General features: G+C 49.4%; 2 protein-coding genes, 1 non-coding gene and 1 pseudogene across 8 annotated transcripts; 3 read left to right on the plus strand and 1 right to left on the minus strand.

Annotated features, from left to right (window-relative positions):
- The first annotated feature begins 2329 nt into the window (after window positions 1-2329).
- SEPTIN3 (septin 3) lies at window positions 2330-25556 on the plus strand. Of its 6 annotated transcripts, none has more exons than XM_036301122.1 (12): window positions 5576-5803; window positions 9947-10138; window positions 12813-12941; window positions 13389-13470; window positions 14553-14690; window positions 16437-16554; window positions 17459-17554; window positions 19455-19554; window positions 21456-21507; window positions 21780-21873; window positions 23815-23869; window positions 24251-25556. In XM_036301122.1, exons 2-12 carry the CDS (start codon window positions 9976-9978, stop codon window positions 24310-24312), a joined length of 1089 nt encoding a protein of 362 aa, XP_036157015.1. In that variant the 5' UTR covers window positions 5576-5803; window positions 9947-9975; the 3' UTR covers window positions 24313-25556. The 6 variants fall into 6 exon arrangements, with proteins under 6 accessions (XP_036157012.1, XP_036157015.1, XP_036157013.1 ...); XM_036301120.1 differs by lacking the exon at window positions 5576-5803 and adding an exon at window positions 5868-6058; XM_036301121.1 differs by lacking the exon at window positions 5576-5803 and adding an exon at window positions 5868-6058 and having other exon boundaries at window positions 19458-19554.
- Window positions 25557-27257: 1701 nt separating this feature from the next.
- WBP2NL (WBP2 N-terminal like) lies at window positions 27258-38472 on the plus strand. Its single transcript, XM_036297593.1, has 6 exons — window positions 27258-27319; window positions 30058-30166; window positions 30420-30561; window positions 30767-30859; window positions 35961-36071; window positions 38126-38472. Exons 1-6 carry the CDS (start codon window positions 27258-27260, stop codon window positions 38470-38472), a joined length of 864 nt encoding a protein of 287 aa, XP_036153486.1.
- A 17536-nt stretch (window positions 38473-56008) lies between these two features.
- Window positions 56009-56081, plus strand: LOC118652313. The gene has a single exon (XR_004966564.1). It is a non-coding gene; the product is annotated as a small nucleolar RNA SNORD50 (small nucleolar RNA).
- Window positions 56082-58182: 2101 nt separating this feature from the next.
- On the minus strand, window positions 58183-58815 carry LOC118651631 (annotated as a pseudogene).
- Between the last annotated feature and the right edge of the window lie 2484 nt (window positions 58816-61299).

The following is a 61299-nucleotide window of genomic DNA, read 5'->3' on the forward strand; positions in this document are numbered from 1 at the left end:
GCACGGAGCCCCAGCTGGCCTTGACTCCAGGGCAGCCCAGCCTGACCGTTAGGAGCCTCCCATGGCCTTTCAGGATTCCAGAGCAGCCATTCACGCCGCCCACTCCAGAGAAGCCAGCCCTTCCCTGCCCCAGAGCCCAGCCCAGCTGGGTGTGGCTGGTGGGACAGGTCAGGAGAGGGCTGGGCCTCGGCCTGGAGACTGAGGGGACCACAGGGACAAGGCCCCTGAGCTCGTTGCCATGGCCACACTCGGGGCACGGAGGAGGTGAGGGGCCTGCACCAGCCTCAACTCCCCAGACCAAAGACGGCAGGAGGGACCTTCTTGTTCTCTGATCAAGGTGGGCGGGTGTTTTTGTGTTTAGGGGGAGGGGGAGGGATAGGACCAAAGGATCGACTGTGGGGAGAGTGGTGTCTGGAAGTCCTGTCCTGGTCTGGTCGGTGTGGGCGTGCACCCTGAGGGCAGATGTTTACCGTACAGCGTAAATGCACGTGCCCGGCTACAGTGGTTGTGAATAAGGGCAGGAGGGCAGGGCTGCAGGGATATGTCAAGCAGGGGGTGATGGAGGTCGGCAGTTCTGAGTACAAATATGCGGCTGCAGAGGAATGAAGGGTGGGCACCACGGTGAGGGATGGCGAAGGCCCCTGCTCCCGACCTTAGGGACCTGGCTATAGCAGCGCCCTCTCCCAGCGCCCTCCTGCCGGCCCTGGCCTGGCCCCCGGCATCATGTTCCAGCCTCGTTCTAGAGGGAAGGGCTCTCATCCACGTAGACCACTACCTGGAGCCCCCACCACCTCTTCTCTCCCCTACTTCCCACCTGCAGGCAGTCCCGTGGCTTCTGCCCGTGATATGCCGTCTTCTGTGCCCCACTCCCAGCCCACAGTGTTTCCAAATGTTCTTGCCGATCCCCTTGCCTCCACTCTGTTCCCCTGCTCTGTCACTCTGTTCACCCTGCTCCGGGGTGACGTTCCCCGGATCCGACTGGGTCAGCTCCCAGGGCCTGAGCATCGCCGTGGCCTGGCCTGGACTCCAGCGCACCTGCAGCCCTGCCGCCACTCCCAGATACAGTCTGGGACCGCCAGGGTGGGTTTTCAGGAAGATGCCACACAACCTCACCTTCGGGTCTGCCGTGTGAACCCTCCCCGCACCCAGGCCCAGCCTCCCTGCTTTGATCCTGACACCAGCTCTTGCATAGCCCTGCCTGCTCCTCTGCCTGGCTCACTGGTCCTCCTGTGAGCACTTGTCACTTCTCCACTGAGGCCCACTTCCCCCGGGGCCTCCTCAGCTCAGGCTCCGGTTCCGGCTGCAGCAGCAGGCCAGCCCAGGGCTCTCTCCAGGTTCGGGACAGGAGCCCCAGATGCAGGCCCTGCTCCCAAGTAAATGCTCAACCCTCAGCCTCCTCCTACCTGGAAGCCTGACTCCTATTTTGGCTGCTATGGGTGGGAACCCAGAGCCCGCTGGCACCTTCTAGAAGAGGCAGAGGTACATAACCATTGTCCTTCTCCAGAGTCCCTGAACACAGTGTGTGACCTCCACGGAGTTGTCCATGGAGAGAGGGGACACGGCCCGGCCAGCGTGGCTCAGTGGTTGAGCATCGACCTACGAACCAGGAGGTCTGGGTTCGATTCCCAGTCAGGGCACATGCCTGGATTGTGGGCTCAATCCCCAGTAGGAGGCGTGCAGGAGGCAGCTAATTGATGATTCTCTCTCATCATTTTTTTTTTTAAATATATTTTACTGACTTTCCACAGAGAGGAAGGGAGAGAGATAGAGAGCCAGAAACATCGATGAGAGAGAAACATCGATCAGCTGCCTCCCGCACATCTCCCACTGGGGATGTGCCCGCAACCCAGGTACGTGCCCTTGACCGGAATCGAACCCAGGACCCGTCAGTCCGCAGGCCGACGCTCTATCCACTGAGCCAAACCGGTTTCGGCCTCTCTCATCATTGATGTTTCTATCTCTCGCTCCCTCTCCCTTCCTCTCTGAAATCAGTAAAAATATTTTTAAAAAAGAGAGGGGACACACTTGGGCCCCAAGCTCCCTCCTAACAGGAGGAGGCCGTGTTGGTGGAACATTCCCCATGTCCACGGGTGTGGTGCCCGGGCAGGGGTGGATGAGGGCCCGTGTGTGAGGTGTGCAGGTGTCACAGGCGGAGGTGGGAGGACTGCAGGAGGGGCATGTGTACTCCACTGAGGACCCCAGCAAGGCCCCTTCAGACATGCAGTGTGAGCTGCCGGCCAGGAGGGGAGGGCGGGCACTCTGAGCCCAGCCTCACTGCTGCCTGGCCCTCTCTGTTGACTGCCTCAGGGGAAGACAAAAGTCCTGGCAGGACCACGACTTTGAGATGCAGCCTCGTGGAGCTCCAGGGCCTGGACCCTCCTTCTCCCAAGGCCACCTGCTGGGACGCCCCGCCCACCCCTCAAAGCTCCCTGGAGGGGCATCTCCTCTCATCCCTGTCCTCAGGAAGACCGTCCGCTTGGATGCCTTCTCGCCAAGCTACATCCCACAGGCTCCCGGCCGGCCAGGTCTCGGAGCCCGGGCGCGGAGCGTGCTCCCGCAGGAGACGGACAACAGCCTCATGCCCAGGAAGCTCAGCTCCATCTCCTTAACGCTCCGGCCCAACAGCCAGGCCTGGGAGGAGGTGCCCACCCTGGGCAGGGAGGCTGCTACCCATGGAAGAGGGAGGCTGCCCACTCCAGACTCACCGCCTCTGACCCTAGTGCCAGGGGGCAGGGTTCACTCTGAGGGCCCGGGGAACCCAGGTCTGGCCAAACCCAGCAGGATGCCCGTGGTGAAGCGGCTGGTGAGTTCCCACCTGGCCCTACCTTTCCAACCCCGGCTGGCCCAGGACCCACCAGGCCCCGCAGGCCCAGGACCAGCGGGTCAGAGGCACCCTGGCCCAGTGGCTGCCCAAGTGCCTGCCAGAGCTTCCTCAGGAAGAGGCAGGCCCAGGTCCAGGGGTACCCTGAGACCCCGGCTGCATCTCCAAAGGGCCATCCCTACCGTGGCGCCGGCGATGGCCATGGATTTGGCTACTCTGGACACAATGAGAGGCACAAGCAGACATTTAGCCACAATGGCCACCAACAGACCCCGCCTGGCTGTCAACTCAGCCACAGCAAACACACCCAGACTGAACACAGGCACGGCGTTCCCTGCTCTGGATGCCAAACTGGGCACAGCCACAGAATTGGCCACAGCAGGCACAGCCAAGCAGGGCCTGGCCACGGACCTGGTAATGCCAGACCCAGACAAGCTGGGCAAAGCCCTAGCCACATCAGGCACAGCCAAGCCATATACAGCTACAGGGGCCACAGCCAAGGATGTGGCAGCCCCAGGCCCGGTCAAGTTGGGCACAGCCAGGCCAGACAGAGTCCTGGCTTTGGACAGAGCCGATCCAGCCAAGCGGGACATAACTGCGGGGTCTCCTGTTTTGCACAAGAGCAGGCTGGGCATAGGCATGGGTTCGGCTGTGCCGGCCACCCTAAACCCGGCCATTGGAGAGACCACACCCGACAGTGCCATTAACCTGACCACGTCGGACACTGCCACCTGCCCATCGATGTCAAGCAGAAGCACAGACTCAGCCCTGGACCAGTCCACAGCAGAAGCTGCCACAGACCTGGCCAGGAAAACCACAGGTAAATACAAAGAACTTGGCTGGGATGCACTGGGCTACTGGGGGTGGGGAGGGAGGGAAGCGGGGAGGGCTTGGAGATAGATTACACTTGGGTAGGTGGGAAAGGGGGGTGGACTCTAAGGTCAGAGTCAAATGCACTGCGGGGCAGGGGGCAGGGTTGCGGGGCAGACCACAGGGGATGCACCAGGAGTTGGGGCCCACCCTGCCAGTCAGAATCAGGCTGAGGGGAGTCACCAGAAGGGAGGTTTGCGGGGTAACTTGTGGAGGACCCATTGTGCCGAGTCCTTCCGTTGGCATCTTCCGCGGTGGTGTGGGTGCTCCCTGAAGCGGAGTGATCAGGTGATTTGTAGGTGAGCGCAGCTCTGGAGCAAACCACCTGCACAAAATCATCGCCCCGCGCTTCAGCAAGTGGCGATTGTCTGACGGCCCTCACTGCCGTGCTCCTCCAGATGCGAACAGGGACCGCCCCTGAGGCCTCTCGGTCACTGGGGGTCAGCCTTTCAGGCAGAGATCTGTTGCTTAAAGATGCCTCACCTGGAATTCTCCCTTCCCTTTCGTCCTGAAAAGTGAGCTGGAAACGTGCACATACGCAAGTCCTACTCAGAACTGTAGCAGGCCAACACGAGCAGGAGACCTCCGTCTGGTCTGAGAGGCGGTGACACGCTTACAGTCATGTAGTGGCTGGTGGCAGTGAGTTAGGGGGGAACCCAGATCTTGGAATTCTGCTTTGGGCCATCTCATTCCCAACATTCCCAAGGCTCAGGGAGTCTGGATCTGGCGGATGCTGGGGAGGCACCCATCCAGCACCCTCCCTGGGGCTTCGGGCGCCAGACCCCTTCCATCACACTGCACACTTGCTCTGGGGGAGCGCACCCAGCCTCCGTCTCCAGCCTCCCTCCGCCTTCAGCCTCGCCCTCTCTCCTGAAGTGCAGGCAGCCAGGGCCTGCTGGACCCCTCTAGCCAGACGTCTCCCGGCCATGTCCAGAGGCAGCCTTTTCTCCCAGAGCTACCTCCTGCCCTACCCGTCCCCCTCTCTTGCTCCCACCCAGAAACCGGGGTGTCCTCCTCCCGCCCACCCAGTCTATTTCCAGCTGTGGATCTATCTCCCCGCTGTCTGCCCCTCCTCTCCCTCTGTGTCTGTCCCGCCCGCAGGGCGCTCCCTCCTCCTCACAGCTGCCACACGGACTCATGTGATGGCAGCGCTCACAGCCTAACAGTTGTGACTCACCATCATCTCCCCTTAGAGTCCAGCTCCCGAACCTGGCTTCCCAGGCTTCGAGCTTCCCCCGCCTCTTAGCTCCATATCCCTGTCTGGGAGTTTCCCTGCGTCGCTGCACCTGGGAGCACTGAGCACTGAGCCGTCCACCAACACCATGCAGCTCCCACCTCTGGGCTCCTCCCTCTGCCGCCCCCTCTCCACAGAGCGCCCTTCCTTCTGCCCTCCCTCCTCCTCTTCCCTTTCCATCCAGGCCCTTGCTGCCTCCGGGAGGTCCTCCACACCCCCCCCCTCCTCAGGGTGCCCACCTCCTGCCCCCACGGCCCCCTGGGCGAACCCACCCCTGCCTCAGGACAGTCCAGCCCTCTGCCTCCCCTACCAGGCCCCCAGCCTTTGAGGGCAGGGATGGTCACCCTCATCCCTGTTCCCCAGGGCCTGGCCACGCGCTGTCCATCAGGCTGCTCGGCTGCACAGCAAACTTTTCTGATGGGAAAATGAAGGCGCAGGGGAGTTCCCGAGCAGCGCAAGGTCACAGGCCCACCACCCCGGGGCCGCCTGGAGCCGGGGCCCCTGACTTAGGGCGCCCGCCCGGCAGGACCGCGCCGAGCCGCGCAAGGTCCCAACCGCCGCGTGACTCACGCGCGCGCCCCGCCGCCGCCGCCGGTCCCTGCGCCCCCCGCCCCGCCCCGCCCCGCCCCGCCCCAGCCGAGAGAGCGAGAGGCAGGAGCCGAATCCCGGGGATGGACCGGGGCTGGGATGCGGGCACGTTCCTTGGGCCGGCATCCCGAGCCTGCGGTACAGCGCCCGGTGCCTCCCGGCCGCCTGCAGCCCGGTGCCCGCTCCCGCGTGCGGAGGCGCGGGTGCCGGGAGCGGGGGAGGGGCTCTCGGCGGGGCCGGCGAGTCACGTGGTGCGGGTGGCAGCGGCGGCGGCGGCGGCGGCGGCATCGGTGCGCGCGGGCAGGGGCAGCGCGGCGCCGAGCGAGCGGAGGCGAGGTCCCGGGCGGGCGGGCGCGGCGGCTCGGGGCGCAGGGGCAGCGCGGCCGGGCGCGGGCCGGGCGGGTGGGCAGAGCGCGCGGAGGGGCGAGGCCCGGCTGCAGGGGCGGCTCGGCCCGGGAGGAGCCCGCGCCCCGCTCAGCCTTGCAGCCCCGCGCCCTGAGCATCTCCCGGGAGGAACGGAGACAAAGGAGGATTCATGTCCAAAGGTAGGGCCTCTGGCCCGGCCATCGGCGCCCGCCCGCCGGGAGGAGGTTAGGGCCCCCAGAAGCCCGGCTGGAGGTGCTACCAGGGGGAGGGGGGCTGCACCAGGAGCCCACGCGCGGTGACATATGCACAGGCACACGCACACACGGTGCACACACCCCAAGATACACATTCCCGGAGAATCCACCCACGGGAATGCGGGCGGCACCGAGACCCTCCGACACGCAAGTCGGGACCCAGATGCGCACAGCACGCCCCGCACTGGAGCACACCCAGACACGCATACACATGCCCGCCACGCACAGGTATCAGGCCACCTACACCCGATGCAGACCTGTGCGCTCACACACAGGCGGCCCCTTCCCCCACACCCGCCGGGCACCAGCTGGTGGTCTCCCAGGGAACTCGCTGGCCTCCAGAGAGCTGGATGGGGGAAGGGGTGTCCCAGGGCCCTTGGCTCCTGCCAATAGGCAAGGACTAAGATACGTTTTGTGATTCTTTTTCTGAGAGCGGGGGCTGGAGATGGGGTGGACTGAATTTGCCTCTGAAGGTGCGAGTGCCCGTGGGGTGGGGTCTGGGGAAGATCTGAAGCTCAGGAAGGAAGGAAGAGCCTCCCCACCCCCCACCCCACTGCGCGCAGGAGGCAGGTGCTCTTCCGGAAGGTCTCCTCCCCCTGCTGCCACCTTCCCAATTGAGGGGTGGGGTCCCCGTGCCAGACAAAGACAAAGCCACTCATTTGCCTGTAACAGAAAGCACCAGGTCCTGGCTGGGCAGGTGCCGGAGGTGCCGTTTCTGTGGGGGACTCAGAACTGAGTCAGGTGGACAGTGCCTCTCCCGGGAGCCGGGAGTGCTGATGGGGCAGGTGGCTCCTGGCAGGGGGTGCCGGTGCCGCACACAGATTCGCCTCCTCCCGGGGCCCTGGGAGAGCTGGGAGCCAAGGAGGGGCGCCAAGGACCATGGAGGCAGGGTGGCCTGCTTGAGCTGTGTCCTGCTGTGACCCTGTGACCCTTGTTGTGGGGGAGGAAGCAGGTCTTTAACAGAGTCTACCCCCTTGCCTGTGACCCACACACAGAACTGGCTGCTGGCTGGGTGTCAGCTGCTCTGCTGGACGAGCTTCTGAGGGAGGAGAAAAGTGACAGCTGACTCGCAGTGAGGCATTCATTCATTCATTCATTCTTCATTCATTCATTCATTCATTCATTGCTGAGTGCCTGTGTTATGCTAGGGACACTGGGGCACAGCAGTCAGTATTTGTCCTGCACCCTGGAGGTCTTTGTGTACTTGTCAGGAACTCTCAGCAGAGAGACGGCCCTCGGGGGCAATGACCTTGTCTGGGGACCCAAAGTGTCCTTGGTATTTAGTCTAGGGTTCGGCTGGAGGAGGCTCCCATCTGACCGCATGTGAGAGGGCCTGGAGGGGTGGATGGAACGCGTGGTGCATGGGTGAGTGGATGAGATGGGTCCCGAGATGGCTGAGGCCACGCGGAAGAAGGGCATCTGTACCCGCGGGAAAGCGGAGGCGCTCCCGAGGGGTAGCCCTTGGGCCGATGGTGAAAGGAGAGCAGGAATTCGCCCGCGGCTGCAGTGGGCAGGGTCCTTCAGCAATGGCTGTGACACAGTGACCGCCCAGCCTTCTCCGCACTCATGGCTGGAGGGTGTTAGCATGTAACTGATGTGTCATTGGCACGTGTTGGGGGGGGGCTTGCCATCAGGTGCTCTTCACAGGGACACAGTAGGCGTGGACAGGTGCTTGCTGGGAGGAGGGAGGGGATGTCTGCTCACGCGCTGGACCTGCCTGTAGCCCCCAGAAGTTGCCTGGGAATCAGGGTCCGTCTTTGGGGAATAATGCCCTTTAAGGAAGGCGCGTTGATGGGCTAGGGCTGAGCAGGCCGTGGCGAGGACACCCACTTTATAAGAACACTTAGAAAAACTCCCATAAATAAGTACCAGACTCACCTTCCAGGGGTGTGAAATGGGTTGTTTCCCCAGATCTCCCAGCACAGGTTGTGGAGACCAAATGGGCTCAGCTTCTAGGCACCAGGGAAATGGAAAGAACCAGCATGTGAGCAGCTGGGCAGGAAAAATGGGGCATTGGCCCCAGTGCAGGGGTGCTGACTGCGAGCCACGTGTGGAGACTGGGGAGCAGGCCCGGCCTGAGAGTCAGCTGCTGCGGGGCTGAGCCAATCTCTCGCTGCCAGCGCCTGGCTAGCACCAGCTTCCTGGGAAGCAGGAGGGCGCCCAGCCAGGCCCTGGGGAGGTCCCGGAGCTTTGTCAGAGTTGGCTGTGTCGCAGAGTGATGAGGAAAGAACATTTTCCTTTTGGGAGAGAGAGTCTTGCCAAGACCCAGGGAAGGACCAGGTGGTGGGGTATGAGAGCAGACTCCTGGCTGGGTATGGGGGTAGAGGATGGCGGAGCTCTCATCCTCTCGCCCTCTTGCCCACCGGCTGTTCCATCAGCCCCCCTGTAAGCCTGAGACTTCAGGGCGGAACCATAGGATTCTGGAATGGCAGACTGGAAGGGGTGCCGGAGCGAGTGTGGCGTCCAGTAGCTGTGCAGTGTAATTAGCACCTGGATCCCGCCCTTGGACACGTGCTTTCACACGCACCACTTCATGTCCTCCTCTGACAAGCCAGTGAACTTGAAAGTGGGAGGGGCAAGAGGGGCTGGAACTGGGAGGCGCCCTGTGGGTGCTTCTAGACATCATACCTCATGTAATGCTCACCACAGCCTTCACCATGATCCTAAGCAGTTTCCACACGAGGAAGTGGGCTCCTGGGGGCAGGTGCCTCGCCCAAGCCCACGGACCTGGCAAGGAGCCGAGCCACGCTCTTCCCGCCTCACCACACACGCCCCATTTTCTGGATGGGGAAACGCGGCTGCTGTCCTGAAACCTAGCCTGGTGGACAGTGGCCCGATGGGGAAACGCACAGGCTTCTCTTGTGTGTGGAGATGCCCAGGACCTGCCAGCCCAGCGGGACGGGCGCCTTTCCCCACTGGAGCAGGGCTGTTCCTCAGCCTCCCCTCTCCTCTGCCACCCACTATCCCCAGAACACACGGCGCCACCTCAGGCAAGTGACTGCCCCTCCCTGGGTCTCATCCTCTCCCCGCTGGTCAAAAGGGGAGACCTACTCTTCCCACAGATTCAAAGCTCTAGGGAGGAGGGTGCCTGGGGCTCCGCAGGGCCCAGACACCCGGATTGGCCGCGGTGCCTGTGGGACAGAGGGGCACGGAGGCTGGGAGACGGACTGATGCGCACTCTGCAGAGGGCTGGCCCTGTTTGCTTCTAAAGGACAAAGCAGCTGCGGTCAGTGGCAGAGGTCCATTGAAGTTAGGTCCAGTGTCCTAACTGGTTTTGGCCCTTTATGTAGGAGTGGGGTGGGGGGGCAGGATGCAGGTTGGAATAACCCCAGACATCGCTTAGACTAAGGGTTCTCCACTCGGGCCACCTGCCCCCAGGGGACATCTGGCACAATGTCCTCTGGTTGTTACTACTGGGGGGCTCTTCCATCTAGTAGAGGCCAGGGAGGCCACTGAACATCCCACAAGGCGCAGGACAGCCCCCCACCATAATTATTCCCCCCAAATGGTCAGTCGTGCCAAGAGGACACAGCCCTGGGTCAGACACCCAGCTGTGGTGCTTTGGAGCCCTGAGTGCTTTGGAGGCGGCCCCAGCAGCTGGAGAACGGGTCTGGTCCAGACTTCGCACCTGACTTGCTCTGTGCTCTTAAGCCAGTCCTTTCCTCTGGGCCTCAGTTTCCCCGCCTGTGAAATGAGGGACCCGCAGCGGATGACATCTAAGGCCCCTTGCCGTCCCCGCCCTGTATGACCCTGTGTCGGTGAGCAGCACTGCGGCTTCTGTGGCCTCAGCAGCCCACCCTCCCGCCTTGGCAGGGCTCCCAGAGACCAGGACGGACGCAGCCATGTCGGAGCTGGTGCCCGAGCCCAGGCCTAAGCCGGCAGTGCCCATGAAGCCCGTCAGCATCAACACCAACCTGCTGGGCTACATCGGCATCGACACCATCATCGAACAGATGCGGAAGAAGACCATGAAGACCGGGTTCGACTTCAACATCATGGTCGTCGGTATGGAAGGCCGCAGGGCCCCCGGAGGCCCGGGTGGGGGGTAGCACGGAGGATCTCTTTCTGTCCCAGGGATGACCTCGGCCCTGGCTTCTTGAGGATGAGCTCTTTCTAGGAGGGAAGATCTCACTGTGCTGATCACAGAGGCCGGACCCCCTCCCCCCTTAAGGCTCGCTGATCCGGGGCTGGGAGCTGTGGGGGATGGTCAGCCGGGGCCTATCACCAGCTGGTGGACACAGGCAGCCTTTAGCCATGTCCAGCCTGCTTTCAGGTGTGTGCATGGGGGACTCATCAGTGTCCCCCCCCACCTTCGAGAGCTGATGGAGGGTGGCCTTATTTTTGGCCTTTAGTGGTGCTTTAAAGCTTAGGGGCACCGGCCGGTCGCTAAGTAGTGTCACCAGGTCACAGTGATCCCGGTGAGGTGTTCAGTCCGTCGCTGGGCATCATCCCTCTTCCTTTATGTCCTGATCCAATCAATCCGGTCCTGTCGGTTTCACTTGTAAATCTCTCTCAGGTCTGCCTACTTCTCCCCATCTCCACTGCTACCTCCCCGGGCCGAGCCAGCCCCTCACCTGGCCTGCCACGGCCCTGACTCAGTGCTGCTCATAGTGATTACGGCCCAGATGTGTGCTGGGCCAGAGTGCAGACATCTGGAAAATCGTGCTGATATAAACATCGGCTAAACTAAACAGTGTACTACTTAGTGACATCGTTGACGTACTTTCTGGTGCAAACTTCTTCTCTCAACAACCAGTAACAACTGGTTCATGGACCCTGGCTGCAAGCCACACTCTGAGGGGCATTGACCCCCTCCTGTCTCCCTTCCTGTTCAATCCATTGTCCACCAGTATCCGAATAATTTTTCCAACTGCAAAACTCATCAGGCCACCCATCAGTATGGTAAGTGTAAGGGTTTGAACTGCTAGTCTGGCCTGGTACTGCCTCTCCACGCTTCTCTTACCACCTCCATGTAGCATTCTACTCACAAGGGACAGTTCTCCTGGATGTTCTTGCCATACTCTTTCCTACCTCGGAGCCTTTGCATATGCTGTTCCCTCTGTCTAGAAACCCCTTCCAGCTTCTCATGGGTCATTCAAAGTCACTCTTCAGCTTTTGGCTTAGTTATTGCTTCTTCCTGGAAGTCCTCCTGGATCCCAGAGAGACGAGATTGGATTCCCTTCCGTTTGCTGCTGTAACACCCTGTGGTTATCTCATTCGTAGTGGTCATGGCAACATATTGTAATTGTCTGCTTATGTTTTGGTCTCTCTCACACTAAATGGGTCCTTGAGGGGAAGGATGATGTCTCACTTCCCACTCTGTCTCCACTTCTAGCACAGCACTCGGTGCACATGAATACTTAGTGAACAAATGACCTTAGAAAACGTCCCGACATGAATGGCGAGTACAAGACGTGTGGGCCACCTCTGTCCCCAGCAGCGCCATGGCAGACACTGCTGCTGCGTCCTGGCTCGCGTGCAGTCTGAGCCCAGATGTAGCCTCTTTAACAGATCGGGCTTGGTGGCTACAACCAATGGATCAGTTGGAATGAGAAATGCAGCTTATTTGCCATCCCTGGTCTCATGCAGTCCCTTCCCTCCCATCACATTCTCAGTAAAGAAACTAGAGGGCCAAACATGGCCGTTCCTAGGCGCCCGGGAAACAGAACAGCTGGGTCTAGAACTCAGGCCCTTGCCCCTGACCTAGCACAGGAGCGCTGACTCCTGTCCGCATGACTCTTCTGGAAGCCCGTTAAGATGCAGATTCTGAAAATATCAGGGCTGGGGGGGGGGGGGGGGCTGGGACTGGGCTCCTGCGTTTCCTCCCAGCGTCCAGGCGATGCCGAGGCCACTCATGGGGGCCAAGGCTTGCTGTATCCTTGTGCACGTTAGAATTTGAGGAGCACTGCTCAGACCAGGCACTTAAAAGGTTTCAATGCCTTTTAGTTGTGGGGCACCTTTTCATTTACACCCCAGATCGAAATCTGTAGACTTGTGCATGTAAAACGGCCTAAAAGGGCGCCATGGTGAAGGAAGCAGAGGTGAGGGGCGGGCCCTGCCCACTGAGCTTCTTCCTCCTCTCGCAGGGTCCTCCGGGCATTTATCTCCACAAGGTGCTCACCGCAGCGCGAGGGTGAAGAGTGGCTATGGGCCAAGAGGCTCCTGGGGCTCCAGGCCCTGTCTTGCACTTATGAGTTAGGTTGCCTCGCACATCTTTTACGTTAGGTGGGGCTCGATCTCTCCAGGACCCCTTGGCGGGAATTAAAGGGAGCTCTGCTGTGGGATTCGTGGGGCTGAAGGAAGGCCCGTTGTGAAAGTGCGCACGCACTGAGGCTGTGTCGGTGCCAAGCAATTCCGCCATGATTTTCTGTATTAAAGTGAAGACTAGAAACTTAAGCAAAAACACACCCAGATGCAGAGGTGGGCCCATTTGCTGACGGTCCTGGGGCTCCAGGAAGGAGTGTGTAGGCTCTAACTGGTTGGCCCCAGTCCTTCTCCCACACACAGGAAACCATCCTGTTCCCCGCCCTCCCCAAGAGTCTGCAATCCTCGCTCAGCCCCTCCCTCCCCGTCAAACAGGGCGTGGCCAGCTCCAGAATTCTGTAAGCGCCTGGGAGAGATAATCGGGCTCAGGACGGGCCATGGGGGCCCTGCCTTCTCATCTCTCTGTCTTGCTCAGGTCAGAGTGGACTGGGCAAGTCAACGCTGGTCAACACGCTCTTCAAATCCCAAGTGAGCCGCAAGGCCTCCAGCTGGAACCGCGAGGAGAAGATCCCCAAGACCGTGGAGATCAAGGCTATTGGGCACGGTGAGGGCCCGGCGGGGACCCCGGGCACTGGCCAGAGGGCCTCTGCCAGGAAGGCGGGGGGATGGGGCTTAGTGGGGAGTGAGGCGAAGGAAAGGCAACCTTGATACAGAATAAAATTAAGCCCTAAACTCTATGGAGCCAACTCCTCAGACTGCAAGGCCAGAGGGGGGAAGAGGAGGGGTTAGAAGGGAAGCAATGGGGCTCAGGCTGGACGCTAAGGCCGGCGTGGGAGGTGGGCAGGCAGAAGGAAGTAGGGAGGCCATTCCAGGTGCAGGGAACAGCATGAGCGAAGGTGTGGAGGTGCGGAAGTCGCCGAACTTGACTCTTCCCATAGTTGGTCATGAGAAGGGAGGAGCCTGGGCCTCCCTGGCTGGGGGGCGGCAGGGCGCCTGTGCCAGCTGGAGGAGTCACCCCCCCCCCCCCCGTGCCTTTCCTGCTCACCCCCAGTGATAGAGGAGGGCGGTGTCAAAATGAAGCTGACCGTCATCGACACGCCTGGCTTTGGAGACCAGATCAACAATGAAAACTGGTACGTGTCTGCCTGGGAGCTCTCTGCCCTAAAGACCACAGGGAGGCGCTGGGCGTGGTGCAGGTGCATCCACTTGAGAACCACCTGTGCCCTCCACGCTGAGGGCTGTGTCTCCCTGTATATGTGAGGTATGGGAGAGGGGTTTGAAGGAGGCGAGGGAAGAGGTCCAGAGGGGGGCTGGGCGAGGGGGTGGAGGGGACAGTGCAGAGGGAATTTGGGCGGAGGGATGCCCTGGGGGTGGCCGTGGGGCCGGGCGGACGGAGCAAGGGGACCTGGGGGCAAACCCACGCTGCGCAGAGGCTGCAGGCTGCTTGGCCTGGTCAGGGGAGGGTGAGTGAGAATCAGGAGGGGGGGAGTGGCCATGAGGAGAGAGCCTCTGGGATCCACGGAGCAAAGCTGCCGTCCGTGAGCCACCAAGATGGAAGGTTCTAGGCAGAAGTTTGCTTTCAGAGAGGGACGGAGACCACAGTGCTTCTGCGAGGGAGCCGGGCTCTGCCGCTGACAGGCAGGGCCACCGAACGAGGCAGCTTAGAACGACCTTAGAGAAGTGACGGGGGCCCTCTGCTCTGGTTGTACGCATGCTCCTTGATGCAGAGAAGTAATCATGACAAGGACCGTGGTCATGACAGTGAGCTGTCCGTGACCGAGCACTTCTGCGTGCCGCGGCTACGTTCCCCACTGAACATCCTTTCTTTCTGATCCTGAGCGCACCCCGCCGGTCACTATCACTCGGGAGAAATGCTCATGAGAAAACAGCCCAGAAAGAGGCAGAGCTCTCTCCAGAGCCCCCCTGAGAAGGAAGGGAGCTGGGGACAGTGTGGGGTGCTTTCTGGGGTGCGGCGGGGTCTGCAGGCTCCACAGCTGGGGCGAGGGCCAGGTCCCCGGGGGAGCGCCAGCCTTGCTAAGAAGGAAAGCCCTCCCTGGGGGCCGAGGGAGAATGGTCAGCAGGCACTCCGCCCGCCCCCACCCCAACCCCCCCCCCCGGCCCCCCTCGCCCAGGGGAAGTAGGAAATGAGCCGGTGTGAGGTCCATGCCTACGATGAGCTCCTCTGGGACATGCATCTGCTGCTTCCCACCCGCAGCTGGGAGCCCATTGAGAAGTACATCAACGAGCAGTACGAGAAGTTCCTGAAGGAGGAGGTGAACATCGCCAGGAAGAAACGCATCCCGGACACTCGTGTCCACTGCTGCCTGTACTTCATCTCCCCCACGGGACACTCGTATGTACCTGCCCCACCCCCACTGTGGGGCCTGGCTCTGGTTGGCACCGTCTGTGCCTATTCTGTAATCGATAATCAATACCTGGACTCAGCCGGGGAGGGCCAGATGGGCCCCATATAGTCATGGCCCTGTGATTCCCCACACTTCCCCCACGCACGTTTGGCTCCCTTGCCAGGAGAGTAAAGCTGGCCAGCATCAGCCCCCACGCTGCCCATGGTATTCTGGCACCATGGCACGACTGTGCCTGTGGAGAGAAGTTGGTATATGTGAGCAGATGGCGTGTGTGTGTGTGTGTGTGTGTGTGTGTGTGTGTGTGGTTGTTGTTGTTAATCCTCACCCGAGGATATTTTCCCATTGATTTTTAGAGAGAGTGGGAGAGAGGGAGGGGATCAGAGAGACAGAGAGAGAGAGAGAGGTTTTTGAAACATCAATGTGAAAGGAAAACATCAATTGGTTGCCTCCCACACATGCCCCTAAGCAGGCCAGGGCTCGAAACTGCAACCTGGGCCCTAGCTGGTTGGGCTCAGTGGATAGAGCGTCAGCCTGTGGACAGAAGGGTCCTGGATTTGATTCCAGTCAAGGGCATATGCCCAGGTTGCAGGCTCCATCCCCAGTGGGGGGTGTGCAGGGAGCAGCTCTCATCATTGATGTTTCTATCTCTCTCTCCTTCTCCCTTCCTCTCTGAAGTCAATAAAAATATATTTTTAAAAAAGAAAAAGAAACAAAACAAAAAAAGAAAGAAACTGCAACCTAGGGAGGTGGCCTTGGCTGGGAATCGAACCCGAGACCCTTCGGTGCATGGGCTGATGCTCTAACCGCTAAGCACATTGCCCAGGGCAGAGAGCTCCTTATTTATTCAGTAGATGCCTGCTTTGCACAAGGCTGGGGTGGGGGCAGCTAGAACGGTGAAGTGTGTGTCGGGGGGGGGGGCAGGGCTACTGGATTGGGGCTGGTTTGGGTGGGGCATGGGGTCCAGATGTAGGCATTTGGCGCTGTCTAGAAATGAGGCTGGCAACAAGCAGGGCATGCTGGGAACTCTGGCAGAGGATGGAGGACCCCTGTGGGCAGGCAGACAACCTTCCTGTTGGGGGAGGTCCCATAACATTACTAAGCCCAGCCGCTGGGCCGGGGCTCATTCTGGAGAGGTTGGCCCGAGCAAGGCAGGCCCCAAATTTGGAGGCACAGGATACTCAGCGGGTTCCCTGATGGGGCCCAGGAATTCAATAAAGTGCTTAGCTTTATCCCACCCTAGAACCTGGGCTCAAGGTCTGCAAGGCAGCAGACAGCCTGACCCAGTAAGCCCCCCGGACTATAAACTGGGGCCAGATGGGGGCCCTGGGGTCTGGGGGGAGCTGGGTCCTTAGCCAGGGGAGGGGCAGGGCCCCGTTGGCCGCCTGCAGGACGAAGTGGGGCTGAGAGGAGGCCCGTAGGAACAAGATACACACAAATAACCATGACACAAGGGCCTACGGGTGGGTGACTCCAGAGCTGTTCCAGGTCAGAGAAGATGCCACAGGGGGTGGTTTGAGGGGGCTTTGGGAGGAGCAGGACTTGAAGAGCAGGGCAGATGGTGGACCGTGTGTGGACGGAGTCAGGCTTGTTCTGCAGGTGGTGAGACGGTGGTTGTGTGTGGGGGGAGAGAGCAGTGTCTTGGCCTCAGCCAGGTTCCTAGTCCTCCTGTCCCGTCCTGTGGCTGAGTGGGGGAGGGCAAGGTGGCCCTGACACCCCGCCTTCTCTGGCCCCAGCCTGCGACCCCTTGACCTGGAGTTCATGAAACACCTCAGCAAAGTGGTGAACATCATCCCCGTCATAGCCAAGGCTGACACCATGACGCTGGAGGAGAAGTCCGAATTCAAGCAGAGGGTGAGACGGCCCCTCCTCCTTCTCTCCTGCTCCCCCACCCCCCAGCCTTCCCCTCCTCTGGGCCAAGCCTCTCCTCTCCTCCACTATTACATCCCCTCCCCCACCTTCCCACCCAGCTCCTACCGAACCATTGAAGAGACTGGACCAACAGTGTCTGGGGACCACGGTGAAGAGAAGTTAGTGCATCTTCTGGCTGCCTCCTTCCCACCCTTCAGCTTACCCCTAAAGACCACTGAATACATAACTCACTCGAACCTGAGCACCCACTCCTCAGTGTTAGGTGCTTGAAGGACTGGAGTGATCAATAAGGCTCTAGTCCTCTTGGTGTCTCCTATAAACTCCTATACGTGAAGCATCCAGGTGGGGCTGGGGGTGGGGGTGGGGGTGGGGGAGGCGAGAGAAGTATAGACAGTTGCTGCCTCCAAGTAGGCCACTGAAGAGGTCCTGGAGAGCTTCCTGGGGGAGGGGAGCTTTGAAAGAGGGCAAACAGAGAGGCGTGGGGTGGGGACTCACCTCTTCCCTGCAGACAGGAATATGACACGTACTGGCATGAGCGCTGCCATGTGAAATCTGTACTCAGCGGTGATGCTTATCAAAATCCGAACCTCACAGACCCTGAGATGAGCAAGCTGCACCCCCAGACTATTCTGCATCTCAGGCTGAGCTCTGGTAATTGTACACCTGGGGTTCACACTTATTCAGGATCATCCTGCTGCCAGGGCCTTTGAGTCCAGAGACATGTGGATCCTCAAGGCTGCGTTCATCCCTCTGATTTCAGTGTGTGCTCGCACATGCACGCATTCTCACATGCACGCATTCACACACACACACACACACACACACACACACACACCCTCCCATTATCCTGGCACGTGGCTACCTTGCTTCTCTTCCTCACCTCTAGGTTCGAAAGGAGCTTGAAGTACATGGCATTGAGTTCTACCCACAGAAGGAATTTGATGAAGATTTGGAGGACAAGACGGAGAATGACAAAATCCGGGTGGGTGCCTGGGCTCCGCTCACAGGTGCCCCCTGGGTACCCGTGGGATGTGTATCACATGCTGCTTCTGGCTTCTTCCACCCACTTTTCCCTTCCATTCTCCCTGCCGCACCCTGCCTGACCCCGACCAGCAGCGACAAGGGAGGGGATGAGGACTAGCAGCCTCGGCCGGATGGTGTGCCCCGCACCCATAGCCGCTGTTCGTCACCCCCAGACCACACAGCAGCCGCTCCCTCCCACGGGGCTCAGCAAAACAGAGCCCTGCCTCAGTTTCCCCTCTATAAAATGAAGAGGTCAGGCCAACTGAGTGGCTGATAGGTGTTTTTTTCCCCCCTGAAAGAACCCTTTAAAGAAATTAAATGCCAGGCAGAACTCCAATATACAAAACCTAAAGCCAGAGCTGCTTTGCTAAGTGATGTCGGCACAGAGCCTTCTCAGCCGGCCCGAGGTGTCTCCTGGGAAGCCCAGGGCTGCAGGGAACCTGCTTATAAAGCACCAGCCTGGGTGATTTCTGTCTCTCAGTTCAAACCCTCTGCATCCTGGGACTCTGCCTCGGAATCCTGGGGTCTAGTCCGGCCTTTTCTACCAACCCACGGTCACCTGGGACAGACCACTCCCTGGTGTTGGTCTTGGGTCTCCTCCTCTGGCAGGTGTGGGCAAGCTACTGCAATCGCCTTGTCTGACGCCGAGGAGACAGGCAGTTGGTCAGTTGATTGATGAAATCACTTAAAAGAGGCACACGAATCCTGTGTTTAAATAGTTATTTTACTAAATTATTAAGTAAACATTCTCCTCTTCTTGGGGACTAAGTTCACTGTCCGTGCAGAAGCAACTCACGTTTATCAAATTTTTCTGAAACATTCAACTTAATTTTCAGAGAAACAGTCTCTACGCACATCTACCCTCAGCTTATATAATAGCTCATTGATTTAATCATGACGACGCACACACAGCAGGCACCTGCATTGGGAGCAAACAGCTGCATCTTGGTGAGCGTGCAGCCCCCGTGGCAGAGCAGAGGGGCCTACACACCAGAAGGTGGCCTCCCGGCGGGCGTGGGCCTCTGCCGTGGGTTTCATGGGAGGCCGTGTAAAAGCACGTTACGCTGGCCGTCCGCTGGGTGGGTGTCGTTTAAGAGAGGTCTGTCCATCCTAGCTAGCTCACAGAGTTGTTCCGGGTCAAACCAAACGTGGACAGCGCTCTGAAAAGTACCAAGCGTTCTCCTGTTGAAGGAAAAAGACTTACTGAGGCTGACCAGTGAGGCCGGTACAGTCAGGGTTGGAGCCAGGACTTGGGACTCCCAGTCCATGCCCTTTAAAAAAAAAAAAAAAGGCCTGGCTGGTGTGGCTCAGTTGGCTGAGCATCATCCTGTGCACCAAAAGGTTGCCGGTTCAATTCCTGGTCAGGGCACATGCCTGGGTTACAGGCTCAATCCCCAGTCAGGGTGCATGCGGGAAGCAACTAAGGGATGTTTCTCTCTCACATTGATGTTGCTCTCTCTCATTCTCCCTCTCTCTCTAAAGTCAATAAAAAACGTATTTTTAAAAAAATAAAAAAATATATATAATTTTTATTGATTTCAGAGAGGAAGGGAGAGGGGAGATAGAAACATCAATGATGAGAGAGAATCCCGTATTGCGGATCGAGCCCAAAACCCAGGCATGTTCCCTGACCAGGAATCGAACCCTGACCTCCTGGTTCCTAAGTCGATGCTCAACCACTGAGCCACACTGGCTGGGCTCCAGTGCTCTTTTGAAATGACAAGAGCCTTGCCCTTGCCATCAGTGGGGTCACTGATGAACCTCAGAAGTGTGCAGTTCAGGGTTGGGGGCCGGATGCCATCCTGCCCGCGGAGGCCCAGATGGCAGAGGATGACGTGCGCATGCGTCTGGTTTGTCAGCAGGAGAGCATGCCCTTTGCCGTGGTGGGAAGTGACAAGGAATACCAAGTGAATGGCAAGCGGGTCCTCGGCAGGAAAACCCCCTGGGGCATCATTGAAGGTAATCCAGTGCATCTTTTGGAAGAACAAGCTGCTGGCCAATTATGCTTATTTATTATGCATGTCTAGGTCAAGGCACCGTGCTAGGATGTAAGATAGAAAAAGAGTGCCAGGCAGACCCTGCCGTAAGGAGCTTACAGTCTAATTGAGAAAGGAGACTCCCAAGGCCGGAAGCAATAAAAGACTGATTTAGCACCTGTCTGGGAGGCACCGACTCAGATGTCAAAGGTCTTCAGACCGTGGGGAGATTAATAAGGACTGGACACGCCAGAGAAAGGCTTTCCCATGAAAGCTGATGTGACCTGACAGATTGCTGAAGGCTTGTGCAGATGTTGCCATTTTCGTTTTATTATGAATGGATGTGACCTTGAGAAGGTCGTAACGATTCTGAAAGTTTTCAAAGAATTGCTTCAGTGATCTCATTCAGTATGATAACCCTCTAAGGCAGCGGTTCTCAACCTGTAAGTCACCAACCTATGGGTTGCGACCCCTTTGGGGGTTGAATGACCCTTTCACAGGGGTCGCCTAAGACCATCGGGAAACACATATATAATTACATATTGTTTTTGTGATTAATCACTATGCTTTAATTATGTTCAATTTGTAACAATGAAAATACATCCTGCATATCAGATATTTACGTTATGATTCATAACAGTAGCAACATTACAGTTATGAAGTAGCAATGAAAATAATTTTATGGTTGGGGTCACCACAACGTGAGGAACTGTATTAAAGGGTGTCAGCATTAGGAAGGTTGAGAACCACTGCCTAAGGGGAGCAGGGTAGGTGTGACTTTTCGGAGCATCAGCTGATGAAGCTCTTGAATCTCAGACAGGTTAAATGTCTTGTCCAAATCACATGACTTGTTAGTGGTGAAACTGGGATTTCAGACCTGGACATGCTGATTCCAAAACCAAGTTCATCCCATTGTATCATGTTGTCTCTCATTTCCCTATGACTTTTTGTTGAAAATTCTTTTTCATTTTCTTTTTTGGTTTGTTTTTATTGAATTTATTGGGGTGACATTGATTAGTAAAATTAAATAGATTTCAGGGGTACAATTCTATATCCTCTGTATATTTTTAATAGCGTTTTTCATTATCTGCCTTGAATTGGAACTATTTATGAGAATGCCTGTTTTACCCATTAGATTGTGAGACCAGAGGGTTCATGTCTTTATTTTAATTTAATTTTTAAGAAAGAGAGAGAGAGAGAGAGAGAGAGAGAGAGAGAGAGAGAGAGACATCAATGTGAGAGAGAAACATCGATTGGCTGCCTCTGGTACGCACCCTGACCAGGGATGGAACCTGCAACCTAGGCATGTGCCCTGATTGGGAATTGAACCTGAAACCCTCTGGTGCATAGGCGATGCTCCAACCAACTGAGCCACACCAGCCAGAGCAGGGTACATGTCTTAATCCTCTTCTGCTCCCACAATCGTTGACAAATGATTTGCAAATCCTAGGCACTCCGTTTATGTTGAACTAGATTTATCATGTAGTGCACGGCCTTTTTTAAGATGGCTCGGTTGTTATTTTCTGTGTGTCACTGTCCTCCAGTCTGATTATAAGCTCCTTACGGATAGGAACTGTGTCTTTTCTTAGACTCCCTGTGTATTTGTTTTCTTTTCTATGAAGTGGGGCATGTAATAGTCCCTGCCAGTGTTATTCCACAGAGTCCAGAACAGCATTGTGCCTTGTAGCTGCGTAATAAATGTTTGTTCCATGAGTGAAATCGAGGGCACTGAAGTGCCAAGATAGGCCGACCTCTGACGGCTAGTCGCTGTCCTTGGCTCTCTCCTAACTGCCTCCATGTCCTGAACAGAAGCGCACCTGCTGGGTTGCTGCGTCAGTGAAATGACCACCTGTTTTGCTTTGTTTCCTTTTGTTCTGTTCACAGTGGAAAACCTCCACCACTGTGAGTTTGCCCTGCTTCGAGACTTTGTCATCAGGTAAGATGCACCCCTGCCCTCGATGGCAGGCTTAATGATTTCGGGTCAGAAGGCCATCTGTTCAGACCCAGGGCCTCAGTCTCCAGGTCTCTCTGACCCACTTCCAGGTCCCCTCCCGAAGCACAAGGGGCGGAAGAGGCAGCGCTGGCTCTCCGAGTCAGTCCCAGCGGGTCCAGGCCATGGAAGGGAAGTGTTCACCCTGGGTGGGGGGTCACCTCTTCGTCCTCCCACCCCTAATCGCCTCTCTCTCTCTCCTCACCTGTGTCCCTCAGGACTCACCTCCAGGACCTCAAGGAAGTGACACACAACATCCATTATGAGACCTACAGGGCCAAGCGGCTCAATGACAACGGAGGCCTCCCTCCGGTGAGCGTGGACACAGAGGGAAGCCACGACAGTAACCCATGACGACCCTTTCTCTACATCATCACACATCCCCACTTCTCCACACACATCCCCAGTACCACCTCCAGCCACCTTCCTTTCCACTCTGTCCCACAGGCCTGTCTGGTATTCATGGAGCATCTTGTCTACAGTGTGTGTGCATGTGTGTGAGTGTGTGTTTCTGTGAGTGTGTGTTTCTGTGTGTGTGTGAGAGAGAGAGAGAGAGAGAGGAGTGTGTGTGTGCCTGTGTGCCTGTTCAGGGGTGAGGTATTTTCACTGCCCTCCCTGGAAAGTCCCTTGTAAGTTTGGTTTCTTCATGGCTGTCCATTATCTGTCTCCTTTCCTTGTGTCCCAGAACCAAGCCGTGTGCCTCACTCAAGAGGCCTGGGGAGGTTTCACTTAAAAATGAGGGCGCAGGTGAGCCACAGGTAACTCTTTCTTATCTCTGAACCTGCCCGCACTCTGGGTCTGCAGAGATTGTCCGAGGACAGGCAGCAAAGCTAGGCCTGGGAGGGGGCGAGGAGCTCGGACTTACCCCTGCCTGGAAGCCAGATGGTTTGGGGCAAGGCCAGGACTTCCTGGGAAAAAGGAAGGTCAGGGGCCAGCAGAGAAGTAGGCCAAGCTGGGCGCCTGCAAGAATTAGTGCCTAGAAGTGGAGACGAGAACTCCACCCTTTGGTCTGTGTTGCATTCACTGTCCAAGAGCTACTGCCCGTCCCTGTCGCAGCCTGCTGTGTCCACACGTCACACTCGCCTCAGCTCCCACATTCTTTTTCTCCCTTTCCCTCATTTCTTCAGCCGGCTTCTCCCTCACTTCTGTAAGTTCCTTGTAGACTAATCCGCTTTAGCTACATTTCTGTATTTAGAATTTATGCCCAGTCTACTTCCAAAAATGACTTAGGCCACCTTAAAATAAAATCACAGCTAAAAGCATGGGGCAGTTCAAACTGGGACTATAAGAACTGAGGGCCATAGACAGGGATGGGAAAGCGTGTGTGCAGGCGAGCGCCGCGTCTGGCGCTGAGATTGTGGGCAGCCCGAGCAAAGGAGGAGGCACAGTGCGGTATGTGCTTCCCAGTGTCTGGTAAAAGAAGCATGCAGGCTGGTCAAGTGAGACACTGTTTTTAGGCATTCAATTCTAGAAGAACTGACTCTAAAGAAGTATCAAGAACAAAATACTAGTACGATATTTGTCTTTCTTGGTAGTTTGGCTTCAGAGACAACTTTAAAATTTTATTTTATTGATTTCAGAGAGAGGAAGGGAGAGAGAAACATCAATGAGAGAAAAACATTGATTAGCTGCCTGCTGCACGACCCCTACTGGGGATCCAGCCTGCAACCTGAGTGTGTCCCGTGACCAGGAATCCAACTGTGACCTCCTGGTGCATGGGACGACGCTCAACCAACTGGGCCACACCAGCCAGCCCGGAGACAAATGTTAAATGACACCTTCTTTCTCTCCATTAGGATTCTTCCTCCTTAAAGCTGGCTTCTCTGTTGCTTCCTTCTTTTCCTATGAACTTGACCCCCTCTTCCCTCCTCTGTTCTCACTTTTGTGCTGAAGCTAATTGCATTTTGGTTTGTCTGTCTTTCTCTGCTGCTTTCCCCTGTTCCCTCCTGACACCTGTAGACATTCCCAGTGACACCCACAACCATACATTTATCCTTTTCTTGCCTTTCCCTTCAGCCCTGTATTTATTAATGCACATATATTCTATTTGTTTTACAAACACATTACTCCTCCTTTAATCAGTGAGGTGGCTAAAATGTGGGGCTGGGGAAACAATATAGCCTTAGGCAAGGGAAATCACCAAGGGACAGTTTACAGTGACTCACGCAACCTCCTGTTCCATGTCCTGGTCCAACCCTAGGTGTTTTGCAGGGCCCCTGTGAACCCCAGCATTTACAGTCTCTTTTCACTCAGGTGCTAGGAAAACACAAAGACTTAAGACCAAGAGTCAGTGCACCAGGTGAAAGAGGTGGGTGATCGATTGCCAATGACCCAAAACCTATGTCCTCAATCTTTCCTGGAGGCTCTTTACAAATCCAACCCACATCCTCCCTTACCCACAGTTATTCCAGTGTAGGCACCTGTCAGGATAAAACAGCAATAGGGTTAGAGCCCAGAGGTTGCTACATCTCAGCAAAAGAGGTCCCGGGCTTATACAGGGAGCAGTCCTGTGCAGAAATGTGGGACTAGACCCCTAGGCCTATCAGGGAATGTCTAAGGGTGGCGGTTGGGCATTGAAGAGGCTGAATAGGAAATGTGTGGTGCCCCTAAACCATGATCTCAGCCTCCCTGGAGATGCTGTTTTATTTGTCTGGTGTCCACACCCTCAACCATTCTCAACCCCCTGCAGGGAGAAGGCCTCCTGGGCTCTGTCCTTCCACCCGTGCCAGCCACCCCCTGCCCCACTGCTGAATGAAGGCCATTTCAAGCGCTGCTTCTCCCTCCATTCCTCTCAGCTGTTATTGCTGCGGGGCCATGACCTTTTAAGGGCTGTGTTAGTCCAGTCCACCTCCACATCCCTTCTCTCTCCCTGGCCCTCAGCAGGTGGGAGGGGCCAGCTGCTTTAGGACAGTCGCCTTCTCCATTTATCCAAACACCCCTCTCCTCCCAGTGGAATGGAGCCCTCGCCAGCACTGCCCTCCTCCATCGTCTGTGTCAGCTGGTCCCAGCCCATCTGTAGGGTGAAAGAACTCGTCAAGAGCTTCTTCTGCCCTTGCAAACCCATACCAGCTACTTGTTACCATCTCCAAGGGACATGGCATTGCTCCCTGTCCATCTGCATGAGCTACTCTTGGCTTCCTTAAAGGGTCAAGAAAGCCATTTTTCTGCTTTTCAGATTCATTGATGTCAGCTGTGTGAGCCCTGGTGTGGGACAAGGGTGTCTCCTTCATTGCTTAAAACTTATTTATAAGGAGGGGTCACTACAGATGTGGGGGACTAAGGGCTAGGACCTCTCCTTTAAAAAGCACCACTTGTGGCTGGCCCAGAGTGTGGTTACACACCCTCCCCACCCCATAATCAGCCACTTAGGAAGAGTGGTTTTCCGAAGAGACATTTCTGGGTTGACTCCCTTATCCTCAACCTTAAAAAACAAAGGAACTAAACACAGACAAAAAAACTCCAGATCCCCAGAAGATGTGAACTCTAGGAAGAAAAAAAGCACCCATCTGTCTACTTAGCAATAAGAAGGATCTCTTCCCACCCACATTGACTATTCCTACCCTCCCTCCCCAATTAATGTGAGTAATGAATCAGTCTGGCCACAGTTGGTCACTGTAGGCTAGTGGAAAATACCCAATGGAGGGCAAAGGCCCTTATCAGATGCATGAATGTTTGCGAATGTCGGCTGCCACTGCCCCACACGCTGTGTCTTATGGAATCTCTCCCTGCCCACCCCTCCCCTTCTCCACCTGGACACAACTTGCTCAAAGGCTGGTGACTTGCGGGCCATTCATCTACAACCGAGTCCTGATGGAGCAAGAGGCCCAAGCCTAGGGGATGCAAGAACGACCCATTTCTTAAATGTGACTAGTGCCAGCCTACCTTTTGGTGACATTATGGTTAAATTTCCCAACTGAAAACAAGCCAATGACACTCAAACTGGTTGTGTAAATGTTGCTAGACTTCATGTGTTGTACAACTAAACATTGCTGTTTGAACAATAACTGCCTGGCCTGTGTCTTATTTGTGCTCCTCACTCCTTGGCCAAACAGACATTACATCATCTCACCCATGTGTGGAGGGTGAGACAGGGACTGCCTTAGAAGTAGCCACAGAAATTAAAGATAGAAATCCCTTTGTAAGGTCAGTTCATCTTTAGTTGGACCCCAGTCATTATTCCCTGGGATTTTGTATCTAAAATGAGTGATGAAACTCTCATACTTGATCTTGAGGGATGCATTGCATAGCTTGCTTCCTTCAATGAAAACAATTTAAATCACTAGCTTGTCTCTCTCTCTCTCTCTCTCTCTCTCTTTTTTTTTTTTTTAACTTAAACCCATCTTGCTTCTCTTTGAAGTTATTCTCTCCTTTGTAACCAGCAAATAACACAACTCTCACCTGTATATTATTTCTCTAAATTTGGACATGATGGGCCCATACATGCGATTGTGTTTGGGATCTCAATATTCTGTGAGTGCAAGGTATAGATGAACAGTGGGAGGTCAAGACTGGAGGAAGACAAGTCCGGAAGCTCTTGGGGGTCATTCAGGTAAAATGATGAGGGCCAGAACTGGAGTGCATTGCTACGCCTGGATGGGGAGAAGGGTGAAGATGGGAGTGATGGAGCAGTTTTTCCAACTTAAGATATCACTAGGAGAAACCTAAGAGTTCTTCTCGTCCAATGCCTTCATGCCCATATGGAAGCGTAAGTCCAGAGAGCGTAACTGTCTTGTCTGAAGTTGCACACGTAAGTACCAGTGCAAGAAGGAGACCAGATCTCAATGACTGTTCCACTGCTGACACCGTTCCCATTGTACTTCATTTATTCCCATTGCCTTGTACTTAAAAAATACATATTTCTGAAATCAGAATACCACTTACAACTGATGACATGTCAGTTTACTTGGCAACTTTTTTTCTTAGTGGTACGTTTAAAAATGGTGCATCTTATAACTGACAGAATGTTAAGTTTGATGAACTGCAGTAATCCAGATGTTCACGTCCTTTCCCTTGGAAGTTCTGTGGTGCTATCTGTGATGTTGAAAGGAAATAAGAGTATGTACAGCATTTTCGTCTTCAAGGCAATTGTGTGTGATGTATTCCGCCGGCTCTCCACGATCGCCCTCGGGCCTGGCAGGGCAGGTGCGGTGGATGGCACAGGCTCTCTCCACCTCGGGGCAGGCACGGACCCCGCTTTGACTTCCGGTTCTGCAGGCCGCGTCATAAGAAACCGGCTCTGGTTCCAGGCTTTCTCTGGTGGGAAAAAGTTTCCACCTTAGAAGCGAGAGATCATTCTGGATCCTTTCTCCAAAGGGCAGAAGCTTCCTGACCCGGGCCTGGGAGGACTGAGGCAACGCCTGCTTTTTGATTTCCTGACAGGATCGGTTCAAGTTCATGCTGATGATGCAGCGGCAGGGCAGGCAGGTGAAGGTCACGAAGGCCACTCACCCCGCTGTGCCCTGAGGGCGGAGTCAACTCCCTGGACCCGCCTCCTTCCCGGTTAGGCGGGTGTCTCAACTCTGATTCCACCGGGGCGTCCATCACTGCGGCTCACTAGGCTGGCGGCCTAGCGGCCCGCTCACTCCTTGTCTTTGCGCCATAATCGCCACCCTCCGCTTTCCAGCCCGGCCCTCGGCTTGGTGCAGGCCCCGCCCCTTCCCATCTGTGGGGCGGCCGGAGGGCCCCCCCCCAGCAAGATGGCGGTGAACCAGAGCCACACGGAAAACCGCCGCAAGGCTTACATCCCTTACGGCGAAAGGTGCCTGCGGGGAAGCCGGGTGCTGTGTGGGGCGGGGGGGGGGGGGGGGGAAGGGGGGGGGGGGGCGGGGACAGCCTGGGTAGAGCCGGCGGCTTGCGAGCTCTCAGCGAATCAGGGGCTTTCGCGCCTTTTCCGACGCTTCACGCTTAGTGCCGCCTCCGACTCGTGCGCGTGCGCGTCCTCACGTCCTCGCGCCTGCTCCGCGAGGTGGCGGTGGCGCCAGCGGAAGCGTGTGGCCTCGCACGTGTGAAGGGCGGGAGCGCGCCGCCGGTGACTGAGGGCGGGGCGGGATCTCCTGGAGAGGGCGCGTCACCTCGGAAGAAAGGTGAGCCGCCCCTGCCGGTGGGTGCAGCTGCTGTTGGGCGCGAGGTAGCGACCTTTGTAGGGTGACGGCCGTAGCCGCGCTCCCTCCGCCCACTCTGGGGAACTAGGCCGTGGACTTCGGGAGGCGGAAGAGGCATTGTGTGGAAAATTCTAGAAAGACTCCAAACTGTCGGGCGCGGGGGGCTCTCCTTGTCTTCAGAACTTCCCAAAGCCCCCTTCCTTTTGGGCCCAGCCAGGGAGAAGCCTGCTGTTTATGGAAAAGGCTGGCACCAAAAGAAGACGCCTAGGAAGAATGGCGCTCGCTTCCTCCCTCGGCGGGCGGGCGGGCCGCGGGGGGCTCTTAGGGTTTGCACGGTCGTTTTGCTCGGTGCCTGCAGGGTTGCTGCTCCCCCGCCTTTGGCCGCGCTCAGGCTGTCTGTCTGGAGGGAGTCGGTTGTTGGCCTCTCCACCTCACGCGCAACTCCGCTCCCTGAATTCCCTGCCCCCAGTTTCTCAGAGTCCTGCTTGTCCGCCGCCTGACCCCTCTTAACCACACCCCTCTCCGCGGGGGTGGCCCTCGTGTGTCTTTTGGAGTCGCCTGGCAGTGCGGCCCTGACACCAGGTGCTGTGCTCAGGTGCACTGAGCCCCTTGAATGCCGGGTCGCTCAGCTGGTTGGAGCATCGCCCCCATACGCTGAGGTTGTGGGTGCGACCCCCGGTCAGGGCACATACAAGCATCAGCCAGTGCATACCTAACTGAGTGGGACAATAAGTCCATGTTTCTTTCCTTTCGCACGTGTGCCGGAAGCAACCAATCCGTGTTCCTCACAGCAATGTTTGTGTCACTCCCCCTCCCTTCCACTCTCTCTAAAAATCAATGGAAAAATATCCTCAGGTGAGAATTAACCAAAAAAAGATCTTGAAACACTATTCACCCCTTAAGAATCAGCTCATATTTCAGTCTTTCTATAAAGTCATTCCTAATTACTTCAACCAAAACTAACCTCCCCTTTCACTTAGTTGCCGTGACATTTTTGTGCCATTTATGTTGTCATATATTGCTCGTGTTAGTACCCGTATTCACGTATTCAGTTGTTCATTCTCTCAGTAAATATTTAGTAGCACCCACCACTTGCTAAGCCTGCAGTGGCAAAGAAGGCAGACATTGTCCTTGTGATCATTAGGAAAGACGTTGAACTAATCAACACATGTAATCTTTTTTTTTTTTTTTAATATATTTTATTGATTTTTTACAGAGAGGAAGGGAGAGAGATAGAGAGTTAGAAACAGCGATGAGAGAGAAACATCGATCAGCTGCCTCCTGCACACCCTCCACTGGGGATGTGCCCGCAACCTAGGTACATGCCCCTGACCGGAATCGAACCCGGGACCCCTCAGTCCGCAGGCCGACGCTCTATCCACTGAGCCAAACCGGTCTCGGCAACACATGTAATCTTTACTAAGAAAAAAACCAATAGGATTCTATGGATGAACCCAAGTTTTTCAGGTTAAGAGTGAGGGGAGAACGTGAATGGCAGCGGCAGCAGCATGTGAGAGGATTCTGGAGCATTCTGCATGCCTTACCTGCTTTAGCATTTCCTTTAGCACAGCGCTTGATAGTTCCTGCACAAGAAGTATAAGCATTTGTGAATAAACAGAGAGAATACAAGTAGTTTTATAAGAAAAATAATCCAGCCCTGGCTGGTGTGGCTCAGTTGGTTGTGCATTGTCCTAGGCACTAAAAAGTTGCTGGTTTGATTCCTGGTCAGGGCATATAACTAAGTTGCATGTTCGATCCTCGGTAGGGGGCATGCAGGAGGCAGCCCATGGAGGTTTCGCTCTTACATCGATGTTTCTCTCTCTCTCTCTCAGAATCAATTAAAAAAAAATCTTTATAAAAAGATACAAGCCCTAGCCTGTTTGGCTTAGTGGATAGAGCATCGACCTGTGACCTGAAAGGTCCCAGGTTCGATTCCGGTCAAGGGCTTGTGGACTCGATTAGGGTTGTGGGCTTGATCCCCAGTGGGGGACTTGCAGGAGGCAGCCGATCCATGATTCTCTCTCATCATGGATGTTTCTGTCTCTCTCTCTCCACCTCTTCCTTCCTCTCTGAAATCAATAAAAATATATTTTTAAAAAATACTTATAAAAATATTAAAAAAATAAAAAAGATACAAGATTTCTGACTGATTTTCAATAAATACAATCGAAAAATTTAAAGAATGTTGTAATCAAGAGATAAAAATGGAGAAGAATAAATGTGAATTGTTAGGGAATAAAATAATTTAAATTCTTTTTATGTCAATAAAGATAGTAGTAGCAGCAACTAACATTTATTGAGTATTTGTCCAGGCTAGAAACTGTGCCAGGAGTTCTATGTTTGTCACCTGATGTAACTTCTAAGTTGTGTGCTGTCTGCCCTTGCTTTTCTGCAGTGTCTTGGATCAGTGTAGTGATGTGGAGCTCTCCTTCCCAGAGCAACCACCAGGATCCAATTTCTTTCATGGTACAAAGAGGGGAACGGTGCTTCTCACTTCATACCGGGTAATTTCCCTTTATACTTCAATTTTCATTAACTCTACATTGTTTTCCTTAAAATGGAAAGAGGGTAACCATTGAGTTTCAAAGTGTTTTCAAACATTTGCACTTTGAGATTTTCCATGTTGAAGAATGATAGAAGAAAATGGGTGATGCTTTTCATCAGGCCAGGATGCCAAAGCAAACAACCTTAGACATTTTTATGTCTCAAACTATGGACAAATTGCATTCCTTTTTCAAAGTTACTTTCCTTTCTTAGGTGATCTTCGTGACGTTACACTCAGTCAGTGATCCCATGCTTTCTTTTATGATGCCATTTGATCTGATGAGCAACTGCACCCTCGAACAGCCAGTCTTTGCCCCCATCTACATTCAAGGAACCATTCAGGCAGCTCCAGATGGTACGTGTTTACAGTCAGAAGTGTATTTTTTTTTTTTCTTAAAAGCTTCCAGAAGGTTTAAGATTCAGACTTGGCTCATGTTGGAATTCAAGCGAAAGACAGCCACCCTGCTTCTTGGGTAATGTTTCTGTCAGTGTTTGCGTTAGTCCAGTTACCAGCTGTGCCAGCCTGCCTCTTAGTGAGTGTGTGCCGTTTCTTCCCCCAGGTGGCTGGGAAGGACAGGCTACTTTTAAATTATCCTTCAGAAAAGGAGGTGCCATCAGATTTGCCCAGTTGATGATGAAAGCTGCCTCTGCTGGTGAGCGATAATGATAAGACTGTTAAGCACTCTGGGTTTTTGAGGCTGTGGAATTGAAGCAAGACTGTTACCCAGTTAAGATTTTCTGGTCTCTATGAGTAGGCACTTTGTAGTTGCACATGCACTAATGTCTATGCAGCAAGCATTTCCTGAGCCTACATAGTATGTGCTGAGTACAATACAATCTGCTGGGAAAACCGATTATTCAGTCCCTCCCCGTTCGGAAGGAGTTTGCAATCTAGTGGGAGCTTACCAACCAGACACCTGAATGACTAATTGCACCTCATAATCTTTTATCCATCCAAATGCTGGTCTCATAGCACTGACTAGTCTCTTCACATCAGGGAGCCCTGGTTGCCTTAGCTCTTCTTCCCCTCACATGCCTTTTTGTCATCTCTTTTCTCTGGCTTTGCCTTTGTTTCTCTTGGGCTTAGTCCCCATCTTTGATGAGAGGAGGGAAGGGGTAGCACTGCTCTAATGGATGGTACCAGAGAACTCTTTCAAATTTTGAATACAAATAATTTGTATGATATAAATTTATTCAGTCTAACCTCACTCCATGCTCTTCACTCTCTCACCTTTTGTACTCCAATCCATCTGGACTTCTTTGTACCTTGTTCTCTCATCGCTGAGCCTTCATGATATTTCCTCTCTCTGGAGTGCTCTTTCCCTTTCTCCCTTGCCTTCCATTCCCAACTTCAATCTAGTTGAGACTAACATAAACTAGTAGAGACAGACATGCAAGTATGTTATCTCATAACATATGCTGTAATAGAGACATGGGCAAAGTGCTAGGACACAAAGAAGGATGGAGTGAAGTTTCTAGCTTAGAAGACTGACTGGATCATGATTCTATAAACCATGGTCAGGAATATAAGAACTCTGGCTGATGTTTCTCAGTGGTTAGAGTGTCAGCTCATGCACCATAGGGTTGTAGGTTCGATTCAAGGGCACATACCTGGGTTGCAGGTTCACTCTTGGACCCAACCAGGGCATGTGCAGCGGGCAAATGGTTGGTGTGTCTCTCATATCGATGTGTTTCTCTCTCCCCCTCCCCCTCTCTCCCTCCATCCCTCTCTTCCTCTCTCTCTATCCCTCTCCCTCCCTTCCACTCTCTGAAAAGCAAAGGAAAAAATATCCTTTGGTGAGGATTAATGAAACAAAACAAAAAGGATATAAGAGACAGTCTAAGTTGGAGAGGAAATGAGGTTTTTTAAAAATTATTTTTACTGATTTTTAGAGAGAGGGGGAGAGGAGAGAGAAAGTGAAACATCTAGAGGGGAACATCCTTTGGCTGCCCCCCTGCATGTCTCCCCCTGGGGATCCAGCCAACAACCTGGGCATGTGCCCTGACTGGGAATCAAACCAGCAGCCTTCTTGTGCAGGGGATGACGCCCAATCAACTGAGCCACACTGGCCAGGGTGAGAGGAAATGAGTTTAATTTTAGAACTAGTACTAGCTAGCATTTATTCAATGCTCAGCATATACTGGAGTGTTCCAAGCCCTTTACATGTATCAATTAATCCTCACAAAAACCTTATAATGTAGGCGCTAATAATTATCCCTGACTTATATGGGGAAACTGAGTCACTGATGGTTACATAATTTCCCAAGGCTATACAATTAGTAAGTGATGGAGCTGGACTTTAAACCCTAAACCTCCTCATTCTCTCTTATTAAACATTTTATTTTTGGGGACAATTAAATTGATTGAAAAGTTACACACATATTACAGTGAACTGCTACGGACCCTTCGTTTAGATTTACCCTATTAACATTTCCCACATTTGCGTTATCTTTTTCCCTCTTGTTTTCCCCCTTTTGTTTTTATTGAAATACTTGGAAGTCACAAAGATCATTCCCTCCATGCCTAAATGTTCTAATGTGTATCTCAAGGCCCTTCTCGCATCTAGTCATTGTACTTATTAAATTCAGAAAATTTAACATTGAAGCAGTATTGTTAATATAGTTTATATTCAAATCCAAATGATTGTTCCATTACTATTCCTAATTCTAATAGCACTTTTTTTCTGCAATGCAGGATCTAATCCTGAATCACACATTGAATTTAGTTGTCTTACTTCTTTGTTTTCCTTTAATTTGGACTCAGCCTTTTTTATCTTTCATCACATTGAAATTATAAAATAAATACAGGCTTATTGTTTTGTAGAATGTCTCTTAATTTGGGTTTGTCTCTTCATTATTATATTCAGATTATGTATTTTGGCAAGAATACTATATAAGGGACTTTGTGTCCTTTTGAGCCTACACTCCTAATCCCTTAATACAGGTGTGAGGTACATGGGAGTGCAAGGGGCCAGTGGATGTGCAGCTCAGAGCTCCAGAGATGAACTGTATCTAGAGACTGATTTGGAAATCTTTAGCACACTGGTCATCTTGGGAGCCATCTGATTGATGAGCTCATTCAATGAATTAAGGATGGTATTCCAAGGGTCCTCAACATTTAAGGAGTGGGCAAGGAGGAGTGAGTGACCTATAATGAAGATTGAGAAGGGGCTGACTGGGAGGTAGGAGGAGAATCAAGTGAGTTCATTATCCTGGAAGTCAAGAGAGGAGAAAGTCTCAAGCAACACAGAGTGGTCATCTGTGGCAGCTCCTGTAGAAATGTTTGGTAAAATGAAGACTGAGAAGTGTGCATAGCGTGTGGAAATTTGAGTTTGCTGGTCTTAGCAAGGGAGATTTTAGTAAAGAGAGATCCAGAAGCCTGACAATGGATAACAGGGTGTCCTGGCAGATAAAGGGAGTACAACTATGGGGAACCCAAGGTCAGGGGACCCTTTGAAGTCCAATTTCTCTTTGCTTCAGATGTCTGGGGAACTCAGGGCAATTGCATACTGGGTCTTGAGTTCCTTCTTAGTTTTGGCCTCGTAGTACTAAGGAGGACATATATTTCGGATTATGGGCTAAGGGCGAGGCAATTTTGGGGGATCCTCTTTGTGCTCACATTAAGATCTACTCCTTGCCCAGCTGGTGTAGCTCAGTGGTTGAGCATTGACCCATGAACCAGAAGGTCACAGTTTGTTCCCGGTCAGGACACATGCCTTGGTTTTGGCCTTGATCCCCAGTAAGGGGCGAGCAGGAGGCAGCCAATCAATGATTCTCTCTCATCATTGATGTTTCTCTCTCCTTCCCCCTTCTCCCTTCCTCTCTCTGAAATCAATAAAAACATTTTTTTTAAGAGATCTGCTCCTTGGCCTGCAAAGGTAGGCAGTTGCACAGCCACTTGGAAGGATTTAGTCAACTTATATAAACTTGACCCAGTGTCTGGAACTGCTCTGGGTCTCATGGTATTATGGCTTAGGTGTGGGAACCTACCTCTGCTCCCCTGGCAAGACTCAGGGCTTGTGAGATGGGCTTCCTTGAGGCCTTTGGAATTAACTATCCACTGTGCTTCATGATCTGATTTATTGACCAGGAAAGATTGCCTTCCCCTCTGCAGAGTGGATTTTTCAGGGGCCTTTGAGTTATATTTTTAACAAATGCATATTGAATACTTACTGTGTGTCAAACACTAGGTGAGATGATTGGGAACACAACGGTGAATAAGGTAGACATGGTCCCTGCCTTTGTAAACTTAGTCTAGTGAGAATCATATAAAAAATAAGCAAATAGCCCTGACTGGTTTGGCTCAGTGGATGGAGTGTCGGCCTGCGGACTGAAGGGTCCCGGGTTCCGTTGCAGTCAGGGGCATGTACCTTGTTGAGGGCACATCCCCAGTGGGGGGTGTGCAGGAGGCGGCTGGTTGATGTTTCTCTCTCATTGATGTTTCTAGCTCTCTATCCCTCTCCCTTCCTCTCTGTAAAAAATCAATAAAATATATAAAAAAAAGCAAATATATAAGTGAATAAAATAATTACTTCTTCCAGAAAGGGCTACTAATAGGATATTGAAAAGGAGAATATCAGGGGTAAGGAGGACAACTTTAGATTTATAGTGAATTACTTAAAATAATGCCAGCTATTTAATCAGGTAAACCCCAGATTATCAATGGTTTAAGACAATAGTAGATATTAATGCTTATATAAAGGCCAATCAGCAGGGCTAAAAGAGTAATCTGTTTCACATAGCCCTTCAGGGACCCAGGGTAATAGAGTATCTGCCATCTTTAACACATAACACATGGCCTGTTGGATAAGCTGGCAGAGAGTGGAAGAGAGGAGATCTTACCTGGGAAGTTTTCACGGTCTAGGCCTGGAACTGGTGTACATTACTTCTGGTCATATGTGATATGACCAGAAATCAGTGTGGTAGGCTGATAATGACTCCCAAAGATATATCCTTACCCTAATCCTCAGAACCTGTGAATGTCACCTTATTTGTAAAAAGAAGTCTTTTTGGATATTATTAATTTAAGGATCTTGAGATGAAGAGATTATCCTCAATTATCTAGTGCAAGCATGTCAAACTCGTGGCCGCATGCCTCATTTATTTGGCCCATGTTAGCCTTTGAGTTTGACATACTTGATCTAGTGGGCCTCAGATGCCATCACAAGTGCCCTCAAAAGAGAAGGAGAAAAGCAGAAGTGTTTTCCTCTGTACCACACAGCTATTAAATTGGCCTTTAATAGATATATCTTACCAACTTGATAGAATTTCTCACTTGGAAATTTTTTCTGAATACCTATTACGGTGGGTGCCATTATGTTAGACCAGCCGTGGGCAAACTACGGCCCGCGGGCCGGATCCGGCCCGTTTGAAATGAATAAAACTAAAAAAAAAAAAAGACCGTACCCTTTTATGTAATGATGTTTACTTTGAATTTATATTAGTTCACACAAACACTCCATCCATGCTTTTGTTCCGGCCCTCCGGTCCAGTTTAAGAACCCATTTTGGCCCTCGAGTCAAAAAGTTTGCCCACCCCTGTGCTAGACCCTAAATAAACAGGCAAATAAGCCACAACCTCTGCCCTCAAGAAGCATAGAGTTCAGGACAAGGGCGAGGTATATTCTTTATCTTGTATCCTGGAAACATTGTTGAACACTCAAGTAAGGTGATAGTTAATACTTAGTTAATTATCTGGTTGATAGCTACTATACATTTGACTTAAAAAAGAATGTTGCCAAATTTGTTTTTTCAGCTGCCCAAGGAACTCCGCTTCAAAGAATAACTTACTGGTTTGGTGCTCCAGGACAGTTTATCATTAGTGGGCAGGGGAACATGATGTGCAACCAACAGACGTCTTGTCCAGGTAAGTTTTGGCATAAGGTTCTTCCTGGGAGGTGGAAAAGTATGCCAGGGGTTCAAAGATCTATTCACTGCTAGCTTGCCTCCAACCTTACTGGCAGGAGAAGCATCAGAGGTTTGGAGGTTGGAAAATGGTTGAGTACGTGACTTCATTTCCAGACTGAAACCCAGTGGCAAGTCGGTAAGTTTCAGGCTTACTTTTAATTAATAATATACAGATATGGAACATACTTAGGCAACTCCCATTATTGGGAACAGTTACTTCCTGTTTGCAGCCTGAGCAGAAAACATATGCTGCTGTTCACTTCCCCCTTCCCATTTCACACAAGCATCGCCATCTTGTTTGCACTATGCCCTTCAGCCTCACTAAGGATTCCAGTCCTGGGCTTTATGCCCTGTGCCCTTTAACAGTTGTGCCTGTCCACAGCTGCTGTCATGTTACTGGGAAGTGATCATTGATTCTCAAATGTCCACCACCTACTGGTAGACCACAAAGGGTCTCCTAATGGGCTGCCAACAGACCCCAAAATGTGGGCCCTTTCTTGGGTTCTTCTTGGAGCATGACGTGCATGTCATTGGCACTTAGCTTTGTATACAACTGAAGGATACTTATTTGTAACCTTAATAGTTACCTAGTTTTAAAAGGTTATTAAACTGTAATACTGTGCTCAAAATCTAAAATGTTGCTAAGGTGTTATAAATTTTTTTATTGAGTTGAAATTCATAGAACATAACATACAACAATTTAAAAATGTACAATTGGTATTTAGTATAATCACAATGTGGTGCAACCATCAGCTTTCTAGTTTCAAAATTTTTTATCACTTCATAAAATACTCCATAATTCCCCACTAAGTAATAATTCCCCATTGTCTCCTCTCAACACCTCTTAATATACTCTAATCTGCTATTTGTCTCTGGATTTGGTTATTCTGAATATATCACATAAAAGGAATCATACAGTATATCACCTTTTGTGTTTGGCTTATCACACCTAGCATAATGTTTTCTAGGTTAATCCCAGTTATAGCATGCACTTTATTTATTTATTTTTTTTGTGGCTGAATACTGTTTCACTGTACATATGCATCATAATCTATTTCCTCATTCTTTCACTTTCAATCTATTTGTGTCTTTGTATCTAAAGTAAGTCTCTGAGTAAGCCCTGGCCAATGTGGCTCACTTGGTTGAGTGTCATCCCTTGCACTGAAAGGTCACTGGTTCGATGTACAGCCAGGGCACATGCCTGGGTTGCGAGCTCGATTCCCAGTGTGGGGAGGTGTAGGAGGCAGCCAATAGATGATTCTCTCTCATCATTGATGTTTCTCTCTCTCTCTCCCTCTCTATGAAATAAATAAAAACATTTAAAATAAATAAAAATTAGACAGTTATAATCATGATTGCATAAACATATTAACAGATGTTCTACAAAGAAATACATGAAAATACTAAGTTTTTGTATGTTATGATTACATTATAGATGACTTTTAAAAATTCATCTTTTTCCCATTTTCCAAATACATATTCCTCATTAAGCATGTATTACTTTTTTATAATCAAAACAAACTATTAAGTAAAACATGTATCTCTCTATACACAGCTATAATTAATGCAGAGATTAACTGTAAGGTTATTTTCATGTTTATTTTAATCCCTCCACAACAGGAAATGATAAAGTTTCAACTAGTGGTAGCTGAAGTATCTGGTTTTACCATTATTCTGCCTGATTCTCTTCCTGTGTTAGTTTGCTTCAGCATAATTTTTTTTCTTCTTCCTCCTTCTCACTTATTCCTTATTCACTCTAAGAAATAAGTAGCCCTGACCGGTTTGTCTCGGTGGATAGAGCGTTGGCCTGTGGACTGAAGGGTCCCGGGTTCGATTCTGGGCAAAGGCATGTGCCTTGGTTTCGGGCACATCCCCGGTGGGGGGTGTGTAGGAGGCGGCTGATCGATGTTTCTAACTCTCTGTCCCTCTCCCTTCCTCTCTGTAAAAAATCAATAAAATACATTAAAAAAGAAAAAAGTAACTAATTTTTTCTTTTCTTCTCAATTTACCCAGTTGTTGTCCATGGGCCCCAACCTGTGAGATATGGAGCCCCACCAGCGGGATACGGCCCCCCACCTCCGGGATACGGACCCCCACCTCCAGGATATGAAGCCCCACCAGCGGGATACGGACCCCCACCTCCTGGATACGGACCCCCACCTCCTGGATACGGACCCCCACCTCCGGGATACGAAGCCCCACCTCCAGGATATGAAGCCCCACCTCACGGATATGAAGCTCCACCTGCTGGAAATAGAGCTGACTCTCACAATCCTGAGGCAGCCCAGCCTGATGGATATGATGCTTCTCTTCTTTCCACCTCATCTCCTCAGCACCATTCACCACCTTCTAAGAACTAAACCCTGAAGATTCACCAACCAAAGTAGAACCCTAAAACTGAAGTCAGGATAAGGAGGAGGACTCAGGTATGTGTTTAAAGACCTTTCTCAAGTAGTTGTCCCACCCTCTGGAAGGGCAGTCTTAGGGGGAAAGTGAAGCTTTACTTCCATGCCTAGATTTTAGAAGCAAAGTCAACTCTTGATTAGATGGGCTAAAGGAAAAGTAGACTGATAAGGCTAATTCCCCCAATAATTTGGTTGACATTGGGCTGCATTTTTAAAAAATATGTTTTTATTGATTTTAGAGAGGAATGGAGAGGGAGAGAGAGAGAAACATTGATTGCCTCCAGTATGCACCTGGATGAGAAGTGAACCAGTGACCTTTCAGTGCACAGGACGATGCTCAACCAACTGAGTCACACTAGCCAGGGCTGAGCTGCATTTTTAAAAAATATATTTTTATTGATTTCAGAGAGGAAGAGAGAGGGAGAGATAGAAACATCAATGATGAGAGAGAATCATTAATCGGCTGCCTCCTGCACGCCCCCTACTGGGGATTGAGCCCACAATCTGGGCATTTGCCCTTGACCAGAATCTAACCTGGGACCCATGAGCAGGTGGACGCTCTATCCACTGAGCCAAACCAGGTAGGGCTGAGCTGCATTTTTTTTTTAATATATCTTGAATGTGACTTTTTACTTTTTCCCCTCTACCATCCAAGAAGCATTTATTATGCTCACTTTTGTAGGCACTAAGATAAATGTTAGAAATATCAAGTTGAACACTTATTTTTCACAGCATTCTTTATATTAATGAAGGGATGGGACAACCTAAATTTCTAATAGGGACAGAATTTCATAAATTATAGTATACCCATACAGTGGAATATTATGCAGCATTGAAAATGATGTCTAGAGGTAGAAAAGCCTTTAAGAATACCAAAACCAATGAAGCAATCAAGGAAAACATAAAGTAAATATAATTTTGAGTATATTGATTTTTATTTTAATTCTGTATGACCAAAGTTAAAAGATAGGCAACAGACTAGGAGAAAGTAATTTCCAACATATATATTAAACAAATAACTTTTGAGAGCAACTAAGATGGCGGCATAGGTAAACACCGGGAAATTATTGCCTCACACAACAATTGAAAATTACCGCAAAGGACTGAGCAAACATCATCCAGAACAACAGGAAGGCTGGCTGAGTGTAAATTCCACAACTAGAAGGAAAGAAAAGCACGCTGAGAGCCAGAGGCGCTGCGGAGGTGAAGTGCAGAGGTACGGCGGCGCGCGCGCGCGAGGAAAGGGGGTGGCGCCTGAGGACGCGGCTGTCTTTTTGAATCACAAACTCCCGACTGCTCTGAACTCCGGTTCCGGGAAGTCTCTGGGGACCCAGGTCTCACACGGGGAGAAGCTGGTCTGTCCGGCAGCGAGCGAACTTGAGGGCGGCTTTCCCTCAGAGGTGCTTGCAGCCGTTACCGGAACACTGAGATGCGCGACTCCGGGCGGAGAATCGGCCATGGCCGCTTTCTCCGCCCTCTGACTCCCTGAGACCCCGCCCCACCCAGGCTGCGGCAGAGGCTTTTGCATGTGAATGTACCTAACTGCAGCCGAACCAGGCAGACCTGGAACTTCCAAGAGAAGGCCCAAGGCCCCGCAGCGGCTTGCATTGCTTCACAGCTGAGCCTCTTCGTGGCTCCTGCTGTGTGGCCTCAGGCAGAGGCTGAATTAGCACCTGCTTAGATCCAGGAGCCACTGTACCCAGTGGTCAGAGGGAGTCCATCCAGACTGCAACTCCTCAGATCCATAAGGGACGCACTCAGGGAGCAGACTCAGTGAGCACCAAAGCCCCACTGAAGCAAGTCTTGCCCCAGAAGGGTGTCTTCAGCACAGAAGTTCTCCCACTTTAGACACAGCTGATTCTCACAGCCAATTGGCCTGGAGGTCAATTCCTCCCAGTGATTCTACAACAACCAAGGCACCAAGAGTGCACCAAGAGTGTCCACCCCAGGTAACTGGGGAGGCTGAGCTACTGGGCCCTACAGGACACCTGGCGCACAGGGCCACTCTATCAACACAGGGAAGCTGCCAAAATGCGGAGACAAAGAAACAGGTCACAAATGGCAGAAATGGAGGAAAGCAAACGATTGGATATAGAGTTTAAGGCCACGGTTATAAGGTTTTTCAAGAATTTTATGGAAACCGCCGATAAATTTAATGAATCCCTCAATAAGTATAGGGAGACCATGGAGGACATGAAAAAGGACCAACTAGAAATTAAGCATACACTGACTGAAATAAAGAATAATTTACAGAGATCCAGCAGCAGAAAAGAGGATCCCAAGAATCAAGTCAAAGATTTGAAATACAAAGAAACAAAAAATACCCAACCGAAAAAGAAAAAAGAAAAGAGATTCCAAAAATATGAAGATAGTGTAAGGAACCTCTGGGACAACTTCAAGCGTACCAACATCAGAATTATAGGGGTACCAGAAGGAGAGAGAGGGCAAGATATTGAAAACCTTTTTGAAGAAATAATGACAGAAAACTTCCCCTACCTGGTGAAAGAAATGGACTTACAAGTCCAGGAAGCGCAGAGAACCCCAAACAAAAGGAATCCAAGGAGGACCACACCAAGACACATCATAATTAAAATGCCAAGAGCAAAAGATAAAGAGAGAATCTTAAAAGCAGCAAGAGAAAGACAGTCAGTTACCTACAAGGGAGTACCCATACGACTGTCAGCTGATTTCTCAACAGAAACCATGCAGGCCAGAAGAGACTGGCAAGAAATATTCAAAGTGATGAATAGCAAGAACCTGCAACCAAGATTACTTTATCCAGCAAAGCTATCATTCAGAATAGAAGGTCAGATAAAGAGCTTCACGGATAAGAAAAAGCTAAAGGAGTTCATCACCACCAAACCAGCATTATATGAAATGCTGAAAGGTATTCTTTAAGAAGAGGAAGAAGAAAAAGGAACTCTTACCATTTGCCACAGCATGGATGGAACTTGAGAGCGGATAAACACCACAGGATCTCACTCATTTGTGGAATATAATGAACAACATAAGCTGATGAACAAGGACTGATCCAGAGACGGAGAGGCATTGATTGGACTGTCGGGACTTGGAGGGAAGGTAGGGGAGGGTGGGGGTAAGGGGGAAAGATCAACCAAAGGACTTATATGCAAGCATATAGGCCTAACCAATGGACATGGACAACGGGGGGGTGAGGGCATGAGCGGGGGTGGGGGGGGTGGGGGGTAGAGGGTAACGTGGGGACAAGGACACATATGTAATATCTTAATCAATAAAAAATATATTAAAAAAAAATACAAAAAAAATAACTTTTACTCAGAATATATGAACTCGTACAAATCAACCCAAAAGAAAAAATGGACAAAAGATATGAATACCCTATTAATAGAGGCGATAGAGTGGCTGGCCAAGAAACATTTGAAAAGGTGTTTGTTCTACTCAACTAGTGTCAGGGAAGTGCAACTTGAAAAGAGAAACACTTTTTTATTTCCAAAGATTTACAAATATTAAAAAGATTGAAAAACTTAAGTGTTGGGAAAGATGTGGGAAATGGTTATTGTTATAAATTGTTAGAGGAAGTTTTTGTCAATATGCCTTTTTAAATTATTATGTTTTAAATATATTTTTATTGATTTCAGAGAGGAAGGGGGAGAAATAAAAGCATCAATGATGAGAGAGAATCATTGATAGGCTGCCTCCTGCACACCCCTCACCAGGGATGGAACCCACAATCTGGTCATGTGCCCTGACGGAAATTGAACTGTGACCTCCTGGTTCATAAGTCAACACTCAACCACTGACCCATGTCGGTTGGGCTCGGTATGCCTTTTTAGAAAGAAATTCAGCAGTGCCTTTTATTATTTTCTAATCCTCACCTGAGGATATGTTTTGAGAGAGAGAGAGAGAGAGAGAGAGAGAGAGAGAGAGAGAGGAGAGAGAGAAAGAGAAAGAAACATCAATATAAGGGAGAAACATTGATCAGTTGCCTCCTATATGCACCCAACTGGGGAATGAACAAGCAACTTAGTGATGTGCCCTGACTGGAAATCGAGCCCACAACCTTTTGGTGTATGGGATGATGCTCCAACTGACTGAGGCATGTCCCCCGCCCCCACTAGGGCCAGCAGTACCCTTTAAAAGTTAAAATGAATCTACTCTTGATTTAGTGGCTTAACTTCTGGATAACTACTCCTGAGAAGTACTTGGATGTATACACAAAGATGTACTTGGGGAGATTTCATTACATTCATTGTTTCTAACAACAGAAAATTAGAAATAACCTATAGGTTTATTAGTAGTAAACATTTAAATAAACCTAGGTACATCCATACTACATATGCAAATCTTCTAAGTCTTATTGTTAAATGAGAAAAGCAAGTTTTAGGAAGTGTATGTGTATGTGTGTGTGTGTGTGTGTATCAGAGATTTTCAGTCCCATCAGACTGAATGCCCCCTTTCAGAACTAATATTTAATAATGTTTCCTTTACTTCATTGGGATAAAATTTTCAGACAACTGCATGTGATTCCACACCATTTCAGCCAAAATCATTATAAGACTATAAATGTGATAGAAGAAGGAATAATAGGCCCTGGCCAGTGGGGCTCAGTTCATTGAGCTCTGTCCCATGCATCAAGAAAGGTCCCTTCCAGGAGATTAAAAATGGTGGCAGAGTAGGAGGATGTTGCATGGTCATGCTCCCAGGAACAAGCTGGAATTACAACTGAAATACGAGAAGGCTTCCTGAATAATCAACGGAAAACTCACAGGAGAGAACCCCGATACCCAAGGATCAAAGGTGGAGCCGGCATTGAGACTGGTAGAAGGGGCAGAGACGTGACCCACAGAGGGGAACTGAAGTCCCAGAGAGATATCTCAGCCGGTAGTGGAGGGGGGGAGGTGCCACTGAGAATTCTGGGATCTAATCCCGGAGCTGGGCTCCCCAGCAGAGAGCACCAAACTGAGGAAGGTATCCACATAACATCAAGCTGTGAAAAGCAGTGGGGTGCTGTCTACCAGGGAGTGGCAGCTGAAAGTTCAGGCACCCTCTTAAAGGGCCAAGGCACAAACATTCCCTGTGGAGCCACCCACCTTGTGCTCTGGCAGAGGGAGGGTGAAGTGGACTGGAGCTGTGAGAGCAGAAGCCAGCACTGGGGACTCGGGGGACAGAGCTCAGAAGGCAGACACCCCAAGTCTCCTCAGCTCAGTCATTCCCTCACACAGCCACATAGACATCTGCCTTGCCTGGAGGGAAGACAGTTGACACACCCTATTAGAAAACACCTTGCCCTGAGGCCGCTTAAGAGATTAAAAGTAACAATTCAAAGGAGTAGCAGCTGCTTGTGTAGTCCGCCCCCATCCAAGGAACAGCAGCCTCCTGATCACCACACCCTCTGTCTGAGGAACAGCAGCTGTGTGTGAAGCCTCCTCCCACCAGCCAGAGGAGCCACCACAATTGTGAACAGCACCCACCAGAGGAGCTGCTACCAACTGAGGAGCAGCTGCTACCACAACCGCCCAAGGAGCAACTGCAGCTCGAGGAGCCACTGCCACCCAAGGAGCAGCCACTGAATGACTCAACATCTAAATATGGCGGTACGATCAAACATGGGTAGACAAAGGAAAGAAAAGGAGGACTCGCCAGAAAAGCAGCTAAGTGATACAGAGGCATGCAACATGACAGAAAAAGAATTCAGATTAAGGGTCCTGGAGTGCATAAACCGAATGGAGGAAAAAATCAACAATTTATGCAAGAAGCAAGAAGAAACAGATGAAAAAATCAATAAATTATGTAAGAACCAAGAAGAAATGAAGAGTGATATAGCTGCAATAAAAAACACCATTGAAAGTTTCAACAGTAGACTAGGAGAAGCGGAGGACCGAATTAGCGAATTAGAAGACAGGGAAACAAAACACACCCAAACTGAACAGCAATTGGAGAAAAAAATGAAAAGACATGAGGAGAGCCTAAGGGAGCTATGGGACAACATGAAACGAAACAACATACGAATAATAGGGGTGCCAGAACAACAGAAAGAGGAACAAGGGTTAGAAAACCTATTTGAAGAAATAATATGAAAACTTCCCAGAAGTGGGGAAGAAAAAAATCACACAAGCACAGAGAGTCCCAAACAAGGTGAACCCGAATAGACCCACACCAAGACACATCATAATTACCATGGCAAATGTTTAGGACAAAGAGAGAATCTTAAAGGCTGCAAGAGAGAGACGGAAAGTTACATTCAAGGGATCTCCCATTAGATTATCAAATGATTTCTCAACTGAAACACATCAGGCCAGAAAAGAATGGACAGAAATTTACAAAGTGGAGAGAGAACCAAGATGGCAGCATAGGTTAACGCTGGAGTTTACTGCCTTGAACAACTACTTCAAAAGTGAAACTAAAAGACTGAATGGACATCACCCAGAACCACAGGAATGCTGGCTGAGTGGAAGTCCTACAACTAGGAGGAAAGAGAAACGCATACGGACACTCAGAGGAGGCACAGTGCTGAAGTCAAATTCTGAGGTGCGGAGTGCGTGGAGCGGACTGGCGGCGGAGGGCGCGGTTGGCGTTTTCAATCGGGAGGGAGTCGCAGACTCTGAGCTCCAGATACGGGCGAGTCTTAGGGACCCAGACTCAAACGGGAGAAGCAGGACTGTCTGGCTTCGGTCAGAGCGAGTGCAGCTTTCTCTCCGAGGTTTGCAGCGGGTGCTGGGACTCAGAGAAGCAGAGCCCATGGGGACAGGACTGAGAGCCGCCATAACTGCTCTCTCTGGCCCACCCTGTTGATCCTGTGCGACCCGCCCCGCCCAAGCCCTGCACAGAGGCATTTGCCGGATAGCCTCAGGCAAAGGTTAGATTAGCACCTCCCTAGAGGACAGAAGTTCTCTCACCGCAGACACAGCTGATTCTCACAGCCACTTGGCCTGGAGGTCAAACCCTCCCTGGTATTAGCTACAACAATCAAGGCTTAACTACAAGACTGCGCACAAAGACCACTAGGGGGTGCACCAAGAAAGCATAACAAAATGCGGAGACAAAGAAACAGGATAAAATTGTCAATGGAAGATATAGAGTTCAGAACCACACTTTTAAGGTCTCTCAAGAACTGTTTAGAAGCCGTCGATAAACTGAATGAGATCTACAAGAAAACTAATGAGACCCTCGATGTTATGATGGGGAACCAACTAGAAATTAAGCATACACCGACTGAAATAAAGAATACTATACAGGCTCCCAACAGCAGACCAGAGGAACGCAAGAATCAAGTCAATGATTTGAAATGCGAGGAAGCAAAAAACACCCAACCAGAGGGGCGGAATGAAAAAAGAATCCAAAAATGCGAGGATAGTGTAAGGAGCCTCTGGGACAGCTTCAAGTGTACCAACATCCGAATTATAGGGGTGCCAGAAGATGAGAGAGACCAAGATATTGAAAACCTATTTGAAGAAATAATGACAGAAAACTTCCCCCACCTGGTGAAAGAAATGGACTTACAGGTCCAAGAAGTGCGGAGAACCCCAAACAAAAGGAATCCAAAAAGGACCACACCAAGACACATCATAATTAAAATGCCAAGAGCAAAAGACAAAGAGAGAATCTTAAAAGCAGCAAGAGAAAGAAACTCAGTTACCTACAAGGGAGTACCCATACGACTGTCAGCTGATTTCTCAACAGAAACTTTGCAGGCCAGAAGGGAGTGGCAAGAAATATTCAAAGTGATGAATGCCAAGAACCTACAACCAAGATTACTTTATCCAGCAAAGCTATCATTCAGAATTGAAGGTCAGATAAAGAGCTTCACAGATAAGGAAAAGCTAAAGGAGTTCATCACCACCAAACCAGGATTATATGAAATGCTGAAAGGTATCCTTTAAGAAGAGGAAGAGGAAGAAAAAGGTAAAGATACAAATTATGAACAACAAATATGCATCTATCAACAAGTGAATCTAAGAATCAAGTGAATAAATAATCTGGTGAACAGAATGAACTGGTGATTATAATAGAATCAGGGACATAGAAAGGGAATGGACTAACTATTCTTGGGGGGGAAAGGGGTGTCGGAGATGCAGGAAGAGACTGGACAAAAATGGTGCACCTATGGATGAGGACAGTGGGTGGGGAGTGAGTGCGGAGGGTGGGGCGGGAACTGGGAGGAGGGGAGTTATGGGGGAAAAAAAGAGGAACAAATGTAATAATCTGAACAATAAAGATTTAATTAAAAAAAAAAAAGAAATTTACAAAGTGATGCAAAGCAAAGGACTGAATCCAAGAATACTCTATCCAGCAAGGATGTCATTCAAAATTGAAGGGGAAATAAGAAGCTTCACAGACAAAAAAAAGGCGAAGGCAGTTTACCACCACCAAGCCAGCAACGCAAGAAATGTTAAAGGGACTGGTGTAAAAAGAAGAAATAAAAAGCTCAGAAAGAAAACAACCACACAAAAAAAGAAATGGCTACAAACAAGTACCTTTCAATAATAACTGTAAATGTAAACGGACTAAATGCTCCAACCAAAAGACATCGAGTGGCTGAATGGATAAAAAAACATGACCCATACATTTGCTGTCTACGAGAGACCCACCTCGTTAGAAGGGACTCACACAGATTGAAAGTGAAGGGATGGAAAAATATCTTTCATGCAAATGGAAATGAAAAAAAAGCTGGGGTAGCAATACTTATATCGGACAGAATAGACCTCAAAGTGAAGGCCATAACAAGAGATAAGGAAGGCCACTTCATAATATTAAAGGGATCAATACAACAAGAAGATATAACCCTGGTAAACATATATGCACCCATGCAGGAGCACTCAAATACATAAAAAAAACTCCTGGAAGATATCAAAGGAGAGATCGACAACAATACAATCATAGTAGGGGACTTTAATACACCACTGACATCACTGTATAAATCCTCTAGACAAACAATCAGCAAAGAAACAGCAATCCTAAATGACTCACTAGGTCAGATGGACTTAATTGACATCTTCAGAACACTTCACCCCAAAGCCACGGAATATACATTCTTCTTAAGGGCTCATGGGACATATTCAAAAATAGACCACATATTGGGTCACAAACAAAGTCTCCCCAAATTCAAGAAGATTGAAATCATACCAAGCATCCTCTCAGACCACGATGGCATAATATTATAAATAAACTACAATAAAAACAACCCAAAATACTCAAACACTTGGAAGCTGAATAGCATGTTATTAAATATTGATTGGGTTACCAATGAGATCAAAGAAATTAAAAACATCCTGGAAACTAATGACAATGAAAACACAACAATCCAAAACCTTTGGGACACAATGAAAGCATTCCTGAGAGGGAATTTTATAGCTCTACAGGCCTATCTCAAAAAACAAGAAAAAATGATAGTAAATCATCTAACTCTACAACTCAAAGAATTTGAAAGAGAGCAACAAGAAAAGCCCAGAGTGAGCAGGAGGAAGGAGATAATAAAGATTAGAGCAGAAATAAATGACATAGAGACCAAAAAGCAATACAGAAAATCCATGAAACCAAGAGCTGGTTCTTTGAAAGAATAAACAAGATTGATGAACCTCTAGCCAGGCTCACCAAGAAGCAAAGGACCCAAATCAACAAAATCAGAAATGATAGAGGCAAAATAACAACAGACCCCACAGAAATACAAATGATTGTTAAACAATACTATGGACAACTCTACTCCAACAAATTAGACAACCTGGAGGAAATGGACATATTCCTAGAAAAATATAACATTCCAAAACTCAATCAGGAAGAATCTAAAAATCTCAACAAGCCAATAACTATGGAAGAAATTGAAGCAATCATCAAAAAGCTTCCAGCAAACAAAAGCCCAGGACCAGATGGCTTCACAGGGGAGTTTTACCAAACATTCAAGGAAGAACTAAAACCTATCCTCCTCAGACTACTACAAAAAATCCAAGAGGAAGGAACACTTCCAAGCTCATTCTATGAAGCCAGCATCACCCTAATAACAAAACCAGGTAAAGACAACACAATGAAAGAGAATTACAGGCCAATATCCCTCATGAACATAGATGCCAAAATCCTCAACAAAATCCTAGCAAATCGGATCCAGCAGTACATCAGAAAGATCATACACCATGACCAAGTAGGATTTATCCCAGCGATGCAAGGATGGTACAATATCCGAAAATCAATAAACGTGATACATCACATAAACAAATCGAAAGAAAAAAACCACATAGTCATATCAGTTGATGCAGAAAAAGCATTTGACAACATCCAACACCCATTTTTGATAAAAACTCTCAGCAAGGTGGGAATAGAAGGATCATACCTCAACATAATAAAAGCCATATATGACAAACCCACAGCCAACATCATAATCAATGGACAAAAACTAACACCATTTCCCCTAAGAACAGGAACAAGACAGGGATGCCCACTCTCACCACTCCTGTTCGATATAGTACTGGAAGTATTAGCCATTGCAATTAGACAAGAAGAAGAAATAAAAGGCATCCAAATTGGAAAAGAAGAAGTAAAACTGTCCTTATTTGCAGATGACATGATATTATACATAAAAAACCCTAAAGACTCCATCAAAAAACTATTAGACTTAATAAATGAATTCGGCAATGTAGCAGGATACAAAATTAACGCCAAGAAATCTATGGCATTTCTATACACCAATAGTGAACTTACAGAAAGAGAGACTAAAAAAAAAATCCCATTTACCATCACACCAAAAAAATTAAGCTACCTAGGAATAAACTTAACTAAGGAGGTAAAAGACCTCTACTCAGAAAACTATAGGACATTGAAAAAAGAGATAGAGGAAGACATAAACAGATGGAAGAACATACCATGTTCTTGGATTGGTAGAATCAACATCATTAAAATGTCCATACTACCCAAAGCAATCTATAAATTCAACGCACTTCCCATTAAAATACCAACAGCATATTTCACAGGCCTAGAAGAAACTCTCCAAAAATTCATCTGGAATAAAAATAGACCTCGAATAGCTGCAGCGATCCTGAGAAAGAACAAAGTAGGTGGGATCTCAATACCAGATATCAAGCTGTATTACAAAGCCACTGTTCTCAAAACTGCCTGGTATTGGCACAAGAACAGACATATAGATCAATGGAATAGAATAGAGAGCCCAGAAATTGGCCCGAACCAATATGCTCAATTAATATTTGACAAAGGAGGCAAGAACATACAGTGGAGTCAAGATAGTCTCTTCAATAAATGGTGTTGTGAAAATTGGATGGATACATACAAGAAAATGAAACTAGACCACCAACTTACACCATACACAAAAAATAAACTCAAAATGGGTAAAGGACTTAAATGTATGACGGGAAACCATAAAAATACTAGAAGAATCCAAAGGCAACAAAATCTCAGACATATGGCGAAGCAATTTCTTCACCGATACAGCTCCTAGGGCAGTGGAAACTAAAGAGAAAATAAACAAATGGGACTACATCAAAATAAAAAGCTTCTGCACAGCAAAAGAAACCATCAACAAAACAACAAGAAAGCCCACTGCGTGGGAAAACATATTTGCCAATGTTATATCTGATAAGGGCCTAATCTCCAAAATTTATAGGGAACTCATACAACTTAACAAAAGGAAGATAAACAATCCAATCAAAAAATGGGCAAAGGACCTAAATAGACACCTTTCAAAAGAGGACATTGAGAAAGCCAAGAGACATGAAAACTTGCTCAAAGTCACTAATCATCCGAGAGATGCAAATCAAAACAACAATGAGGCACCATCTCACACCTGTCAGAATGGCTATCATCAACAAATCAACAAACGACAAGTGCTGGAGAGGATGTGGAGAAAAAGGAACACTCGTGCACTGCTGGTGGGAATGCAGACTGGTGCAGCCACTATGGAAGACAGTATGGAGTTTCCTCAAAAAACTAAAAATGGAACTCCCATTTGACTCTGTGATCTCACTTCTAGGAATATATCCCAAGAAACCAGAAACACCAATCAGAAAGGATATATGCACCCATATGTTCATAGCAGCACAATTCACCATAGCTAAGATCTGGAAATAGCCTAAGTGCCCATCAGTAGATGAATGGATTAGAAAACTGTGGTACATATACATGATGGAATACTAAGCTGCTGTAAAAAAGAAGGAACTCTTACCATTTGCAATGGCATGGATGGAACTGGAGAGCATTATGCTAAGTGAAATAAGCCAGTCAATGAAGGAAAAACACCACATGATCTCACTCATGGATAATAAAGACCATTATAAACTTATGAACAAAAATAGATACAGAGGCAGAGCTACCTCGAACAGACTGTCAAACTACAGCGGGAAAGCCGGGGAGGGTTGAGGGGCGTGGGGGGGGGGTGCCGTAAGTGATCAACCGAAGGACTTGTATGCATGCATATAAGCATAACCAATGGACATCAGACACTGGGGGGTAGGGGAGGCTGGGAGATTGTTAAGGGCGGGGAAAAAAGGAGACATATGTAATACTCTTCGTAATACTTTAAGCAATAAAACAATTAAAAAAAGAAAAAGAAAAGAAAGGTCCCTGGTCAGAGACAAATGGTAGGGGCGGGGCAGTTAGAGAGCAATCAAAGGACTTGTATGCATGCATATTAGCATATCCAATGGACATAGGCACTGGAGCGGTGGGGTGGGAATGGCTGTGGGGGGGTGGGTTGGAAGGGTCAATTAGGGAAAAAGAAGACATATGTAAAACTTTAGACAATAATAAAAAATAAATAAAAACAAATTAGGAAGATATAAAAAAAAAAAAAAAAGAAAGGTCGCTCGCTGGTTAGATTTCCAGTCAGGGCACATACCCAGGTTTTGGGTTCAATCCCTGCTTGGGTACAAAGGAGAGGCAATCGATTAATGTTTCTCTCTCGCATTGATTTTTTTTTCTCTCCCTCTCTCCCTCCCTCTCTCTCTAAAATCAATTAAAAAAAAAGAAATAATACTAGAAGACTAACGAAGTAATCAAGTGGTAACAGTGTGGCCTCTGGGCTGGGGAACTGCATAGCTGGGGAAAAGGAAGGAGAGGGAGTCCTAGATTTTTTCACTATAAATTGTTTTAAGTGCATGTGTACTATATGTTTCTATCTTGAGAAATGAGTTATTTTAAGTATTTATTTTTATATATACTTTTATTGATTTCAGAGAGGAAGGGAGAGGGAGAGAGAGAGAGAATCATTGATTGGCTGCCTCCTGCACACCCCCTACTGGGGATGGAGCCCATAACCCAGGCATGTGCCCTTGACCGGAATCAAACCTGGGATCCTTCAGTCAGCAGGCCGACGCTCTGTCCAGTGAGTCTAACCGACTAGGATGGAATGAGTAATTTTAAAACTAAATTAGTAGCATGCCAGGCTCTACCTTGCTTATAAATTGTGCATTGGCTCCTCACAGCCTTCAGGATAAAGTCCAAACTCCTGGTTTTCACATATATGTGAGTCACATTATGCTCCTTTGTATTCAAGAACCTGCACAGATTGGCCTCTCCAGTGACCTCCCCAGCTGAGAGATCCAGCTGAGCAGAACTAAATGCAGAAGTGCATGGCCTCTGCCTCTGCCTTCCTCCCTATTGCATTCTACTCATCTTTCAAAACAGCCCAGAAGTTCTAAGAAGCTTGTCCTAAGCTCCCCTTCTTTGCTCTTCTGCCAAACTTGCATTGTACCCTCAGCATGTTTCTGGCAAAATACTGTGCCAATCTGCCATGGCCAGGTGGCTCAGTTGGTTGGAGCGTCGACCCATACACCAACAAGTTGCAGATTCAATTCCTGGTCAGGGCACATACCTAGGTTGCAGGTTTGATCCTCAATTGGGGTGCATATGAGAGGCACTGATGGATGTTTCTCCCTCACATCTCTATTTCTCTCTCTCTCTCTCCCCCTCTCCCCCTCTCTCTCTCTCTCACTCTCTCTCACTCTCTCTCTCTCTCAATCAATAAAAACATATCCTTGGATGAAGATTGACAAAACAGCTGTGCCAGTCCTATTGGGATTGTTTGCATGTTCATCTCCCTCACAACATGTGAGCTCCTTGAGAACAGAGGCTGTATCCCATTGCAGGGGCCTAGCAGAAGGCAAGGGGCACAGTGGTGTCTTGGTAATATTTTTTGAGTGAATGAAGACACAAACAAATTGCGATTCTTGACTTATTATACACATGTACAACACACATAAACACTAAGTTCTGGCAACCAGCTGAAGATGATAGTCTGCAGAATCAGTTTTTTAGAGAGGATTAGAAGTTAAAATTTCAGAATTTAGGGAAAGCTGTCTCCTCTCTGACTGGCTGAGTTGAGCAGTCCTGAGGGCATGGTTATATTTCACCTCTTCCTACCTTACAGCCTTGGTTTATATGGTTCATACTGGCAAAGCCACCTCTGGCAAGGGGGTCCCAGAGCACTCACCTGGTGTTTAAAGGGCTCTGAGGGAGCAAATGATCAGTATTGTAGGTGGGTGCCAGGCAGTGTGCCAAGGCACTTCATAAGCATATCTCACTTAATCCAGTGAAGTGGGCACTGTTAATAGCTTCATTTTATAGCTAAGCATACTGAAGCTTGCAGACTTTAGGAAATCAATGCGTTTGCAACTATTGAGTAGTGGAGGCAGAACTTGAACCCAGGCTGGCTCCAGAATCTGGGACCCTAGCCTCTGATTGGGGAACCTGTTCCCTAGCATTTTCTTTTTATCCCACAGGTGCCAAGCAGTAGGAGGAGTGTCCTTTGCATGTAGTGGCCTGATCCTCACCACACATCTGTGAGGTCCTGATGAGCTCTGAGTCCCTTTTCCTGCTGCAGGCTTGATCCCTGGTGGTCAGAGGCCTTGAAAATCGATGGTGTCAAAGGTGGTATAGTAGGTTAACGGAGGGTTAGATTTCTCATGAGGTCAGAAGATTGGTTCCAGATCTGCTGCTATGTAAATGAAGTGTGGGGGTTGCTGGAAGCCTGAGACTAGCTTTTCCTTGAGCCAGCTCAGCTGGTACAGGAAAGAGAGAATCCTGACATTTTGAGTCTTTTACACCCTCATGGCCTCATCCCTTCATCACAGCCCCAGGCCTGAAGGCTTCACCACATTAATTGCCCAGGTAAAGGGTACTTACTTATAACTGTAATGTAAAGACTTTGAGCGGGACAGTAATTATGTCAACTGGCTGGCCATTTATCAACTATGTTAATGCCAAGCACCCAGCCAGGCGCTTTACATACAAAATTTAGTGAGGAGAGTGCTCGGATCCCACTCACATAGATGAAGACACTGAGGCTGTCAGGGAAGCAAATTGCCTAAGGCACACAGCCGGCTAGTAAGTGACAGGGCAGGATCTGAACACAGGTTTCCCTTTATATTTGTGCACTCATTTAATGAGTGTCTTTTATGTGCTGTTTCTGTGTGCTTGGGAGATCAGTGAACAAAATAGATAAAAATTCCTGCTCTTATGGAGCTTACATCCTAGTAATACTAAGATGCAGTCAGTGCATATTATGCTATATGTTATAATTAGGCATATCATATTCAAAGACAGAGATGTTGATAAAAGCCATGAAAAAGAACAAAGTAAGGGAGATTAGGAGTGCTGTGGGCTTGGCAGAGGGAGCAGTTTGCAATAGAGCCTTGTTGAGAAGGTAATAGTTGAGGAAAGATTGGAAGGATACAGGAGGTGAGGGAGCTAGCCATGCAGACCTGGGGAATAGTGTTCTAGGCATAGGGAACAACTAGTGTGAAGGCAGCTTAATTCCAAGGTGCCTTCCCTTACATCCAGTGCCTCAAAACATAAATGCATGTGAGAAGACTCCTCAAGGAAGGAAACGCTTGAAAATAGATTGTAGGCCAACCAGAGTGAGAGAGGTCTGAACCAGTCCACATAAGACAGCTTGGGGATGGAGACTGATTTCTGGGTCCTCGTTAGAAAACAGGCCTTCTTGCCCACGTCCTGAAGAAAAAAGAAGTTAAAGTAACTGAAGAGGCAAGGTCACCCCACTTTTACACCCTCGATTAAACTCCGTTGGCTGTTGCACACCTCTGCTGTGGCCTTGGTCTCTGTTTCCGAGGGCATCTGTGATATGCATGGCCTAGTGCTGGCCCCTTGGGACCTCCCAGTAGTCAGCTTAGATGTGCCCAAGCTCTGTGTTTTCTGTCTGGGCTCTGCACTTGTCCTGCTTCAATTGTTCATCATTCGATTCCAGGAAAGATGGACCTTCTCATGCTTGCCTCAGTGCTGAAGTGCCCCTTGATGGAGCACTTGCCTAAGTTGGGGAAGCCTGTTTTCTAACTTTCCATGGAGGGGAGAGCCAGAATAAATCAATACGAGAGCTTGTAAGCTGACCAGTTATTCGTTGTGCTACCCAGTATTGTGCACTGGGCTTCCTAAGGATCAGTTCCGGTCAGGCGCTTACTGAGGCTGCTCTGTGCCAACCCTGTGTTCTGAGAAAACTGACACCCTGATCTCAAGCAGTACACAGACTGCCTCAGAGATAGACAATTTCGTTATGTTTTGCAAGTGTCCACCCTTTCCTTTCCCTCCCCCCCTCCCCATCCCAAATGTAGGATGGGAGCAGGTAGGTACTTCACCCTCTACGTGGTCCCCCCAGGGAAGTTGTGTGGACCCCCTCCTATTGGTTTGCTGTGATGGTCTTACTTTCCCTGGTTCTCAGCCCGCTGCTTGGGCCTTGGAATACTTCATTTTGGTAACTATTTTAGAACTATTTATGCTCAAGCTTGTGGTTTTCCCTTGGACCAATTTTGGCATTAGACTTCTGGCTTTTACCTGATGACCAATAAGAGAGATGGGATACTCCCAATTCCTGACAAAAGTGCAATGATAGAGGTCTGCACAGGATTTAGAAGAGAGATTCTGACCAGCTTAGGTGGTCCTGTCAGCTTCCTGGAGAAGGGGATGTCTGCATTGTTTTGATGCGGCAACCAGGAAGGCCTTTGGTCTGAACACGTGGTCCAGCCTTAGTAAGAAGACCAGTGGTGCCCTTGTGCAAATAGTCCTTGCCTGCAGATCTTCCTGCTCTCTTCACTGATTGGTTGCTAAAAAGGAGATTGAGGTTTTCATCTCTGGCATGTAAGGGGGTTGGAAGTCAACACTCCCATCCCCATAAGAAAAAAGCTGGATGAATTAAACATCAGTTACTCTTCTTAGATCCATTAGAAATCATAGGGCAAACTGCTGCCTGCAGAATTAGCGAGATAGGTGGGTACAGAGAATCACAACTCACCCAAGAGCAAGATCTCAGGAAATGAACCTATTGATAGAGCCAGTATGAGGGTAAGATAATTTAAACTAATTGATGAATTGGGGGAGGCTTTGTGTAGACAAGCTAGAGAGTTAAAAATTTCTGGGTGGGGCAGTCTTAGGGAGGAGCCCAATAGTTAATGTGGATTTTATCTCCAAGAGCCCCACCAAGTCCCCACAGTAAAGAATGAGGAAAAATCCCCTTGTGCTTCTAGCAAGAGGAATGGAAGGAATAGCTATTTTGAACATACAGCTTTATCTATGATTATCCTATCCTGAACCTGAATTTCTGTTGCAAAAACTTAATATACGGATCTAGCTTCTGAAATAGACCATTATAAGGACAATGTAATTTTTTTTAATCCTCCGGATTTTTTAATTCAACCAGATGGATGAATACACACACACACACACACACACACACACACACACACACACATACATATATATATATATATAAATTGATTTCAGAGAGGAAGGGCGAGGGGGAGAGAGAGAGAAACATCAATGATGAGAGAATCATTGAACAGCTGCCTCCTGCACGCCCCTACTGGGGATCGAGCCCACAACCCCGGGCACGTGCCCTTGACTGGAATCAAACCTGGGACCCTTCAGTCCACAGGCTGATGCTCTGTCCACGGAGCAAACCAGTTAGGGCTGAGGATATTTTCCCATTGCTTTTAGATAAGAATGGAAGGGGGAAAGGGAGAGAGAGAGATAAAAAAGCATTGATGTGAGAGAGACACATCAATTGGTTGCCTCCCACATGCACCACAGGCCAGCAGGGGGGCATTTGGGGGTGATGAGGCTGGCGGGGGGGGGGAGGCATTTGGGGGCAAGCAGGCTGGAAGGCAGAGTGGTTAGGGGCAATCAGGTAGGTAACCAGGGCTGGGGATTGAACCTGCAACCCAGGTACATGCCCTTAATTGGGAATCAAACACAAGACCTTTTAGTGAGTAGGCCAATGCTCTAACCACTGAGAACACTAGCCAGAACAGGAGAATATACTTTTTTTTTTGTGGAAAACATTTTATTTATATGGAAAAGCTACATTAAGATCTGTAAAAGGTGTCATAATATTGCCTATACAGAAAAAAATTCAAATGTGAATAACAACAAATAAAAGTTATACATCTTCCTACTTAGCAGTGCAATTCACATTGCAATAAAGTTAAGTCAGGTATAACAAAATCAAAACAAGTGTTTCTCCATAATCAGTAAACTGAGAATTACAGTGTAAAGATCATTCAGGTTTAAGAAATCCGCAATTGATCTACACAGAAAACCCTAAGACAAGGGAGACAGACAGTTAATTCATTTAATTATCAGCTATTCAGTTTTTTTCAATACTGTTCACAGGAAAAAAATTAATGAGTTGACATACATGTAGGTAGAATATATTTAGTCTATACAGTAAAAAAATACAAATTGTAAAGTGAGCTAACAAAGAATGAAATCTGAATCTATACTAATATAAGGGTAATATGCTAATTAGACTGGGAGACCTTGCAGGAGACCTTCCGGACGTTCTTCTGGACAAAGCCATGGTGGCGGGGCCGAGGTAGAGGCGGTTAGAGGCCAAGAGGGGAGGCCAGTTGTGGGTGATCAGGCTGGTGGGGGGCGGGGCCATTGGGGGTAAGCAGACAAGCAGGGGGGCCAGTTGGGGGCAAGCAGGCCATCAGTTGGGGTCAGTTGGAGGTGATCAGGACAGTTGGGGGCAGTTTGGAGTGAGCAGGCCAGCAGGGGAGCAGTTGGGGATGATCAGGCTGGCGGGGGGTCATTTGGGGGCAAGCAGGCTGGAAGGCAGAGTGGTTAGGGGCAATCAGGTAGGCAGGCAGGCAGGTGAGCAGTTAGGAGCCAGCAGTCCCAGATTGCGAGAGGGATATCTGACTGCCGGTTTAGGCCCGATCCCTGTAAACTGGCAATAGGATATCCTTCGAGTGGTCCCAGATTGGAGAGGTTGCAGGCCGGGCTGAGGAACACCCCCTCCCCCTGCACAAATTTCGTGCATTGGGCCACTAGTAGATTTATAAAACGACACATAACATACAGTATTTCTCATGTAAAAACACATAATTTCAGCAAAAAATAATTCGGTTACTTTTCAGATGGTTTGTAGATCTTGTAAGCTGAAGATGCAGATGTCCAAGTATCTTAAAGTCCATAATAAATGCCTTTCTCAATGCATACAAAATGATAAATGCTCTCATCACAGTCTTTTTTTTTTTAAGTATATTTTATTGATTTTTTACAGAGAGGAAGGGAGAGGGATAGAGAGTTAGAAACATCGATGAGAGAGAAACATCGATCAGCCACCTCCTGCACACTCCCCACTGGGGATGTGCCCACAACCAAGGTACATGCCCTTGACTGGAATTGAACCTGGGACCCTTGAGTCCGCAGGCTGATGCTCTCTATCTACTGAGCCAAACCAGTCAGGGCACTCATCACAGTCTTAAGGGTATTTTTGGAAGTTTGTTTTGTCTTGCTTCAGAAATACATTTAAAAATGGATAAAAATCAAAGGATTTCATGATACGATGAAACAAAAAACAGTGCTCAATTTACTGCTAATATTGAAAAAAACAGATTTTACAGTACTCTGGTATATATGAATTTTTTTATTTTACATTGCATATTTCTGAGTCCATTCTCTTGCGTGTGTGTTGTATTTTTCTTTGTTTTATAGATTTGTGCAATATCTGGTACTAAGGGGTCATCTGAATTAGGATCACAAAGTAGAGAACATATGGACAATAAAACTTTTGTACAGTCAGAGCTGATGACCATTGTGACCTCAGGATATCAAGACAAATACTTCCATTACTGTTTATGTTTAGATGATACATTTTTGTTGTGAAAGCAGTCTTTGGTGGTTTAAAAGGATAGTCTGTCGGAAAATGTACAGTGAGAAACAAGACTCCGCCATGCTATGCACTATCAGGAGGCCCCATAACAGTTGCTTGCCAGTGGAACAAGTGGTCTCCCACAGTTCGGGGGAGCAGTGAGCAGGTGGGTCACGCTATAGATCATTTAATTCTTTCTGAATCCACTTAAGCGCCATGGGTCAGGGAGGACAGTGGGGACACCCACCGGCGGGGGTGGCTACAGGACTGAGAGGGTGGGGCGTGGGTTGCCGCTGGTTGGCTTGCTCTGGGCGCCTGTGCCAGTTCTGTGTGTGTCTGAGCGAGTGTGCAGGTGGGGACACAGGCGAGACTCTTGTTTCCGCTTTTTCAATAATAGAATTTTTGAAAATAAATTTAAAATAAGTTCTGGAGCCTGGCTGGCGTGGCTCAGTGGTTGAGCACCAACCTAAGAATCAGAAGGTCACTGTTCGATTCCGGTCACTGCACGTGCCCAGGTTTCGGGCTCGGTCCCCAGTGTGGGGTGTTGGGAGGCCAATTGATGATTCTGTCTCATCGATGTTTCTATCTCTCTCTCCCTCTCCCTCCTTCTCTCTGAAAACATAAAAAATATAATAAAGGAAGTCCTGGAAAAGAAAAGGAAATACACCCAAAGCATTCTGTTCTCCGTAACATGGCCTGCCCTCAGGAGAAACTATTTAACCAGAGTCTAACTGACCTGGGGAAGGGAGATACCCAACTCAGCCTACTGCAGCCTTTCCTGTGGGGGAAGGGAGATACCCACGTCCAGAGCCTTTAGCCTTTCTGCCTCAGCTAAGGCGAGTGTGGTGGGAGATGGGTACCCAGCAATTAGGAAACACCAGTGAACAGCAAAGCCCTGGGGCAGAGGCTCACTGAAGACTGACATCTAGTCATTGGACTATAGAATGCTTCCCGTCCCCATCCCCTACTGCCACCTCAGTCAGGCCCCTGCATAATAACGGGATTACAACAGAAAGAACTGCACACCTCAGACCTTATTTGAAAAGTCTCTAGGGAAATACAAAGCAGAGGAGACAAAAACCAGGTCACAGAAGAAATTTTAGCCTCTAACACCTATAGCTGCAGTAAACGGTAAACACAGCCTCACTCCAAGCCAGATAAACATAAAGCCTCATACGAAAGGCCTACTTACCTCAGTTCCTTTTACATAGTGGCATTCGTAAAACTACAAGGCATACTAAAAGATAGCACGGCTTGGACAGAGGAAATATCAGCACCAGATTTAGACATGGCAAAGATGTTGGAATTACCAGACTAGGAATTTGAAACAACTGACATATGCTAAGGGCTCTAATTGAAAAAGTGGACAAGATGCCAGACTAGATGGGTAATGTAAGCAGAGAGATGGAAACTCTAAGGAACAACCAAAAGGAAATGCTAGCCTAGCTGGTTTGGCTCAGTGGATAGAGCATCAGCCTGCAGACTGAAGGGTCCCAGGTTTGATTCCGGTCAAGGGCACATGCCGGGCTGCCGGCTCTATCCCCAGTAGGGGGTGTGTGTGCAGGAGACAGCTGATCGATGATTCTCTTATCACTGATGTTTCTGTCTCTCCCTCTCCCTTCCTCTCTGAAATCAATAAAAATATATTTTTTTAAAAAAACAAAAAAAGGAAATGCTAGAAATAAAAAACACTGTAGGTCTTTCCTAAAAACGAAGGAGAATAATGCTCACTTTGGGAAACTGGAAAATGCCTGTACTCACTGTTTGCAGTGACTCTCTAATGTTTTAAACTTTTTCATTTTGCAAGACTGAAACTCGGTATCCATTAAACAACTCCTTATTCCCCCCTCCCACACACACCCCAGACATGGAATTGCTGTGTCATATCATAACACCCCTGGTAACCACTATGCTGCTATCTATGAAATTGACTACTTTAGATACCTCATATAAGTAAAATCATACAGTATTTGTTTTGTTTTGTTTGTGACTGGCCTATTTCACTTAGCATAATCTCAAGTTTCATCCATGTTGTAGCATGTGACAGCATTCCTTCTTTAAAAAAAATAGTTTTTATTTATTTCAGAGAGGAAGGGAGAGGGAGAGAGAGACAGAAACATCAATGATGAGAGAGAATCACTGATCAGCTGCCTTCTGCACCTACCCGCACCCCCACTGGAGATCAAGCCTGCAACCTGGTATGTGCTCCAACTAGGAATCAAACTGGGACCTCCTGGTTCATAAGTCGAAACTCAACCACTGAGCAGCGGCCAGGCCCTTCGTTTTTTAAAACTAATATCCTATATAATAAAAGCATAATATGCCAATCGACCGAATGGCAGAATGACCTGTCACTCTGACACGCACTAACCACCAGGGAGCAGACACTCAACTTAGGAGCTGCCTCCTGGTGGTCAGTGCGTTCCCACAGGGGGAGCACCACTGAGCCAGAAGCTGGGCTCATAGCTGGCAAGAGCAGCAGCGGTGGCAGGAGCCTCTCCCACCTCTGCTGCCGGTGGGCGGTAAGGAGTGAGGGGCCCTGGACTGTGAGAGCCCCAGACGGTGAGAGGGATGTCTGACTGCTGGCTTAGGTCCAATCCCCAAGAGGATCAGGCCTAAGCTGGCAGACACCCCCCACGGGGTCACGGACTGTGAAAGGGAGCAGGCCTGGCTGAGGGACTCTTCCCCCCCGCAGTGCATGA

Source organism: Myotis myotis, unplaced genomic scaffold, assembly GCF_014108235.1.
Source record: "Myotis myotis isolate mMyoMyo1 unplaced genomic scaffold, mMyoMyo1.p scaffold_m19_p_3, whole genome shotgun sequence".
Lineage (NCBI taxonomy): Eukaryota > Metazoa > Chordata > Mammalia > Chiroptera > Vespertilionidae > Myotis > Myotis myotis.

Coding starts and splice junctions, on each gene's coding strand:
- SEPTIN3 (XM_036301119.1), top strand. CDS start 2,345: ATGCAGCCTCGTGGAGCTCCAGGGCCTGGACCCTCCTTCTCCCAAGGC. Junction 12,942..13,388: donor GATCAAGGCTATTGGGCACG/GTGAGGGCCCGG, acceptor GCTCACCCCCAG/TGATAGAGGAGGGCGGTGTC. Junction 17,555..19,454: donor CGGAGAATGACAAAATCCGG/GTGGGTGCCTGG, acceptor CTGGTTTGTCAG/CAGGAGAGCATGCCCTTTGC.
- WBP2NL (XM_036297593.1), top strand. CDS start 27,258: ATGGCGGTGAACCAGAGCCACACGGAAAACCGCCGCAAGGCTTACATC. Junction 27,320..30,057: donor TACATCCCTTACGGCGAAAG/GTGCCTGCGGGG, acceptor GCTTTTCTGCAG/TGTCTTGGATCAGTGTAGTG. Junction 30,167..30,419: donor TGCTTCTCACTTCATACCGG/GTAATTTCCCTT, acceptor TTCCTTTCTTAG/GTGATCTTCGTGACGTTACA.